General features: G+C 35.3%; 1 long non-coding RNA gene across 1 annotated transcript, besides 2 other annotated features; it reads left to right on the top strand.

The window, feature by feature from the left end:
• Nucleotides 4,541-4,741: a silencer, noted in NCBI's record as "peak5880 fragment used in MPRA reporter construct". NCBI's record gives its function as "represses an SCP1 promoter by STARR-seq MPRAs in K562 erythroleukemia cells {active_cell/tissue: K562}" and the evidence as "EXISTENCE:reporter gene assay evidence [ECO:0000049][PMID:32103011]".
• Nucleotides 10,323-10,422: an enhancer, noted in NCBI's record as "active region_24724". NCBI's record gives its function as "activates an Ori minimal core promoter by ATAC-STARR-seq in GM12878 lymphoblastoid cells {active_cell/tissue: GM12878}" and the evidence as "EXISTENCE:reporter gene assay evidence [ECO:0000049][PMID:35858748]".
• On the top strand, nucleotides 14,074-35,843 carry LOC105377846 (uncharacterized). Its single transcript, XR_942663.3, has 3 exons — nucleotides 14,074-14,491; nucleotides 32,305-32,357; nucleotides 35,555-35,843. It is a non-coding gene; the product is annotated as an uncharacterized LOC105377846 (long non-coding RNA).
• Nucleotides 35,844-72,089: the final 36,246 nt, after the last annotated feature.

The raw sequence follows: 72,089 nt of genomic DNA on the forward strand, positions 1-72,089 counted from the left end.
TAATCGCAGCACTTGGGGAGGCTGAGGCGGGCAGATCATTTGTTGTCAGGAGTTCGACACGAGCCTGACCAACATGGTGAAACCCCATCTCTACTAAAAATAAAAAATTAAATTAAATTAACCAGGTGTGGTGGTGTGCGCCTGTAATATTAGCTGTTCAGGAGGCTGAGGCTAATATTATTAATAATTAACTATTATTAACTAGTACTATTAATAACCATTATTAACTATTAATTAATATAATATTAATTAATTATTAACTATTAATTTCCGTGTGTTTTCTTCTTACAAATTTTTCCTTTGTGTTTTTATTTTCAAATAATTGTGATCTCACTGGAATTACATGTTTTTATCATTTGTTAATAAAAATTCATTGACCCTGGAATGAAGGTGATATGAAAAGAATCTTGAAGACAAATGTTTCCCACAGTTGGTCTTCTTCAGGTTAAAAAAAAAGAAAAAGATTTAGCTTTTTTGATAAAATCTAAAAGATGCAGAAAGCAATTCTTATTTTCCCTGGTGATAAAAATGCTCAATTTGTTGCCTTATGTAGCTCTGCTTTCATGATGAATACAGGAAAAAAGCTAGGAAAGAAAGAGGAAATAGGAGAAGAAATGTCTGATAATTCTCTCAACATAGTAATTTAGATGTATCAGTTGTTTAGCTATTACTATTTAGTAAGTGCTGGGTTAGACAAGTACTGGTTACTTTTGTGAAAGCTTATATGTACATCAATTGCAGCTTGAAAAAGATCTAAAGGATGTGACTTGAAAAAATATATTTCCAGGATCTCAAAAGAGTAACATTTCAAAGAAGCAGTTAATTTGATCTCCCAAATTTACCTGAAAACACATAAATAACTCGATTTCTCATTTGAGTAAAGGAATACTAGTCCTTTTAAACCAAAGCTTTCCCTTTTGATTTATTTTTTCTTTAATGAGAGTTTATCATTAAATAATTTTGTAGTGTCTGATAATATATTTGTTTCATTAATATTTATTTTAAAAATATTTTGCTTAATTTCCCCTTGACTCTATACCCCTGTTAATCTATCATTTATGTATTTATTCTCATTTACATCAAAACTTCTTAGAATAATTGTCTATACTTATCTCTCTTCTGCCCTGTCCATTCTCTGCTTAAATTAACTCTGCTTAAACAAGAAGGATTCTCTGCTTAAACAAGTAGGATTTAGTCTCCACCACTTGAAAGAAATTCTTCCTCCCCAGGCAAGGTCACCATTGGTCCTAATAACATTGCCAAAGCCAGTAGTCAATCCGCTACACTTACCTGTCCCATATTGGATAATTAACTCCTTTTAGAGAACTTCCTCCTCTATGGTTTCAGTATTATAAGTTTGATTTTTTCTCCCACCTTTAGGCTACTTCTCAGGCTTCTTGGCTGTGTACACCCCCTCAGGGGACTTCAAGTATGTGAGTGTCCTTCCTCCCTCTCAGTGATTGCTTTTCTAGTTATATTCCCTTAGGTGATTCCATTCAAACCAATATCCCTATCACTATGATGATGACATGAAGTCATTATCTCCAAATCTTGCCTCTTTCAGGCCTTCCATGTCTACGCTGGGTATCCAATACGTTTCTTAAACTTAAGGTGGTAAAACATAATTTATTTATCTATCCCTATATCCCAATCTGTTCCTTACCAAAGTTTCTCCCTTTCAATTAGTGGTGGCACTCTTCAACAGATATGCTCAGGCCAAATTCATGGAATTATTTTTTATTTCTTCCTTTTCATCAAATGCCATAAACTCTCTCTCAAATATATATTTCTCCTATGACTAACTTTCATCAGGATTTGTGCAACAATTTTTATAGATGCTGTGCTTTATACCAGGAGTTTCTTAGCTGGCCTCACTCTTCTGTTTCCTTTGCTTCACAATCTGGTTTTTTTTTTTTTTTTTTTTTGAGATGGAGTCTCGCTCTGTCACCCAGGCTAGATTGCAGTGGTGCGATCTCGGCTCACTGCAAGCTACGCCTCCTGGGTGCACGCCATTCTCCCTCCTCAGCCTTCCTAGCAGCTGGGACTACAGGTGCCCGCTGCCACGCCCTGCTAATTTTTTTTTTTTTTTTTTTTTTTAAGACAGTGTCCTCACTCTGTTGCCCCAGCTAGAGTGCAGTGGCGTGATCTAGGCTCACTGCAACATCCGCCTCCCGGGTTCAAGCAATTCTCCTGCCTCAACCTCCTGAGTAGCTGGGATTACAGGCACGCGCCACCACGCCGGGCTAATTTTTTTTTTGTATTTATAGTAGAGATGGGGTTTCTCCATATTGGCCAGGCTGGTCTCGAGCTCCTGACCTCGTGATCTGCCCACCTCGGCCTCCCAAAGTGCTGGGATTACAGGCGTGAGCCACCGCGCCTGGCCCACAATCTGTTCTTTGTTCTTTCTTTAACTTCTGATTGGAGAACTCTTTCCAGTTCTTCACCTGACAGTTGTTTTATCATAATGCAATGCTCTACTATAATGTTTAATTTACTGTGAGACAGTGAGACACATTGACGGACTCCTCTCATTCTACCTTCAAGCTATTATCCTTTTCTCATTCCCAAAGCCATATTAGCATATATACATATATTAGCATATATACATATATTAGCATATATACATATATTAGCACATATACATATATTTGCATATATTAGCATATATACACATATATTAGCGTATATATAATTTATTGACTGAGTAAACTTAGTGAACCTAAAATTTTTAGGTCACACAATCATTATTGACTCCTGCAAAGCCCTTTCTTAATTTATGTTTACATCCATTACTTTCTCCCTGCAATATGTAACCGTCTATATCTATATATCTATCTATAAAGATAGATATCGTTTCTTAAACTTAAGGTGGCAAAACAGAATTATAAGCTTGATTTTTTTTCTACCTTATGGCTACTTCTCAGGCTTTAGATATAGATGGAGATCTTTTCAGTGTGTTCTTACAAAATCTATATTGTCCTTTCATATAAATGAAACATTTCATATAAATGTTCTTCAAATTTACAAAAATGGAATTGTGTTATGTATGTACTAATTTTTCTGCTTTAATCACTAAAGACCATATGTTAAAGATCCATTCCTGTTGTATGTTTATCCTGTCTGTTGCATATACTTCTTATATAATACTCTAGAAAGTATATATTTCAAATGTTACCTAATCAATAATCCTCCAGTGACCCACCACTACAATCAATGCCACCATGAATATCTTACATGTCCTCATATAAAACAATGGAAGAATCTCCCTGTAATACTCACCCAAAAATATAATTGCTGTGTAGTAGAATATGTGTATGTATAACTTAAGGAAGAAGTATTACATTGCTTTCTAGGAGACCTGTACCACACTACATTATCAACAGCAGTGCTTGAGGAACACCATATCTCCACATCGTCTTCACAGTTGGCTTTAAAGAACATCCTAATTTTTGTCATTCTAACAAGTATCAAGTAATACGCATTGTTCAAAAAGGTGTAGTCTAATTAAAATCATTTTGACTACATTCTCTCATGTTTGCCAGCTTTGAGGAATTTTCCTTCTCTATGTTGTCTGTTCTAACACTTTTGCTGTTTTCCTATTGTTTTAAAAATTATTTTTATACTCGATATTAATTTTATGTCTAGACATTAATTTCAGGCATTGTATATATATTTTAATATTTTTATCTTTAAATTAATGGTGTCCATGGTATTTTTTATTGATAGAAATTCTTACTTTTTAAGTTAAGCACATGCATACTTTTTTTCTTAGGGGTTGAGCTTTGGAATTTCTTTAAGAATCCATATTGCCTTATAGATAAAATAAAAATATCATTTTTTGTCTTGTTTTTGTTTAGTTAACATTATAGTTTTACAATTTATATTTCATTTTATTTTATCTTTTTATATGGTGTTAGATAGGAAAACTTTTTTACATTTCTCCATTTAATGTGCCAGGTTTCTAACACTTTTGCTAAATAATCTACCTCTTCCCTTTTGATTTGTGGTGTTACCATTACTTATATTAAATTTGTATATATACATAGAGAAATCTCTCTTCCAACATATCATTTGGCTTTGCTTGCCCCAATACCACACTGTGCTTTCTTTTTTTTTTCTACAAATCTTTTAAATATTTTGTTCTTTCAATTTCCTGCTACTCTCTTACAAAGTTAACCTTTCTATTCACATTTCTCTTCTGCCATTTACATTTTAGATTCCATTGTCAAGTTTCTAAAAACGTACATTAAGAATATTGGAACTTCATTGAATAGGTATATAAATTTGAGAATAATTAACATCATTAGAATGCTAATGTCACATTCAAGGGCATCAACTGTCTTCTCATAATTCAGCTTATCTTCTATTACCTTTATCATGTTTTATATTTTCTTCCATAGATGTTTTATGTATTTTTAATTAGCTCATAAATAGTTTTTTAGTTTTTGTTGTAAATTGCTTATGTTAAATTATAGATTTAATGCTATTTGTTGTTTCTAAGCTGTAGGCAGCTGCCAGGTCAGCTCCATACTCTATCACAGATTTAGCAAGAAGAAAGAAGCCTAAATGGATTTAGACAATTTATTACTCATGACACAGCAGACCACATGTGCTCCATATTCCCATTGGTTTCACTTTCTCTCCTATCTACTGGGCCAAGGTAGAGAGGACTCATGTGGATGATAAACACATGATGGATCAGTGACACAGCTGAGGAATACTAAGCTTAGGACTCCTTCAAATCTTATAGGGATGCTCTGGTAGGCACACACATTCTCCCCTCCAAGGAGATGTATTATCTTATTACCTTGGAAAGTAAGCAAATCTCATCCTGGGAGGAAAAGGAAGACTTTAGCTTTAAATTTCTGGAATGTCTTGTACAAAAAATCTTAAATTCTGTCATTTCAGCACTTTGGGAGGCCAAAGCAAGAGGATTGCTCGAGCCCAGGAGTTTGAGACCAGACTGGACAACATAGTAAACCTCATCCCTACAAAAAAAAAAAAAAAGTAAAAAACGAAGCTGAAGGATCTTTTGAGCCCGGGAGGTCGAGATTGCAATGAGCCGTGATCATGCCATTACACTTACACCTGGGTGGCAGAGTGAGACCCTGCCTCAAAAAAATAAATAAATAAAAAATAAATCTTAAATTGACTATAAATGCTTTTGCTTAGAAGACCTAGATTGTCTAGAAACATAAGAGATCTACAAAGAACTATATCCAAATATTTAGTTATTTCTGATAGGGTTCCATTTCTCATTTTCAGAGAAAGCTGCCAGGATATGATCAGTGTTCCTAACAGTTCTTGCTGATTAGAAGAACTTCATCAGGAGTTAGTATTCAACACTCTACTGTACTGTAATATAATCTTTTTCTGCCTCTACTGCCCCATGCATGCATTATAGATGGGATTCACAAAAACACACAGAGAACAAATATTTGATTCCCCGAAGACAGTAATTTCAAATTCAACTTAGAACAAATATATTTTTCTCCAAAAGTCTAATCTATGATTTTATGTGGTTCACTTTATCAATTGATCATTCTAATTTTCTTGCCAACCTCTGGCATTCTGAGAAGTTCACCTTCCATTCACATATAAGAAGATGTCCTCATGTGTTTATAGTGTGGCTGTGAGTCATTGGGTGGCACCAACTCTTTGTGCCATTTCATTTATCTATTTTAAAGCAAACTTTCATCTGATTAGATCTACTTAATTTTGTTATAAATAGTCCTTTCATCCTATTGCTGTTTATAGAGTATCCTTCAGTGTATAAAAATAAAGGCAAATATAGCTATAATGTATTTTAGAAATACTCTACTATTACCTTTTCGCTTAACATATTTTTATACAATTATTATCTGGAACAAAGTTTCTCAAGCTTTGGTCGACATTAGTATCATCTATGAATTTTTTTTCTTGTATTTGCAATAAATAGAGATGTTCATATTTACAGAATCAAAATAAAAAACAGTGGAATATATACATGTATACATATATTTTAAATCCTTAAAAGTATTGCTGATAGGCATGATAGTTTGAGAGCAAATAGCTTGCATGTAGAAAATTTTTAAATAATAAATGAAAACTTGTAATTCTATAATGACTATTTTTAATCATGATTTTTTTTAGTGTTCAACCTGTCACCCTGCTCTTGTCTCAATACAATACACTCATTATTACTACTTCTAAAACTCTTCTTCACTTTCTATTTAGCACATAGAAAATTGATTTTTCTCTCTATCAATTTATAAAAAATAGAAGTCATAAAGAACATTTTAATGATATCTTCAGTGTCACAATTTAATTTCTATGCTTGATCTCCAAATTTTACAATTAATTTTTTCTGTGAATTTTTTTTAAAAGATTAAAAATATAAAAAATTAAAATCTATTGTAATTACAACCAATCATACATGATTATAAATATTTATATTCAACTCCTTTGTATATGCATCTATTTACAATTCATTTTACAAAAGTAACAATAATAGCTAACATGTTAAATGCTACTTTGTAAGGATATTTAATACCAACAGCACCACTGTGAGGTAGGTTTATATTAATTTAACCTAAAAGGCGAGGAATCTGAATCAAAGAGTTGAAGAAACTTACCTAAAGACCCATGATTACTAAGAGTAAGACTAGGCAATGAGTTTGGCATCTGATTCTGAATATTATGCAGTCAATTACTATATTGCCTCCATATGCAAAACATTTATAACTTGCTTTTTTGTTGTTGGCTTTTAAAAATATGTTATCAACATATTTGCATGTTATTAAATAAGCTACCACCACAATATTTTTAGTATTTGTATAGAAGTACCATTTATCTTATTAATCACTTACTATAGCACTAAATCTACAAGTATATGCTTATGTATTTATTATAAATTCTCATAATTGGGTGATTTTGTCAAAAATAAATATATTTTAAAGCTTTTGATGTGTTGTGCCCCAAAGAAAAATTGTACAATGTAGCACATCACCACATCCTCTCATTGTTGCATTTCCTCATTCTTCGTATACCCCTACTTTAATTTTAAACAATATCATTTTTCTGGATTTCTTTCTTAGTGTTCTTTCATCTTTTTTTGCCTCCTTTTACTTTAATTTTTTAAGTAGACAAATAAAAATTGTATATATGTCTGTGGTATACAACATAATGTTTTGAAATATGAATACATTATGGAATGGCTAAATAAAGCTAACTAATATATGCAGTATCTCATAAACTATTGTTTACTTGTGGTGAGAACACTTAAAATCTATTCTCTCAGCAATGTTCAAGAATACAGTACATTCTTCCTAACTGTAGTCACCATGTAGTACAACAGATCTCTTAAACGTCTACTCTTCAATTAGTAATTCTTAGCTTTGAAAATCTATATCTATATCATTGGGGAGTATATAAAGAACACTGAGCAAAATTCTCTTTCTGTTTAACACACAGACATCCTATTCCATAGAAATGAGACTATTTAAAAGTCCATAAAATGAAGCCATATAAAAGTCTCCAGATTTTGTCTTTCTTTTTCCTCTATACAGTTGTCCTGAATGAGATTATGTATTCCCGAAGCTTCAGATACTAAGAGACACTAAAAATAAATATTTCACTTAATTCTCTGCATACATCCTGAACTCCAGAGTCATGTTTTCAACTACTTTACATATATTTCTACTTGTATGAGCTGAAGATATCCACATGTATCAGGGGAACCAGCCCCAAATATTTCAACGTAGGTTCTTTTCTATTTTCCCTAAGTGTCAGCCAGTCTGAGAAATAAAGAGAAAGAGTAATAAGAGAGAAATTTTACAGCTGGGCCTCCGGGGGTGACATCACATATCGGTAGGTCCTTGATGCCCACCTGAGCCTCAAAACCACCAAGTTTTTATTAGGGATTTCAAAAGGGTAGGGGTGTACGAATAGGGAGTAGGTCACAGGGATCACATGCTTCAGAGGGCAATAAAAGATCACAGGGCAGAGGGTGAACTTAGAATTACTGATGAGGTTTCATGTCCCCCTGGGCACACATTGTCTTGATAAACATCTTAACAGGAAACAGGGTTCAAGAGCAGACAACCAGTCTGACTAGAATTCAACAGGCTGGAATTTCTCAATCCTGGTAAGCCTGAGGGCACTGCGGGAGACCAGGGTGTATTTCATCCCTTATCTCCAACCGCATAAGACAGATACTCCCAGAGCGGCCATTCATAGACCCACCCCTGGGAATGCATTCCTTCCCCAGGGTTATTCCTTGCTGGGAAAAGAATTCAGTGATATTTCTCCTACTCACTTTCTGCAAGAAGAAAAATATGGCTCTATTCTGCCTGACCGGCAGGCAGTCAGACCTTATGGTTATCTCCCTTGTTCCCTGAAAATTGCTGTTATCCTGTTCTTTTTCAGGGTGCTCAGATTTCATATTGTTCAAACACACATTTTACAATTTGTACAGTTAATGCAATCATCACAGGGTCCTGAGGCGACATACATCCTCAGCTTACAAAGATGATGGGACTAAGAGATTAAAGTAAAGACAGGCATAGGAAATTATAAGAGTATTGATTGGGAAAGTGATAAATGTCCATGAAATCGTCACAATTTATGTTCTTCCATGGCTTCAGCTGGTCCCTCCATTCGGGGTCCCTGACTTCCCGCAACACACATGCCCCCCTATTTCCTTGCTTTTATTTAGAAACAAAATGTCTGACATAAAGGAGCAAAAGTCAATATTTGCATAAGAGATGTTCATATTTACAGAAGTGAAACTGTTAAAATATACCTTGCCAAACATATCTTGATTTCAAAGTAGTGCAGCTTGTAACTGAAGTCTAGTTACTTTATATAAAATTTTACCTAGGATTTCGTAGTGTGTATAACTGTTAATGATAATATTACTCAGGCAGAAACACAGTAGTGCTGGCCACTCTAGTCCCTTAGCACTTTTCTGCTCTCCTTCCTTGGAGTATTCTTGCTTTTTGAACATTAGAGCTCTCTGAGGTCAATGCCTTACTCCCCTGACTTTGTTCACTATCTACACAGTATTATCAAGCTTTTTGGACTAATGCAGAAGTAGAATGGTATGCTTGAAAAACCTTATGTGAATGTCTTTAAAAAACAACTCAGGGGAGTATTTAGCTTCTCAGGTAGTTGTATTTTGATAGTACCACAAATGGCACAGGATCAACCACTTGTACTTGCTGCCAGGGACAATGCTCTTCCAGAGAAATAAAGTAAATAAATATGTTAGAAATTCTAATAGAATTAAATATGTACATAAATTGTATCTTTATCATGCATTAGAGAAAAGTACACACCTTCATTAACTGATAACATTTTAAAGATATTTCATTATTTAGAAGAAAATTGTTTTTGAGAAGCCTGAATTTCACAAAATAAAATAATTATAGATACAAAGAGAAAAATTACTTTTAATTTAAAAATATTTCCACAAAATGCCTTTTTAGTTACAGTGAAGAAACCCCAATATTATGAAGACATAGAAACTTTCTGTTAATGCAAAATTGAGGGCACTGAACAAACCACAGTACTTACTTTTATTTGCTGACTTTGTGGAACAAAATAAGAAGGGAACATATAAATTTTTAAAGGAAGCTCTGCATGGTGGCTCACATCTGTAGTCCCAGTGTTTTGGGAGGCCCAGACAGGAGAATCACTTGAGGCCAGGAGTTAGAGATGAGCCTGGGCAACAGAGCGAGAGTGTCTGTTGGCCCAGCTACTTGGGAGGCTGAGGCAGGAGGATCCCTTGAGCCAGGAATTTAAGGCCATATGAGCTTTGATCATGCCACCACACTCCAGTCTCGGCAACAGAGCTAAGTCCTATATCTAAAATAAAAAGTATATCTTTTTATTTAATTTAATTTTATAAATTTATAAATAATTTTACAAATTTATAAATAAAATTTATATAAATAAATTTTATAAATTTTAACAAAATAAAATTTATAAATAAGTTTATTTAAAAAATTTATAAATAAATAAATAATTTTATTTATTTAATTTAAAAATAAAAAAGTAAATTTCTGAAGCAAAAGAGGCATCAGAATAAAAAAAGAACTAGAAAGTTCAGTGTTGATTTTGGTGTACTAAAATAAGTTTCAGATTCATGGTTGTAACTCTTTGGATAAATAGCCAATTGTTCAACAATTATTAAAATTATGCTCAAGAACTTGTTCTCTTCAGTTGCAGAGTACAAGTTCAAAGCAAATCAAAACCACTTCCTATTGCAATAGAATTTTGCTCAAGAGAAAAAAAAGAGAGAGAGAGAGACTATTCAAATCTCAAAGTCAAAGCCAAGAGGCTCTGGTGATGAAACAGAAAGTAAAAAAAAGTCCCCTCTGTTTGTTCTTTCTACCTTCTCCAAGCTCATTGTAATAATCCTATAACTTTACACAGCTGTTTTGTTAGCCAACTCAGACTCAGGCTGAAAAGAAAAGATTATAAAGTTAAAGAAATTAGGAAAATATTTTTTGCTCCTTCTTACCACTCTTGGAAATGTTGTTTCGCACTAAATGGTCAAAAGAGGGGAAAAGAGAACAAAGCATTATGTAACTTATGTTAGCTACAAGAATATTAAACATGAATTGTGGAAATAAATCACTTTGTGCTTAGTTGGGGGAAGATAATGGCCATTTTTGGCAAAAATGATTGAAACTGGCAGTTAACACTCACTGTTGTATTTTCTTGTTAAAAATACAGCAACGAGAAAGAAAATTGCTGCATTCATATATTCCACTTGTTTCTTTCATGCCTCAAGTAAACTTAGATTCCTTTCTCAATTTTCAGCCACTGAAGTAAGTAGGATTTACTTCAAGTAGTTGTTTCTGAAATTGTTTTCAATTATCTCAATAAGCTTGTTTCTTCAGGCAGCTGAGAATTTTACTTTCCAGAGGCCTCTATTTGAGATAAATTGGCTCACCAATGCCTAAGCCTCAAGAATAATACATCAACTCAGACATTTTTTCAGGGTTAAGGAGGAAAACGTGACTGCTTCAGTAATGGTAGACAATCCACTTGACAACAGACAAGCTCCTTTATTCAGTGGTGCTAATTCAATAAATATTTACTGAGTAAAAAGGGCCAAGCTCAATGTTGGGTAGATAATAGCAATAAAATTATTTATGTTACAGTATCTGAACTCAAATGAAAACACTGGAACTATCTTCAACAAGTAGAGAATTCTTCATTCCAAAACTCATGGAAAAGGTTTATTGATTTATATGGTTGAATTGAGATACAACAGAACATGAAGAGGATTAAAATTTGTACTGTAGCTGAGAGATACTGTAATTATAATAAGGGAAATAACATTTATTACAGGCTATCCTAACTATGTCACTGAAATTGCTTTTGCAATTCATGTTATTAAAGGCAATGCATAGTATTATTTCCTTATTTTGTCAAATCCACCTGCAGCGTTTACTGTGTTTACTACCTTACCTACTTCAAAATACCGTTTGGCTTTCATATGTCAGTGTGTCCCTTTACAATTCTCATTGTTCCCTCATAGCTTAACTGAGAAACTTTCTTCTACTTGTTCCCTCATAGCTTAACTGAGAAACTTTCTTCTACTTTATAACAAGCAAGAAGTTATGTGCTTTGGACTCCACAATTTGAGAGCTTCTTGCCCTTCTCCAGGTGCACTGCTCCTCACAATGAAAGAAATGGGTGAAAGAGGAAAGAGCATGACCACCTGGAGCCCATCATCCCCCTTCTACAACAAATTCTAGTGATCCAGAACCCCAGGAATCCCTGCCCCATAAATACTCTTGCTTAAATCAAAGGATATCATGAGCCATTTTTTTTCCATTTTCATTCTTCCATGAATGTTCTATGCACATTCATGCACACGTGCAGGTTTGAGAAGTGCCAAAAAACAGCTGTTTGGAGTAAAGGAGATGAACGAACAACATGTTTGCAGGCAAAGGTGAGCACCATCATCTGCATGCATGTAAGCACCATACGGTATGATAAGAAAGCATGAGTAAGAATGGGCTGTAAACTTGGTTCTGCAGACACTATATTGCACAAGAAACTGGTAAGAGTGGATGCCTCTGAGGTGTTAAATCTTTCATTCACATCCCACTAAAATAATAAAAATTAAATATATTGTTAGTAAGTCTGGAATATTATAAATTTAAAAAAAATATTTTTGAATAAAAGTAATGAAGGCACCAATAAAAACAGAGAAAAATATTAATTTACAGAATTATGCCATGATCAAAAACTCAGTGAAATTTCTACCACAATTTCATGTCAGTCTTCAAATAACTTGGCAAGGTAATCCTAACTTCCTAATAATGTATGAGAGTGAGGAAGAGTCAAGATAATTCTGAAGAAAAATAAGAGGGGGAAGTTAACCTACCAAATACTACGTATGTACTGTAGGTAGGCTATAGTAAATTAAACATTATTAACTAAAATCAAGTCATGGAAATGAAAAGAAACATAAATCCAACTCATTAGTATTTTTGGATCTTGGGGTTTAACAGTTGAAGTCTGGATATGTCTGATTGCATCCTTTAAGGGGAAGTTACATGTGTTTCTCAGTTCTATGTATTTGACAGCTAGATACAAAGACTTGATGGAACTCAAGTGTTTGTATGTTTCTTCATTAGAAGACATTTATATATCTATTTTTGTTGCTTTTGGAGAAAAGTAGCAAAAATGCTGATGTTGTTCGATGCCTGTTTATTCATTGCAGAGGTGGGTACAAAATGGCAATATTCTAACTGCATCATTTTGTTTTCATTTATTGGTTAGGATAATTTTATCATATGCTGCTTGTATCTATTATTTCTACAAGGTTTCATTTATGTAGGAAAGGTAGAATAAATGCTCAATTCTATCCTGTAATTTTCTTATTTTTCAATTTCTCTCTCACCTCTGAAAATCGCCAATTAAAATGTATAAGCTCAGAGATTTAAACATATTTTTTCGCCTTTACTCTACATGATTGCAATTCTTATGCATATTGAAGTACAAAATGCCAATTCGCAGGCCAGTGAGAACCCCTTCAAGTTGACTGTGGTGTCCTTTTCATAAAACCCTCATTGACTTTAAGAGCTTGATATCTCTATCTAGCATGTCAAGACGTTTCAGGCTTACCTTGAACATTTTCCCCAAAATACCTTATATTTTGGTACTAAATTATATTGCCTAACCACAATTTTGGCACTATGAACGTTCATTGCCATTGTTGCTAATTGGTTCTAGGATTTTTAGTGGACAAATCTGGGGATAAGTGTGTATATATATATATATATATATATATATATATATATACATATACATCACACACATATACACACACACACATATATATACTGTCATGTTATCACAGATATATAAAATAATATATATAATCATATCTGTTTATACATAAATGTGTGTGTGTGTGTGTGTGTACACATGCATTTGTCATGATGTTTAGGGTGATTTCAAATTCAGGACTATGCGGTTTACTTAATCCCCTCTACAATATATCTCTATTGCCTTCTTTCATACAAATTTCCAAAGAAAATTTCCCAGCATTTTCAATGATAAAGGGAATAATAAAGAATACAACATTCTTGATTATTCATTTGCTTAATCACACTTTATGATACAATTTATAATATAACATTCTTGAAATAATAATACAATGTTAATACTATCACCACCTATTACTGCTCTTATATTGATGTCTCTCTAGTTATTTTGGTTGTCTAAAGTTTTGTCTCTAGTATATTTTTAGAATGAGCTTATGGGGCAATATTGCCTGAGAATAGTCAGGGAAAATGTTTGATAATAGTTTGTGTCATTAATAACTGAAACTTTAGTTTAATTGCTGAATATAGATGGTAAATATATAAAAAAGATAAAATGAATTGTAATTAAACAATATTATCTTTATGATATGTAATAGGCATTTACATTGTCTATTCTATTTTGTATTTGTTTAAAACTTGTGAAGTGAACTAAACTGATCTCACTATCCGTGAGTAGGTTAGATTCTAAAGAACACCATATCTAGAAGTTACATGTAATGGGATGACTTTCTGGAACCATAAAATTAAACATACCAGAGCAACAAATACTGGTATCTTTTATATAATCAATCTACTCTTCTCCTATCGTCCTCTTCCACTTCCTCTTCCCTATTTCCATTGCCTTTCTTACATTTCTCCTGCCACTCCCTCCCAGGTACTCACCGCTACCCTGCGTTCCTGCATAGACTTCCATCAGAGAGAACATGTTAGGAAAGTTAAATTGCAGTAAGCACATCACAGCAATGACGAGGACAGGTACTTTTCTGGGAAACACTGGAAGACAGCTGGAGAGGATTCTGCTGCTGTGAAAGCACCTAAAGCCTCCTTGACTCAGCCTCACATCCTATCTTCAAGAAAACATCATATGGTTATTATATAAACCTCTTACGGGATTTCTAAGGTTAATTTCAATATATAAATGGCTACTCAACAGAATCAAGGTAATTAGAGTTTGCTTATATTCAAAAAGAGTTGCAAAATGTCTCCTAGAAAACAGAATTAACTATAAGAACCTGAAATTTGCATTTCATAACTTTAAGGAGTTTAAATTATCAAGATTAATATTGCACTAAAAAGTTTGTGCATTCATGCGTGATCGAATATGAAAACACATGACCTGTGAACTGAGCAAAAGGTATGCTTTCTGAAGCATATACTCTGTGTGATTAGGTCACTGATGCCATTGAAATATGTAGATTTAATGTTAAAGCTACTGGTTCTCTGAGTGTTTTCATGATCTCACCAGATTTTTTTTTTTGTACCATTCACTCTTTTCTATTTAAAAGACTTTCAGTCGTAGTCTAAAAAAAATTCCAAACACTTTAGTTCTGGAATTTCACTTATTCTCTACAAGTTATTATTACTACAATTTAGTACAAACTCTCATTTTCATAGCTTACTATTCCAACTTCTCCTAGTATGTAACCCTTATGCTCTATAACTGAAAACATTCTGGTAAAAGGAATCAGCATGCTAATACTATTTTAAACACACATCCTCATTCTCTTTCCTATTATTCATAAAACTAGAAAAATAAAAAAACACTTTTCTTCCAGCAGTGGATAGAAGAAAAAGAAATTCAAATTTACAATTTAATTGTCATGGGTCACTCACTTGCAGTGACTTGCTCTAGTTGCTTCTGTTGTTTTAATGCTAAGGTAAGATGATGAAGATCTGTTTTGAGTAAAGTAAGCTCCAAATATGAGCTTTGCACTACTACCATTCTTAATTTGTGGATCATATCAATGTTAGGAGTTGAAGGTTTAATTTGCATTTATTTAAATAAATTATCCCTAGACTATAACTTATTTTCCAAATGTCTCATTCTTTCTCTCATGTTTATCTTTTTTCTTGACATTCATTTCTTATACATGCATTCATCAATATTAGCCATTCTATGTGGATATACTAATTCATATTTACTTCAATCCATTAATATTTGCATTCTAATAAAATTCATTGCTTCTCTACAATAGATAGTTCAAGCAGAACTTATAGTTTTGGTCATTAATTTCTAGCTACAGATTGCAGAAGAGAAGCAGCACATAATAAAGTATATCCTAGTCATGTTTGCATATAAATACATACTACATTGCACAGAATAATTGTTACCCTCCTACAAAAGCCCAAAATAAATTAAAGATATAAAATCACTGATATAATTCAGTTTTGTATCTCAATCACAATCCAGTTTCTTTCTTTTTCTGATCTTATAGCCTGGGGGTTCTCAAAAGAAAACGTTTTAGAATAAAATTTTATTTTCTATAAACCTAAGGATATAGTGCACATTCATTGATAGAACAGGCATCAACTTCTGTTTCTCTGATCTCATTTCACTAGGGCTTACATTTTCAGCCATATCACTAGGCAGAACTGTGAAAGCAATTCTGTATTAATGTTCAAAGATGCATTTTTTTTATTAGAAAAGAAACACATGTTTTATACTTAGCCCTATATCCTGTATCTTCCCCTCCCTTCCTCTTTTGGTTTTTCTTGTCCTACAATAAAAAGCACTAGAATATCCACTGGATGTATTGTTTATAAATTAAGTAACATATTGTTCATATAATAAAACGATTCTCTTCCCCACATGATTTCATCACCACTGTCTCTTCCTAAGTGTGACAATGTCTTCTGCTTACTTCAACATTAAATATTTTATATTTACTTCTAGATTAATAAACTGTAGACCCTACCAATTGTCTCTATAGAAGATTACTAGTTTGCTCATTTATGTAATACTCATATTCCCCTTTCATGTACCTTCCTTAAATTTTAATAGTTGCATTTATCCTTCCAAGTAGCATTCAAACTTTAAATATAAATACATCTTCATCACTTGTTCCCTCATTTACACAATACTTCCTAATTATTTACTACATAAGAGAGTGGTCTTATAACTATATTTTTCTCTATATCTCTTGTATCAACTTTCAAACTGGAATTTTTGACAGATACCACTTCTATATATAGGTGTACAGGTCCTGCTAATGCTGAGAGACAAAAAAGAGAACAGAAAGGACCACTCTTGCTGAGACAAAAAAGAGAACTGGGAGGACAACTCCTGCAGGCATGTGGACATTCATAGAAAATACAGCCTTCACCATCTAAGACTTGGGACAGGAAAGCAGAACAGAAAAAGATAAACATAAAATGAAAGGGCCAGATGGGAGAATAAACTGTGTAGAAAAGCTGACAGGTTCTAAAGCACTGTGATATCTCCTACTGTTTATAAAACAGGCATATGGACTTTAAACCAGGAGCAAATCTCTGGAACATCTTTGGTTATCAGATTTCAAATTTTGATAAAAAGAAGACTCTGATTCCATTCTCAAATAATTTCAAGACAGTAGTGAACTAAATTTTAGACAACAAAAATGCATATTCACCTTCTACAGAGATAACTGTCTCAGAAATACTTGCTCAATACTAGAAGCCTGACAAAAAGAAAAGCACATATTTTGAGGGTATACATATCATTTAATATAGTTTCTACTATTTTCTGCACAAAATCTGGGATAACCTTTAAAAAATGCAGTAAAAACAAGCAAGAAAATATAACCAACTGTCAAGAGAGAAAACATTTAATAGAAAACAAGCAAGGATGGCCAAGATGTTGGTTTTTATCAGGCTTATAAATAAAAATATATATGAAAAAGTCAAAAGATATATATATGTGTGTGTGTGTGTGTATTTGAAGAATCTCAACAAAGATGGAAAATATGAAAAAAATTCAAATAGAAATTTTATACCTGGAAAATGTAGTATTAGAAATAAATAGCCACAGCAGAGAAACTTGAAGAAAAGACAAGAGAAATTATTCAAACTGAATTAAAAATTAGAAACATACAGTGATCTGTAGGACTATGCCAAATGTTCTGACAGATGCATAATTGAAATTCACAAAAGAGGAGAAATCAAAAGTATGTAAAAAATCAAAGCCTGTTGTTGTGGCATGTGCTTCTCAGGAGGCTGAGCCAGGAGCATTACTGGAGCCCAGGAGTTTGAGACCAGCCTAGGAAACATAATGAGACTCTGTCTCAAAAAAAAAAAAAAAAAAAAAAAAAAAAAAGAGAGAGTGAGAGAGAGATAATATTTAAATTTTTCTAAGTGAAAGACATACTGTAACTACCAGAAACATAAAACCCAGTGAACTTCAGAAAGTATAAGTAGAAAGAAAAACACACTTAAATGTATAGCAGACAAACTGGTAAAAACCAAGGATAAAGAATGGATCTTAAAAAGTCACCACAGAGTAAAGGACATTGCTTCAGATCAATGGAGGTCAGAAGACAATAGAACACATTTTTAAGGGGCTGCAAAAATATTGCCATGTGGAATCATCCCATGTTCAGTAAAATATGTGTTCTCCAAATGAAGGCAAATTAAAGTCTTTTTGATGAACAAAAGACATGAGAATTTTTATCCAATCGATTTGAATATCAAGAAATATTTTTTAAAATGTTTTTTGATGATAAAAAATTGAAGCATATCATAAGAAAGACAAGTCTTCAGGAGTGAATGAAGAAACCAGAAAGGATAAATATAAAAATAAAACTTCAAAGTTCAACTACTAAAATTTTCATAACATAGCATTGACTGTGTGAAGTAAAATTATCAGTGTTGCACAATTGATACTATATGCAGATGTGAATTATGTGTTATTAGACCAAAAAAGCAGACGGACGATAAGAAAACCATATTACATCAGGTTCTTACATTACTAAAATATGCTTTTCAACAAAGATAGTAATAGGATGAAAATGGACATTATAATCTCTAAAGTAACTCACAAAAATTAATAATACAAGGAAGCATAATAAAACATAAAAAATAAATAGAAGATAAAAGTACATGATTTACTAAAAAAGAAGGCACAAAAGTGGGAACAAAGAAAAGAACAAATTAATCAAAGAGAAAATAAACGCCAATGTGTTAGACTTAACAATAGTTGCATAAAAAATTAAAATGCAGAGATTGTCAGACTGAATAAGAATGTGAAGCTCAACAGCACACTGTTTGCAAGAAAAAATTTTAAATATAAATAAGAGATTTTTAAAAAGGGATAAAAAATGCATACCAAATTAAATATACACATAAGAAAGCTTGTATCTATATTGGTGTCAGACAAATTGAATTGTAAGACAACAGTAATACCAAAAACAAAAGGGACATTTCATAGTTATGTAATAGTTTATCAAGATGCTGCAGCAAAAGAAGTCATAACATGAAAATTTGTGATGTATATTAGAAAACAGAAAGGTAGAACATCAATGATATTTCCACATGAAAATGTTAGAAAGCAAATAACAAATTATAATCAACATAAGTAGAAGACAGAAAATGTAGAAATAAAAACAAAAAAATTAAAACAGTAGATGAACAAAGAACAGAGAATATCAACATTTTAAAAATTAAGTTTTGAAAATATTAATGAAATTGATAAATAAATAAGAATAATCAAGGAAAAATAGAAAACATAAATTATCAATATCAAGAATAACAAAGGAGACTTCACTACAGAATCTGTAGATATTAAATAGACGCTAGCAGTATAAAGTTGACGACTTTACGCTAGCAAATTTTACAATGTACATAAAATAAAATAATTATTTAAAATCACAACCTGCAAATAATGACAACAAAAGGAGTTGAAAACCTAAAAATTTCTAAACCTATTAAGCACAGTCATGCACCACATTAACACCCTTTTGACCAATAATGGACCATGTACATGACAGTGGTCCCACAAGACTATGATGGATCTGAAAAATTTCTATTGTTTAGGGATATTGTAGCCATCATAATATCATAGGGCAATGTATTGCTCACGTTTGTGGTGGTGTTGGTGTAAACAAGCATACTGTGCCACCAGTCATATGAAAGTATAGCACATACAATTATGTACACTATATTTTATAAAGATAAGAAATGATGTTACTGGTTTACACACTTACTATACTATACTTTTTATTGTTTTTTTAGTGTACTACTCTACTTACATTTTAAAAAATTTTAACTGTAAAATAGCCTGAGGTAGGTCCTTCAGGAGGTATTCCGGAAGAAGGCATTATTATTATAGGAGATGACAGCTCCATACATGTTTTGCCCTTGAAGACCGTTTAGTGGGACAAGATGTGGAGGTAAATCAGTGATATGGATGATCGTAGCCCTGTTTGAGCCTACCCTGATGTGTATGCTTGTGTCTTGGTTTTTATTGTTTTATTTTTATTTTTATGTTTTTTCAGACAGGGTCTCGCTCTGTCACCCAGGGCCTAAAGTGCAGTGGCATGATCAGCTTGGACCTCCTGGGCTCAAGCGATCATCCTATCTCAGGTGGGAACACAGGTGCATGCCACCACAACTGGCTTTTTTTTTTTTTTTTTTTTTTTTTTAACGTTTGTAGAGAGGAGGTTTAACTATGCTGCCCAGGCTGGTCTTGAAGTCTTGGGCTAAAGTGATCCTCCTACCTCGGCCTCCCAAAGTGCAAGGATTAAGCCACTGCACTCAGCTGTATATTGATTAACGAGAAAAGTTTAAAAGGTAAAAATAAAATAAAAAATAAAAGTTTTAAAAATATAAAAAAATGTATAAAATAAGGAGATAGAGAAAGAAAATATTTTTCTACAAGTGTACAATGTATTTGTGCTTTAAACTAAGTGTTATTGCAAGACTCAAAAAGTTAAAAAATTATTAAGTTTACAAAATAAAAAAGTTTCAACAAGCTAAGGTTAATATTGCTAGAAAGAAATTTAATAAATTTATGATAGCCTAAGTATACAGCATTTATAAAGTCTACAGTAGTGTACACTAATGTCCTACCCCTTCACATTCACTTACCACTCACTCACTGACTCATCAAGAGTAACTTCCAGTGTTGCGAACTCCATTTATCATAAGTGCCCCCAGCAGGTGTATAACATTTTTAATCTTTTATGCCATATGTTTACTGTACTCTTTGTATGTTTAGATGTGTTTAGATATACAAATACCATTGTGTTACAATTGCCTACATTATTCAGGACATTGGCATACTGTACAGGTTTGTAGCCTAGGAGCACTAGGCTATACCAGATAGCCTAGGTACACAGTAGAGTATACCATGGAGATTTGTGTAAGTACACTCCTTGATGTTGGAATGATAAAATTTTACCTAACAATATACCTCTCAGAATGTATTTCCATTGTTAAGCAACGCATGACTGTAATAAAACTAATTATGGAGTCTTTACACACACTGTGCACAAAATCACACACACTTCTACATACTCAAGGCCCAGATACCCTCAATGGTGAATTATTTCAAGCCATTTACTGAATAAATAATGTCAATATTACACAAACACTTAACAAAAACAGGGTGAACACTCCATTCTCCCATACTCAATTCAGGAGACCAGCATGAACCTGATATGAAACTTGAAAAACATATAACCCCCTTCTCCAAAGTACTAACATACCTATAAACGTAAATGCAAGTGTATTTAAGAAGTACTTGTAAATTGAATCCAGTAGTATGTTGAGGAATAGTGTCTCATGACAAAGTATATTTAACTTCATCAAAGCTTAAAAAACACTAAAAAGGCATTAAGAAAATAAATAAAAAAGCCACAGTAGGATAATATATTTGCAATACGTAGAACTAACATCTTTTAGTGCTAAAACTTAGATATTTAAATCTATTTGCTTCTCTCTCCATCTATCTATCATCTTCTGCAGCTCAATAATAAAAAGACAAGCAATAATACAGAGCTATGAGCAAAACCCTTGTATAGACATTTCACAAAGAAAGACATAAAAATGGCCAATAAGCATGTGAAAAGATGATCAAAATTATCAGTTATCAGGTAAATGAAAATAACAACGACAATATATTACTAATTGTCTTACAAACCAAAATGGCTTAAGAGCATCTGACAACAGCAAATGTCAAGGTTGTGAGGCAACAAAAACTATCATATATAGTTGGTGGGAGAGCAAAATCATATCAACATTTGGAAAATTTTTTGGTGTTTTTTTTTTAATTAAGCACATATATACCATTAAGACACAAAAGATTTCAGCCCTAGGTATTTACCTAAAATAAATAAAAATCTATATTCATAAGGAAAAATGTGGATAATAAATGTTCACAGAAACTTTATTCATTATAACTTAAAAGTGAAAAGTACCCAAATACCCATTAACAGGTGAATGCATAATAAATTGTATATTCATACATTGGAATACTATTAGAAATAAAAAGGAATCAGCTAATAATACCACACATGTCTAAATCTCAAAAACATTTTACTAAAAATCACAAAAAGGTATATATAGTGTGACATTTTAAAAATAAAGCTCTATGGTGAATAAAAAAATTGATAGATTTTTATCAAAGATGGTAGAAATCAGAGCAGCAGTCGCCTAGGGTTGGGGCACAGCTCAAGAGTTGCTGGGAAGGTACACCAGAGAACTATCTAGGGCAATTAAAATGTCCTACATCATGATAGGGATGTGGGTTACATGCATACATATGTACATTTTCAAAACTCATATAACTTACACTTAAGATCTGTACATACACCGTATATAAATTATGCCTCAATAAAAGGGAAATAAATGATTTGTTTGTGATTGTATAAATATTGGTAAACAACATTTTGCATATTGTTTGCATATACTACAGAATAATTTGCATACTTCATTCTACTGGGTTGATATGGGTTGGTATGACCTTTCTAGAATAATAATTTTAGCAAAAAGGAGATACATTTATTCTTTTCTATTAAGTTAGTTGATCAAAATAAGAACAGATTTTGGTTTGCTTCATATTTGAATCAGAAATGCATAATTTATTCATGAAACCACAACATTTTTCTATATTTTAGTCTTTCATGTTTTGCTAAGTAATGAAACTCTCCTGTTCTTTGTAACCTTCTTTTCAGCTAGGCACAGTGGCTCACGCTGTAATCCCAGCACTCTAGGAGGCTGAGGCAGGCAGATTGCTTGAGCTTAGATGTTTAAGACCAGCCTGGGCAACATGGCGAAACCCGGTTTCTATAAAAAAATACAAAAAATAGCCAGACGTGATGCTGTGTGCTTGTAGTTCCAGCTACTGGGGAGGCTGAAGCAGGAGGTTTGCTTGAGCCTGGGAGGCAGAGGTTGCAGTGAGCTGTGATCCTGCCATTGCACTCCAGCTTGGGCAGCAGAGCAAGATCCTCAAAGAAGAAAAGAAGAAGAATAAAAGAAAAATAAGAATAAAAAAACCCTGAACACATTATTTTCAAAACTTAACTGTCCTAAGTTGGGCTGACCACTTCCAAAGCCAGCTGCACAGTGATCATTCTAAAACACTTTCACACTTAACTGCGTTGCATGCTCTCACTTTACTAATATGTTCTCTTGGAAGCTGCTTTAGTTACGTACATGTGCATTGGACATAAATTTATTGAGTTTTTTTTAGAGTCCAGTGTTAATAATAATCTGAAGCTATTTCTTTCTAAGTCACCCATGTTTTGTCTACCACCACCCTCCTCCTGATTTGAATAATTTTAGTTTTTCCTTATTTTCTTGTGCATTCAAAAAATTTACATCAGATCTGGGTGTGAATTTTAAAATATATATTCTATATGTCATTTGGCAGGCCCTTTGATCTAGACTTGTGTCTTTCTTACGCATGAATGATTCATTTCTTCTCCTCCATCTCCCTTCCTCTCTCCCTCTCCCTCTGGCTCTCATTTTCTTTCTTTCTTTTTTTTTTTTCTGATGAATTTGTTCTTCAGTTATCCTTGCCTAGAACATCATAGTAAGGTGTCACTTCTAGATCAATCATCTTTCTTGTTTATATTTTTTCACACTGTCTAGCCTATGCTCTATATTATAAGAGATTTTCACCCTGAATACTCATAAAACTGTATCTTCTGGCTTCCTCCTGGTCCATTACTTTATTTTTTATTTGCTTTGTTCTTTCATACTAAATTTCCTTATATATCTGTTGTTTCTTAAGGCTTTTTTCATACTTAAGGAGGCTCCCTCGCTTTTTCTCAGTTCAGGTTAAGAGTCCTCTGCTATTGCTCTGCTTTGCTAAGGGGTTTCTACCTTAAAGGAAATAGTGACTGGAATTCTGAATAAAATTGACATGTTTTCCAGGCTTGCTGCATTATACACTTTGTTTAAACATCAGAGTGTGGGCCGAGCACAATGGCTCATGCCTGTAATCCCAGCACTTTGGGAGGCCGAGGTGGACAGATCAGGAGGTTGGCGGTTCGAGACCAGCCTGGCCAAAATGGTGAAACCTCGTCTTTACTAAAAATACAAAAATCAGCCGGGTGTGGTGGCAGGTGCCTGTAATCCCAGCTACTCGGGAGACTGAGGTGGGAGAATCTCTTGAACCCAGGAGGCGGAGGTTGCAGTGATCTGAGATGGAGCCCCTGCACGGCAGGCTGGGCGACAGAGTGAGACTCGGTCTCAAAAAAAAAAAAAAAAAAAAAAAAAAATCAGAGTGCTCGTCTGCATAGAGGCCAAAATATATCAAAATAAGGTGAGCCACATTCTGATTAACTGACTTGTTTTTAAAAAGGACCCCAAGTAATTTTGGTTTTCTTTCCTTTTTGGTTATAAGTACCGGACTGCTTGGCTCTCTTGGTGAAGGGTTGAGAAGAAACTGAAGAAACCTCTCTGGAGATAAACTTTCAATTACTTCATTTCATTTCTCATACTCAGTACCTAGCTCTTAACCTGTTCTCTATACTGATTTTCATAGGGAAGATCACCACCGAATAATAATGCAGCCCTCTCCTGTTCACAATGCAGGCTATAGTAATCTCTGTTTTATCTTTCTGTAGATCTGTTTTCCACTATTTTTCACTTCAAAAAATTGTTAACATATAGGTCTATTGATTCACTACACCATCACTCCAATAAGGTATGTTGAGAGTAACATGTGTGCTCAGTCCACAGTTTTAAGAAAAAAATAAAAAGCCTAGCCTACAGGAGTTAATAAACTGTATGATTTCATTTACTCTCATCAAAGTTCATGTGACTGCAGCAGTCTTACAACTATAAACAAAACAATTTTTCTATCTAATGAAACTGAATCAAAATTGATTGAAATTATGTTGTTGGACAAATTATTTTACTTCTCTAAGCCAATTTTCACATTTTCTAAACTAGATAGAAATCATGGTACTTCACAGAGAGGTTGATAGGATTAGATTAAATGAGGCTTATAAAGGAACGTAGCATTCTGCCTGGTATTTACTAGCTTTTCAATAAATTTTTAGCATAAATATTATTAGCCATTTCCTCCCCCATCCCTTTGCAAGATTCTGTGGGATGCAACACACTTTGAAATGAACACTGCCTTTTCCTTGATGTCTTCCTACCCTAATTTTTGCATGTGAGCCATAGTTCATCCATTAATCATATTGTTGTCTATCCCTCATTCCTCTGTTCTAAAGTCAATTATTACTTTAAAAATAGTCTCATCTCGATTTAGTTGGAATTCATTGTTTTGTACAGATACTTAGTAAGGATTTACCTAATATTCTATTTCTGGCTTGTTGCTATTCAAAAAGTGAAGTGCAACGTATTAGTATAAAACATTGAACTCTCCAAATGTATCACATTTGTCTCATCCTAAATGTATCTAAAACTCCCTGCTACATAATAAGAATGCCTTTCCATGCCATATGCAACACAAAACAGAATAATATTTTCAATGTTGATTGATTCTCAATGGACAGTAATACTTAAGCTATAACTGAAATCATTCTCCACACCACATTTGGCTGATTTGTTTGTTCCTGAGCATAATTTATAAGTTAATTCCTTGCTCTACTCTGTTCCTGTAGTATAATCAAGATGCTAATCTGTTGCCAGTAACTGTATCAAATGGTATCTATGCTAGCTTTTGTGGCTAAAATGGCTTTGATATTTAAAATACAAAGGTTTCCTTTAATCTTTCATAATATGAATTCTGAATTGCTCAAGCTGCTGCCATCTGATAACTTATACAATGCTTGAACTAGAAAAGACCCTAGAGATTTTCTAATGAGACTTTACCTTTTAATATAATATATATTTGTTAAACAAAATGTTGAAAATCAAAGAAAAATCACTTATAGCCCATCATTGGAGGACTTATAACTTTAAATGAATCAACCGAGAAGAAAATAGACATAATGAAATCTCAGAACAGCTTCTTAGTAATAATTGATTTAAAGAGTAACAGAAAAAGTGATTCAACTCACAGTAGATAGAAGTCCATGAATTATCTATTATAAGAATGTAAATGTAGAATACTTTCATGACAAGAGAAAACAATGATTAAATGCACTAAAAGGCATAAATAACTTACTGAATAGAAAGTGTTGCCACTTAGTTTGTCTTTCCATTCTGGTATAAAGTCACAGTTTTATGAAATCATGATACTAGCCACTCATGCTTCGTTTTGATTTCAACAAGATTTCGCCAAATATTTCCCATTTGAAGTGTGCTATAATTTTTTGTTATAGACAAACCTCTTTAATAATGCTAAGCAACATAGACTAATATTTGGAACAATATTTGGTGGTATACTTGTTGTTTTGGTTTTATACCAGGGATAGCGTAGCAGATTGTATTATAGTTCTCAGGTATAATTTCCATGCCCTGTAGGAGGATTCACCCCAGCTCAGCATCACATCTTATTCATTGCCTTGTGAGGGGAGTGTATTCTGTCCCATTAATGATAGTCATGGATTTGTGATGTACTTGATAAGTGGTATTTGAGAAAACATGGCATATGTTATAATATGAGCAGAAGCTTAGAAGGCACTAAAAATTTCTACCAGTTCTCCTTCTTTTTTCCCTCTGATAAGAAAATAATATGTTCAAAATAGGGCTGCTCCTTTAGCCTGGGTTCTGGGGAAAGGAGACATATAGAGCAGATCGAAGTAACTTGTATCTGATTACATACAACATGAACAGGACATAGATGTTTGTTGTTACAAACTAATAAGATTATAAACTAATGGGTTGTTAGCCATTAGCAATGTAGTCTTGAATTTTATTGTAAACTTTCACAATAAATGAAGACAAGCATAATTTTGTTTCTTATTTAAGCAATGACCAGAATAATAACATTTCCAAAATCAAACCATATTCATATTTATATTGATAAAATATTCTTGTAAGTCAAAACTGTTAACTGAAATTTTGAATATTTTTTAGTTGTTTTTCCCCATAATGTTCTATGTCCCAAAGAAGTTTCCACCTCCTGGCAAATATATATTAATGAAAATTTGAAAATGGTCCTCTTAAACGATCTTTGCTTCCACAAAATTTCTTAATTTTACTTAAACATTTAAAAATTCAGAAGTTTAAGTGTAGCATAATGAAAACATGTTATAAAAAGATATTTTCTAATTTTTATTGTAATAATCTCATAAAATTATATCCTCTAAAACTCTCTACCTCTCATTGGCACCCCACTATCCATGTAGACCATTGACATCTTTCTTTATTACTTCCTTCAGCTGTTTCTTCTGGTGCAAAAATGTGTTGACAACCCCTATATGCAATTGCCCCTGCTCTAATACTCTGATTTTTTTTTTTTTTTGAGGGGGAGGTGGAAATATATATATATATGTATATTTTTTCATTATTTTCTTATAATTTTTTCAAGTTTCATGTAGGATTGTAAAAGGGAAACACATGTATTTGATTTGCCATGTTTACTATAATGCTTTTCATATACTCATATTCTTTCCTTTCAAGGCTTAGATTTAATGGTGAATTCTCTGTGCTAGATCCCTTGAAATTCCAAAGTGGAATAATTACTCCTTGCTCCATGCTCTCCTAGCACTTTGATTATCATGCTAACATAGCAATCATTAGATTATATTTTAGCTACATTTGGATATAGTTATCTAGCTTTGTAAATTGTGTTTTACTTTGTAAAAATATAAAAGTAATAAAACTTGGTTAAATGTAACTCGGGTTTGAGAACTCAGAGATAGTCCTAAGTACATAATAAGATCACAGAAAAATAGCGGGAGTCACAGCCATCTGGAGAAGATGGTAATGTCCTTCATTCAGTCAATACATATTTATCAAGTACCAAGCATGAGCCAGGTTCTGTGCTAGGGCATTAGAGATAGAGCAGTGAACAAGACAGACATGGTTCCAATTTACAGTATACTCACGGAGGCTTAATATTTAATTTTTTTCCCAATTTCCAAAGCATTTTATATTAGTTGAACCCGTGAGCCAGTATGCTGCTGTTATTGTGATTGCTATGGCTTTAGCAAAGAAAGGCAAAGGCAACAGAAATTGTGCCTTACAAGTCATAAAATATGTGATTGAATTTTAAAATAAGGAATCTTGCCAACCCCTGTAACCACAGATTTATGTGTCACTTACAATAAATACCTATCAATAAAACTAATCATTTTACTTCCTTTTGGGACCAACATTTATATTGGAGTTGTTCTCATGATAGTTATGGCAAACACCTGCTGACCTCACTCTGTGAACCGCCATCACCTATCCAAGCCCTACAGCTGCCTCAGTGCCAGCTCTCCAGAGCTTAAAAGGTGCTAGCCACGACCAACACTCACTATTGAGGCACAACATACATTAAACCTAGCACTTGAATTATGTGAGGGAAGAAAATTTAGAAGAAAACTTTAAAGAAAATATGAGGGAACATTTAAAAATTCATGGAAAATGCATATTACGAAAAAGTAGGCATGGATTTCAAAATTATGTTTGCATCAAAATAAACTCATACTACCTTCTAATAACATGTCTCAACAGGATCTAGTTTGAAACATTAGGAAGGATAAGACATCAGTTTGAAAATAGTCCCTATCAGAGCAACATACATTCTGCTAAAATTGAAGTGAAAACAAACATCAAATTTATGGTGAAGCTTGGATGAAAGAATGGTGAAATCACATATGCTTTATGAAAACTTTATTGGGACAGTCTTCAAATAACTAGGCAGTTTACAAATGGATTTAAAAGAAGGAATAGGATGGTGTTGAGGATGAGGCTTGTAGTGGCAGACCATCCACATCAACTTGCAAGGAAAAATTCAGTCTCGTTTTTGCCCTAATTGAAGAACACTGATGATTGACAGCAAAAACAATAGCCAATGCAATATACATTTCAGTTAGTTCAACTTACACAATTCTGACTAAAAAATTAAAGGAGAGCAAGTTTTCTACTTGATGGGTGCCAAAATGGTTACCCCCAGATCAGCTGCCGAGAAGAGCAGAGCTTTTGATGGAACTTTCAAACAAGTCAATCAAGGTCCTGAAGCATTGTTTTGAATAATTGGATAGTAAAGATGAAACATAGCTTTCCCAATATGATCCTGAAGACACAGCACAATCAAAGCAATGCTTACCAAGACCTGGAAGTGGTCCAGTGACAGCAAACACAGGATGGCCAAGAGCAAAGCTAATGGAGACAGTTTTCTTTAGATGCTCAAGGCATTTTGCTCCTTGACTTTCTGGAGGGCCAAAAAACAATAACATCTGCTTATTATCACAGTGTTTTGAGCAAGTAAGAAAAAGCTTTAGCAGAAAAATGCTCAAGACACCTCGATTTGAGAGTCCCTTTCCACCGTGACAATGCTCATTCCTTTCGTCAAATAAGGGTAATTTTGTGGGAATTCTATGGGAAATCATTAAGCATCCCCTTAACCCTTCTGATTTGGCTCTAAGTCATTTTTGTTTTCTAATCATAACAAATCTGTAAAGGGCATCCATTTTTCAGTTAACAATGTATTAGGTTGGTGCAAAATTAACTGCGGTTTTTCCATTACTTTTTTGGGTTTTTTTTGAGACGGAGTCTCACTCTGCCACCCAGGCTGGAGTGCAGTGGCACGATCTCGGCTCACTACAACCTCCGCCTCCCATGCTCAAGTGATTCTCCTGCCTCAGCCTTCCGAGTAGCTAGGATTACAGGCGCAAGCCACCACGCCGTGCTAATTTTTTTTATTTTTAGTGGAGTCAGTGTTTCAACTAGTTGGCCAGGCTGGTCACAAACTCCTGACCTCAAGTGATCCGCCCTCCTCGGCCTCCCAAAGTGCTGGGATTACAGGCGTGAGCCATCCCACTCGACCTTGCCATTTCTTTTTGAAAGGCAAAACCACAATTACTTTTGCACCAACCTAATAAGAAAAGACTGCATTGACATTAAATTCCTAAGACTATCAGTTCTTTAGGGATGGATTAAACGGCTGATATAATCTCACAATATGTATTGAGCTTGATGGCCCTTATGTTGAGAAATAAAGTTTAAAGTTTATATTATTTTTAAAAAAATTTTGTCTTTCAATTCAATTTTTACACAAACTTTTTAGTTTCCTTGTATTTAGGGTGAGGAATTTCCCATGAGATTTATCATACAGAAAGGAAGAGAGACACAGAAAAAGACACAGAGAGAGAGGGAAAGAGTAGGAAGGAAAGAGGAAGAATAAGCAATATTAATACAACTACAAAGTATGACATATAAACTAAGGAAACCACTGTAAGTCAGAATGAAAGAAAAATAATTTTTTGTTTTCTTTTTTCTTTTTTTTTTTTAACCTAGTCTCGCTCTGTCGCTCAGGCTGGAGTGCAGTGGTGCAATCTCAGCTAACTACAACATCCGCCTCCCAGGTTCAAGCAATTCTCCTGCCTCAGCCTCCCAAGTAGCTGAGATTACAAGTGCCCACCACCAAGCTCAGCTAATATTTGTATTTTTAATAGAGATGGGGTTTAACCATGTTGGCCAGGCTGGTCTCAACCCCCTGGCCTCAAGATATCCACCTGCCTTGGCCTCCCAAAGTGCTGGGTTACAGACGTGGGAGCCACTATGCCAGGCCTAATTTTTGTTTGTTTGTTTGTTTATTTTACATTTCCTTTGTGTAAAAATCCAAGGGAGAAACTCTAACAGTATTAGTTTACTATAAATGTGCTAAGATACTTATGACCCTTCCTCTATCTTCTGGATAGGCACACATACAGTTGCATTGAGTTACCCATTGTTATACTTTTAATTGTAAGCCCTGAAAATATATTTCTCTCTTCAGCTAAAGGTTTACCATGACATCTGACTCATCACCATCTTCAAACTTCCAAGTTCTTTTCAATTCAATTAAAATGAAAACAGTGAGGAAATTTCTGTAATTCCATAAGATTACTGATTCAACACCTTGGTATTTTACCATATGTAACAGAGACTAAAAATGGAGTTAATCTAGAGGGAGAAGGACACAATGACTCAGCATAGTACCTTTCACTTTCATGTCAGTAGTTAAAATTCAGTACAAGGCTATAGTTACTAAGTCTGCTCCCAAGTGTTCCACGGAGGCATATAGGAAAATGAGGAAAGGGAATTTCTCATGGTTTGACAATTCTGGTTGACTGGTAAATTCCCATGAAATAAATAGAAAAAAAAAAGGTTGATGGTGGTAAAGATACCAAGGAGTGACTAATGAGGCACGGGTATGGCCTTCTTTTAGATTCTCTTTCTGCCAGAAGCAAAGGGCTGTATTTCTATTTCTTGACACCTGATATGTGAATAGTCTCTTATATTATTTGACATGATTAAAAATCATTTTGCTCTTAAAAATAACTTAGAACATTCTTGAAATATAAATAATGAGTTTGAAAAAAAGGTTCAATGGATAGTAATTCTGTTTACATTGTCCATAGGCTATAAAACTTAGGTAATTAACATGCTTAGCTTCTTCTGAAAGTCAGTACACATGTGCATTCTGAACATTTGAAATATCTTTAAAATAAGACAGCTCTCATTAACTGAGATTCAAGTTATGATTCAGAGCTCTTCTCTTATATTTACAGGTATAAGGCAAATTCACAAACCATTCGTTTTCTTTATTAAAGCATATGTGATATAGTGGAGAGAAAAGATTTCATTTAAATTTTCTAGCTTTATGTATGAAATTGTTTCTGTTTTTTTTCTTTCTACAAAATTTCATTAGAGTTTCTTTAAAAGGGAGAATATAACCTACTCCTTGTGGGTTTTGCTGCTTCAACCAATGACATATTTATAAATACATACAGTACCATCCCATTATTCACAATTTACTTTCCATAGTTTTAATTACTCATTGTCAACTGCAGGCCCAAAATAGGTGAGTACAGTACAATAAGATATTTTAAGAGAAACCACAATCTCATAATTTTTACTACACGAATTGTTCTATTTTATTATTAGTTATTATTGTTAATCTTTCACTGCACCAAGCTTAAATTAAACTTTATAATAACTGTGTGTATACAGGAAAAAAACATGGTATGCATAGGGTTCAGCACCATCCATGGTTTTAGGCATCCACTGGAAGTCTTGGAACATATCCCCTGAGAATAAGGAAGAGCTACTGTTATACATATCACTTCTATATGTGTATACATACACACATGCAAACATAGAAAATAGTGAACATAAATGAATAAATGCAGTTTTATAGTCCATATTTCCTACTCAGCCCCTTAGTGAGTCAGCACCTCTTGTTGTGTCAGAGTAACCTGTCTTTTAAATAAGCACTCTTAGAGAATGTAAGAGAAATAAGAGATAACCAAGCTCACTTGAAATGTTAGAATATTAAGGATCAGATGGCTTCAGTGAGTGAGACACCCTGGACACACACACACACACACACACACACACACACACACACACAGAGAGAGAGAAAAAATGATAGACTACAATTTGTATATATATAGAGAGATTTTTCTTGTGATTCCTGCTTATGTGTATTTTTACCTCATAGGGCTGCGTGGTTGTGTTTGCCAAGGTTCTTCTCGTCAAAATCTGCACTGGAAGGTAAAGCAAAATAAACTTATTAGAATAAGTTTATTCCAAAATAAACGTATTTCTTTGGGCAACTCAGGCATCAAAAGGAAACTGAAATATGCAGATTTTTTTCCTGGTCTGGATGCAGAGCAGCCCCAAAACCTCAGCCACAATAATTCACAAAAATGATCTCTATGTTGCCAACATGTCCCTAAGGTCTTAGGTTTCATGATTCCTAATATCTGTGTCTTCGTTCAAGTTTTAAATTCTGGAAAAGAAAATCTGATTTTCCTAAGTTGGATCATGTTATGTTCCCTAGATTAGAAACCCTAGCAAAAAAACAGTTCCTGTAGCATAGATATGACTTCAAGAGTAACCCATGTGTAGTAAAACCTTTTCCAGTAAAGGGGGGATCATTTTGAGATGTAGCACCCAATGCCAATGCTGTGGACAGAATTTTGGATCTAGAAGGACAATTTAGCTAGATAGACTATCCCACTTTTCATAGCCAATGAGAAAGATCCAGTAAGGAGGCTAGGTCAGCTATTGTTAAAGGACAGATTAATACAGTTAAATGGAGAAAATCAAATTCAAATTTCTCTGGACAAGAGCAGAAAATAGGAGTGAGGACAAATGTCTTACAAGTTCAAGGTTCAGGATCTGATTAGGACAAGAATGGAAGGGCAATTAGATACAATGTAGGAATAATGCACAAGGATTACTGCTAAAGTCGGAGGGGAAGTATCTTTGGTTTGCATTTATTAGATATAATTGTCTTACTGTCTGAATGGATCCTGTTTGTTTATATGTTGATGGAACCACATTTCTTAACAAATTGAATTGTGCATGTAATTTAGTAGCCTTAATAATGACTCGAATTTTGAGTTCAGTGAATATGCACGACGCTTGTAAAAAAATTTTCACTATGACTTCCTTCTGAAGCTTCAGATTTTCATTCCCTTTAGCTTTCTTATGGTCTTATGATTCCAAAAAGTCAAAAATTAAAATATGGTATTTCTCCCAAATTTTTTCTTTTCTTTCTCACATTCGTAGTTCATTAATAGCACCATGCTTTTTGTCACTTAAGTTCAAATGTAATGGCTGATGATATTATAGATCTGTTACACATTAATTAGATTAAAAATACTTCTATATACAGTTCATCTCACTAGCATCCTACAGATAATCTAGGGCTTTCTTTTATAGCTTATCACCACAATTTAGGCAGATAAAAATCTAAATGCACATCCTTTCTCTTAGACTGTATCTTATTACTAAACCTTATATAAATAGTCAAGTTCTCAGCACGGTTAATATTTCTTCAGGTCTGTTGCCCGGCTCATTTCTCTTTTGACTGCTGTGTGTGCCTTGGAGCTCTCGTTTTACATGCTTCACTCCAAAGAGTCTCCTTGTATGTTACTGCAAGATGAGTCCAAGTACTCTTTCCCTTGCTTTGATGATGCTCAACAGTGTGCTCTCAAAGAGTATTTGACAAATTATCCTCCTTGAAAGCATCTTTGCCTCAGGATAAATATTAATTCTTCCCCAAAGATACACGTTGTATTGAATACAAGTGTGGTAAACAACAAGACTATTTTTTACAACTTGTTTCTGGGTTTTTCAGTGAAAAAGCAGCAAGAGACATAGAATTATATAACTGAAATGTCTTTTATAGATTATTCATCTTTCATTTTGCATATGAGAACGTCTAAGACCCAGAGCAGTCATTTGGTGTTCCCAAAGACACACAACTAACTGATAAGAGACATGAAATGTCTTTCTTAGGGTTTCCAGTGTATTGTTGTTTTTTGTTGTTCTTGTTTCTCACTACAGCAAACTCATATAAACCCGTGGCATCTTAATATGTACTTAATTTAATGATTGTTCAAAGTGTCACATAATTTGCACCTACAATGGATTAGTAAAAGCTTATAGCAATTGACCAATCTTTTTCTCAAAATAAAGTCAGTTAAGCAAAAATTGTAATGTCAAAATTAGATTATTTTCTTGGGTAATATTTCAAAATAAGGTTTTACAGTTAAAAATATTAACATTTTAAGACTTAGATATACAAATTTTGTTTCCAATATAGTATCAGTACACTCTTGCATAATAATTTTATTAGAAAGACATTCTCAACACACCCTGGCCAACATTTTGACCTTTGCTAATTTTATGAGAAAATGAAAAGAGAAATTATTTTAATAAATAATGTAATTAATTTCATGGTAATATCACTAAATCCTTTAAGGGTGTATTGAACAATACTGTAGTCACCAGCCACATATAACTATTTTCATTTAAATTAACTAAAATTGGCCAGGCATGGTGGCTCACGCCTGTAATCCTAGTACTTTGGGAGGCTGAGGAAGGTGGGTCACTTGAAGTCAGGAGTTCAAGACCAGCCTGGTCTATATGGTGAAACCCCATCTCTACTAAATACACAAAAATTAGCCAGACATGGTGGCACACGCCTGTAATCCTAGCTACTTAGGAGGCTGAGGCAGGAGAAACCCTTGAACCCAGGAGGGGAGGTTGCAGTGAGCTGAGATTGCACCACTGCACTCCAGCCTGTGCAACAGAGCAACAGGCTGTCTCAAAATAAATAAATAAAATTTAAAAATTAATTAACTAAAATTAAGAATTCAGATTTTCAATAGCACCAATCTTATCCAAAGTGTTCAATAACCACATGTGCTTAGTGGCTATTGTATCAGACAGAGCTGATATAGGACACTTTCTTCATCACAGAAAGTTCTATTGATAATGCAGCTCCAAGTTATTAATACCAATTTATAGAGGAAGAAACTTAGCCTTAGTTATATGCTCATACTCATACATGTAGTAAGTGAAAAAGTCAGAAATGAATAAAATTTCCTAATAATCTACGTTATTTAAAACTATTTACCATTGAATTTTTCTACTAATAGGATAAACATAGAATTTTATTTTGTTCATTAATACTTTCTGTGTTTCAAATTGCTTATTCACATAGAATAAACATCTACTGAATAAAAAAACCTTTTTATATTTCTCTTATTAATGTTATAATCTTGGTATTTTGCTTTTAAATTAAATCCCCATTAATCCAAACCAAATATATTATCAATATTAAATGTAGTATTGTATAATTGAAATAAAATTACATTAACATATTGCTTCTACTGGTTTCCTTACATTTCCAATGAGGAGGATTCTCTGTTGACCCATTCATTTCTTTTCTTCAGTAAGATTCTTCCTTGACAAACCATCTTTTGAACATCTGGTGAAAAAAAAAATGGAGAAATAATATGAGAGAAGAAAACGTGAATAAGACATTAAATGAAACTGCATGAGAGGTTTTATTCAAGGTTCACAATAAAATATATACCAGAGCAGTAGAAGAGCTGTTGTATTTAAAGACATTCGAAGGGGAATAAAATGTGAAGCATTTGGAAGATCTGTCCTAGCTTACATGTGTATTTTCAAAGTTGCCTTTAGGAAATGTGTGGTAATAAACTGAGTTTATTGAAATTAGCATTCAGGTGCTGAATTGTGCTGCATAAAAGACTAACACAGGTTCTTCCATAGAAAATGGTATTTTAATTGCTATATGTGGTAATAATATACTTTGATGATGAAAAGTTTAACAAATATGTTATACTGCCACATATATGTCATACTTAACTGAAGGAGTAAAGAAGTACTTTGTTAAACACTTTGCTAGTTTTAATACCTTAACTAACAAGAGCATTTATTCTTTTTTTATTTCTAAGAAATACATACATGTTAGGAATTTAGAACCTCACAGAGTTTTTTGTTTGTTTGTTTGTTTCTTCCCTCTTGGAAAATTCCAAGTATTGTTGATTATTAGTATTTGTGAAATAACTGTATATACTTTATGTTAATACAAAAGTAACAATTAAGAGTTGGTCAAAAGAAAGGCAAAATTTGATTTTTTTTCTTGTCTCCCTAGCATGTCATTCTAAATTAAATGGGGCATTCCACATTATAATAGTAATAACAAATACAAACAAGCTTCTTAAAGACTCTCTTTTAATTTAATAAACGGTCCCATTTTAAAAAACGAATTCCCGGTAACTATTCGTACAAGATAGATTATATTTTTGGTCCTTTTCCCATATTTTAATTGGTTGTGCTTGGAGCTATGTTATAGCCTTGGCCAGAAAATTATTCAGAGAGTAACTTCTAAATGTCATCATATGTATTAAAGTGACATTCTTCACCTTGTTTTTAAACATCAAAAAGTTCGTGGAGTTTTGCTTCTCACTTCTTAACAAATGGAAATGGAATTTGTCTTCTTGATTATCACACAACGTTCCCTCCTCTTCCTGGCATGCCTCTTTTCCAGCCCAGACTTTTTATTTAAATGCATTAGAACAGAATTTATAAACAGAATTTATTAGAACAGAATATCTAAAGTTAGATGCAGCTCAGGACAAAGTTGTAGTATATGTTGATAATTTAGTCCTCAAGCAAAACCACATTGTACACTTGTGTTTCCAAAACCAGCAAAAATTCATATTTTTGTTTGAACAGAAGAGTGGAGACACAACAAATTCCTATCTTCCTTTTCAGGAACTATATTGAAAATCTCTTTTTAACTTGCAAGGCTGATGCAGACTTTAGTCAGGTATGCTTCCATATTGAAATCCTCCGGAGATTAACAGCAACAGCAACTGCCTCAAGGCGTTCTTGGTTCCATTTCACCACTTCACCATCTGGTAGACATATGAGGATCAGTTCAACAGATTTAGGAAATGGTTATTATGAGGTTATTCTTTTTAGCAGATGATTTTTTTGTTTTGCCACTCCCACATAAATGCAAAACAGAAAATATGTTCGAAGCAGAGACTACTATAGAGCTTACCTATTTGAAATTTCCCCTCCAGCAAACAAAACCACTGCAAACTGAGCTTAACAATGTCCAGTCATAGCGTGAAGGGCAAATTTTAAACTGAATGTGCATTAGTATGATATATAGTTCTCTTTGGCCCCCAAAATAAATTACTCTCCTTAAAGATAAATGTAAATATAAGAACAAGCTGCAATGTTACTTTATAATTTAATTCTCCTTCAATGTGTCCTTGAAACTTCTACAAAGCAGACGGTGTTTTAGGAGAATTTAATGCAGAAAATATCAAAGTACTGCAAGACTCTAACAGGTGTTCAAAATTAGATAAGCATTGATTTTAAAACATTTTTAAGTTCATATCATTATTAATATTTTCTTTGTGTATAGAAGTAATTTTATGTAAGGTACAGATGCCTCTAGCCTTTAAAATTTTAATACAGTGTGTAGAGTTTATTGTTATGTAATTTACACACTTCTTTACAGACAATTAATAACCCTATAATTATTACAGCCTTTGTGAATTTAAGCAGAATTTTTAAGTAGAAGTGTATGATAATAGCTTTGACCTTATCCTTTTACATATATTTTAATAAATAAATGATCATACTTCTCAAATGTGACTTGGCCAAAGAATGAAGTATGATATTTAAAGAACATAATAATATAAAAAAATTGAAATTACATATTTACAAAGGATCTGTGTATGCTGAGAAAGAGTTTCTGTGTCTTTTATTGTTTATTTTTCTCTAGGCAGTAGTTGTTAACTGGGATGATTTCACTTCCTCTCCCATGAAACATCTGGAAATATCTAGAGAAATATTTGGTTGTCAAAACTAGGGCATGGCTACTACTAGCATCTACTTGATAGAGACTGGGGATGCTGCTAACTTTCTACAATGTTCAAGACAGCCTCATTCCAACAACAAAGATCGATGCATTCCAAAATATCAACAGACCCAAAGTTGAAAATCTCTGCTCCAAAGCTTATATTAATATATACAAAATAAAATTTGGCAAATAAATTATTCACAAGGAAATTGGAAACTCCAAATCTTAGAATGAGACAATCTTCTGTGACTTGTTAACACATGCGCACACACACAAACATATACATTTTCATGCACAGATTAAACACACATATATATGTATTTATATGTTATATAAACAAATACATATATTCCCATATGCCAACTCATACTCAATTTTTAGTATTTGATTCTGAATACTCTTTTGAAGCAATTGATTTTTTTCCTCAGTTATTAAAATATTGGTTGTCCTGGATTATTTAAATCTGTAGTGATCAAAGCCACAATTTCAAGTAAACGTAGGCTTTCTCCTCTTGGTAATCACAGCAACCACACAGGGTCCAAGTCATTATAGTGTGGGACTAATATTTAGAAAAGCATTTCTTTGTGTGCCTATCATATTTCTGGATTATTGGTCTTCAGGTTCTAGGACAGATTCATTTTCTAAATTAGACATTTTTCATCTTCAGTATAAAATGTTATCTTGAAACATTTACAAAAATATCATTGTTGTTTTTCATAACTCAATGTATGTGCAATCTGATTTTCTAAATTGTGACTAAAAGACTTAGCTGTCATAATTTTGGAAAGTGAAGAGAATTATCATCTGTATGTTTCTCTACAGTCTAAGTTTCATCTTTACATGGAAAAAAAATCAAAACTCTAGCTCATCTGCATCTGGAAGGAAACATATAAGACACTCTGAACACTATTCTGCTAGTCAAACAAAACTTCCTAATCTTTTTTCCATTTAAGATCTTCGAAAATTCTCACTGGTCAGTAACACCTATGAACACTAAGTGGAAGTATAAGAAGGTTCTGCTGCAGGGTGCAGTGGCTCACACCTGTAATCCCAGTACTTTGGGAGGCTGAGGCTGGCAGATCACCTGAGGTCAGTAGTTTGAGACCAGCCTGGCCAACACGGTGAAACCCTGTCTCTACTAAAAATACAAAAATTAGCCAGGCGTGGTGGTGGGTCCCTGCAGTCCCAGCTACTCAGGAGGCTGAGGCAGGAGAATTGCTTAAACCCGGGAGGCGGAGGTTGCAGTGAGCCGAGACATCACCACTGCACTCCAGCCTGGGTGACAGAGCAAGGCTCTGCCTCAAAAAAAAAAAAAAAAAAAAAAAGTTCTGCTCCCGTTTAAATAAAGCAAAGTGAGTTACTGCTTTCCAACATACTTACTGTTAAAGAGCTACTGCAAGAAGGAAAGTACAATAAAGGGAATATACAGAGTCCATCAGTTAGAGATATTGATAGTTAGTTATGCTGCAGTATACCTGTATGTGTTGTTACACATGTCTACATGGTGGACCATATAATGAGTCAGTTCTACTATCATATAATTGACTTGAACAGCTGTGAAGCTATTCTTCATTCAGCCTCATTATATCATTTGATTATCATTTACAATAAATTTACCTTCTCATGTCTGTTTTGTTTTTAGCTCCTCGTCATTACTTTCCGACCACCTTTCTACTTATTTTTTATGATGTTCAGGCAATCTCTCACTATATGAACCTAAGAAACTAGGTTTTATTCAACATAAGCATTTTTAAATTATAAATTATTTTTGAAATAAAGAAAACATTTGCCCTGTGAAGTGATCAAACTTGAATATAATATTAAGGGTAGAAAACTGTACTTTTATTCCCTATAGTATCATAGATACTAAAATTATTGGAGAACAATTGATGTGAAATGGACTAAAACGGACACCAAAATTCTGTGGCAGTACTGAGTTATAACATGGCTGTCTCTGTTTGTATTCTCATATTATTTTTGTTAGGTTGTCATACGATGAAAAGATAAAATTTAAAAAATAAATTAAAAAGTAAAGAATGCTTAGAATTCATGCTTCACACAGGCAATGCTGAGAAAAACATAAAATTGACAGGTCATTTGGGGGAGGATATTTGGCAAAAAGATTGGGCTAAGCAGATAGTGAGATAAAATCTGGATGTTTCAGGCAAAAGTACATGTGTGACTAATGGCACAGAGGTGAAAAAACTTGCTTTATCTGTGAGGAGAGTTCCTACCAGGTTAAGTTCAGACAAAGGTTGACAAGACTTGGGAGTACTTTAAATGCAAGTATATTATTATAGATAAAATAAACAATGTCTAGGTATAAAGGATTTTTTAAATTAGGAAGTTAAATAAATAAAGCTGCTTTTACAAAGTAAGTCAGACCATGGTATAAAATGCATTTGAGGCCGGGCGTGGTGTCTCACTGCTGTAATCCCAGCACTTTGGGAGGCCGAGGCGGGCGGATCACGAGGTCAGGAGATCAAGACCATCCTGGATAACACGGTGAAACCCCGTCTCTACTAAAAATACAAAAAATTAGCCGGACGTAGTGGCGGGCGTCTGTAGTCCCAGCTACTTGGGAGGCTGAGGCAGGAGAATGGCGTGAACCTGGGAGGCCGAGCTTGCAGTGAGCCGAGATGGCGCCACTGTACTCCAGCCTGGGCGACAGAGCCAGACTCCATCTCAAAAAAAAAAAAAAAAAAAAAAAAAAAAGCTTTTGAAAGAAGGTGTGTTGAATTCTAGGAGACAAGCACAATAATGATTTCCATAGTCAACAAGGGAGGCTATATGAACTTATACATAGGTCCACTGGAAGATTTTAGTATACTTCTATTAAAATGAAGCAAATAGAAGAAATTTAAAACAAAACTTTTGTGTGAATGTATGCACATATATGTTCACATGCCTCTAAATGATAAAAGTAAATATATTTAATAAAATTCCAATAAATAATAAAAATGAATAAATTTGGTAGCTACTAGGCATTTTGAAATAAATTATTAAATCTTCCATTATTCAAAGAAAATTCAACATAAAATTATTATTCACTTAGAAAATAATAAAATAAGAACATTTTATATAAAAACTAATAGAACATAGTTAAATTTATTTTCAAAATGGCTTAAATGCTTTCAATATTGAAAAAAGAAAGATGGGGTCAGGCACGGTGGCTCACGCCTGTAATCCCAGCACTTTGGGAGGCCGAGGTAGGCAGATCATGAGATCAGGAGATCAAGACCATCCTGACCAGCATGGTGAAACCCTGTCTCTACTAAAAATAGAAAAATTAGCTAGCTGGGCATGGTGGTGCACGCCTGTAGTCCCAGCTACTCGGGAGGCTGAGGCAGGAGAATCGCTTGAACCCGGGAGGCAGAGGTTGCATTGAGCCAAGATCGTGCCACTGCACTCCGTGGTGACAGAGAGAGACCCTGTCTCAAAAAAAAAAAAAAAAAAACCAGAAAGATGTAAGTGAAGGATATATATTATTCATTATAAAAAATTAAATAATGAATAAAAATCAATCTGAAGACATATGTAGAGAAAAACAGTAATTAGTATGGAAAATGTTATATAATTTTAATGCAAAAAATAATAACTATAAAATCTGAGTCTTGTAAAAATATCACTAAAACTGGTAAATTCCTTAAAATAAGGTTTTCAAAAATGGAGGGCGGCAAACAGTATTAGATTAGGACTAAAAAAGGAATCTTAACATGAGATATAAAAATGTAAACTAATCAGCCAGGCACGATAGCTCACGCCTATACCCCCAGCACTTTGAGAGGCTGAGGCAGTCGGATCACCTGAGGTCAAGAGTTTGAGACCAGCCTGACCTACATGGAGAAACCCCGTCTTTACTAAAAATACAAACAAATTAGCCAGGCGTTGTGGCACATGCCTGTAATCCCAGCTACTCAAGAGGCTGAGGCAGGAGAATTGCTTGAACCCGGGAGGCAGAGGTTGCAGTGAGCCGAGATCGTGCCATTGCAATCCAGGCTGGGCAAAAAAAGCAAAACTCTGTCTCAAAAAGAAAAAAAGTAAACTAATCATGGGAATATATTATATACAAATTTATATCAGCAAATCTTAAGATAACAATAAGGAGAAAATTGAATATAAAAATTACATAATGATTGTAAACTGATAAACATTCTAACATTTGAACATATATTTTGTCAGGATACTTTTCAATACAACTTAAATTAATCTAGATGAAATAAATAATAACCCCTCCCAATTTAGTTTTTCAATTTAGCATAACCTGTTTCTGGTAAAAGTAATATAAAAAAAAACCTATAGACAAATTTCATTGATCAATATGAAAAGCACATTCTAAGCAAATATTAGGAAATCAAATCCAGATGTTTATCAAAAATGATTAAAGAATATTCCAGAAAAGTAATAGCAGTCCTTTATTATAATTCATTTACTCAGTAAATTAAAGCAAAACAATATGATTACATTAACAGCAGCTTTAAAAGACAATCAGACTGGACATGGTGGTTCATGCCTGTAATTCCAGCACTTTGGGAGGCCAAGGCAGGTGGATCACTTGAGGTCAGGGGTTTGAGACCAGCCTGGCCAACAAGGTGAAACCCCATCTCTACTAAAAAATACATGAACAAAAAAAATTAGTCAGGCATGGTGGCGGGCACCTGTAATCCCAGCTACTCAGGAGGCTGAGGCAGGAGAATTACTTGAACTCAGGAGGGGGAGTTTGCAGTGAGCCATGATTGCGCCACTGCACTCCAGCCTGGGTGACAGAGTGAGACTCCATTCTCAAAATAATAATAATAATAATTAATAATAATAATAATGCAAGGAAGCTTAGAGTCTCTGCTGCATTAGAAAGCCTCCGCTTTTTAAACAAACATTCTATTCTCACCATCTTTCCATCAATCCAAACATCTGGGCTCCTTGTTTTGATAGATTATTTGCCTTAGTATTATAGATTCTACCCTACATATACTATCTTTACCTACAACTTATATTACTAATTTTATATATAATCAACTTCTTTGCCATAATCTTAGGATCTCTAAGCTTTTGAATCTGTACTACATATGCTCTTTCTAATAGTATATTTTTAAAAACATGCTTTTATAAACAGTATTGCTGGATCACTATTACACTGGAGGTGACATCATTAGGATTTGTAAACAGAAAATACAAGAGGTATGGATGAGTGTACAAGTTCTCCAAAACTTGGAAAATTTCTTTCATCTTATTTCTGTTACATTAGAAAATTTTAATTTAACATATTAAATTGTTTTTGAGGATTTAACTAGTGTAGGAAGAGAGAAACAAAGTGCTCCTGTATTTGTCTGTTCTCATGCTGCTAATAAAGACATACTGAAAACTGGGTAATTTAAATAATAAAAAAGAGGTTTAATGGACTCACAGTTCCACATGACTGGGGAGGCCTCACAATTGCAGCAGAAGGCAAAAGAGGAGCAAAGGCATGTCTTACATGGTGGCAGGGAAGAGAGCATGTGCAGGGGAACTGCCCTTTATAAAACCATCAGGTATCATGAGACTTATTCACTATCACAAGAACAGCATAGGAAAAACCTGGCCCCATGATTATATTACCTCCAACCAGATCACTCCCGGGACACGTGGGGATTATGGGAGCTACAATTCAAGATGAGATTTGTGTGGGGACACAACCAAACCATATAATTCCATCCCTGACCCCTCCCAGATCTCATGATATCAAATTTCAAAACATGATCATGGTTTCAACAGTCCCCCAAAGTCTTAACTCATTCCAGCATTAACCAAAAAGTCCAAGTCCAAAGACTCATCTGAGACAAAGCAAACCCCTTCTGCCTATGCCTGTAAAATCAAAAGCAAGTTAGTTACTTCCTAGATACAATGGGGGTACAGGCATTGGGCAAATACATCCATTCCAAATAGGAGAAATTGGCCAAAACAAAGGGCTAGAGGTCTCATGCGAATCTGAAATCCAATAGTGCAGTCATTAAACCTTAAAGTTCCAAAACAATCTCCTTTGACGGCATGTATTACATCCAGGTCATGCTGATGCAAGTGGTGGATTCCCATGATCTCAGGCAGCTCTGCCCTTGTGGCTTTGCAAAGTACAGCCCCCTCCAAGCTTCTTTGACAGGCTGGCATTCAGTATCTACTCTGCTGCTTTTCCAGGCGCACGGTGGAAGCTGTCAGTGGATCTACCATTCTGGGGTCTGGAGAATGGCAGCCCTCTTCTCACAGCTCCACTAGGCAGTTCTCCAGTGGGTACTCTGTGTGGAGGCTCCAATCCCACATTTCCCTTCCACACCTCCCTAGCAGAGGTTCTCCATGATGGCTCCATCCCTGCAACAGACTTTTGCTTGGACATCCAGACATTTCCACACATTCTCTAAAATCTAGGCAGAGGTTTCCAAACCTCAATACTTTACTTCTGCACACCCACAGGGCCAACACCACGTGTAAGCTGCCAAGGCTTGGGGCTTTCAGTCTGTGAAGCCACAGCCCAAGCTATAATTTGGCCCCTTTTAGCCATGGCTGGGATGAGGGGAACCAAATCCTGAGACTGCACAAAGCACCAAGGCCCCGGGGCCAGCCTATGAAACCATTTTGTCCTCCTAGGCCTCTGGGCCTATAATGGGAGGGGCTGCCATGAAGACCACTGGCATGCCCTAGAGACATTTTTCCCATTGTCTTGGTTATAATCATTTGGCTCCTTATTATTGATGCAAATGTCTACAGCCAGCTTGAATTTCTCCTGAGAAAATGGGTTTTCCTTTTCTATTGTATTGTCAGGCTGCAAATTTTCTGAACTTTTATGCTCTGCTTCCCTTTTCAACATAAGTTCCAATTCCAAACCATACTTTGTGATGAACAAAACTGAGTGCTTCAAAGAGCACACTAGTTACCTCTTGAATGCATTGCTGCATAGAAATTTCCTCTGCCAGATATCCTACATCATCTATCTGAAGTTCAAAGTTCCACAGATCTCTAGGGAAGGAGCAAAATATTGTCAGTCTTTTTGCTGAAACATAGTATGAGTCACCTTTATTCCAGTTCCTGACAAGTTCCTCATTTCCATCTAAGATCACGGCAGCCTGGACTTCGTTTTCTATATCTCTATCAGCATTTTGGTCAAAGCCATTCAACAAGTCTCTAAAAAGTTGCAAACTTTCCCACATCTTCTTGTTTTCTGAGGCCTCTAGGAAATTTCAAACAAGTCTCTAGGAAATTTCAAACTTTCCCACATTTTCCTGTCTTCCTCTGAGCCCTCCAAGCTATTCCAACCTCTTCCTGTTACTCAGTTCCAAAGTTGCTTCCATGTTTTCAGGTATCTTTACAGCAGTGCCCCACTACCTGGTACCAATTAAATGTATTTGCATGTTCTCATGCTGCTAACAAAGACATATCTGAGACTTGGTAATTTATAAAGAAAAAGAGGTTTAATGGACTCACAGTTCCACATGGCTGGAGAGGCCTCACAATCACGGTGGAAGGCAAAGAGGGAGCAAAGGCATGTCTTACATGGCAGCAGGCAAGAAAGCATGTGCAGGGGAACTGCCCTTTATAAAGCCATCAGATTTTGTGAGGCTTATTCGCTATTACAAGAACAGCAGAGGAAATCCCTCCAACCCCATGATTCAATTACCTCCCACCAGGTCCCTTCCAGGACACATGGGGATTATGGGAGCTACAATTCAAGATGAGATTTGGGTGGGGTCAAAGCCAAACCATATCAGCTACCTATTCAACAGAAACTATTCTAGATCAAAAGTTGTCAAACTATGGCTTATGAGTCAAATCTAGCTCATTGCTTTGTCTATAAGTAAAGATTTATTGTAACACAGCCTTCCTCACTCATTTACATATTATTTATTAATTTACATATTGTCATCACTGAACTTTACATGTGAGCAGGAAATAAATATCATTCAGGTTCATTCTATTTATTTTATAGATGAGGAATATGAGGTTTAAGTAATTACATGGCTAGTCCAGGATCACACATGTAGTGAATTAAAGAATAAGAAACCACACCAATTCACAGCTTCTTTTAAACCTTCTGTTTACATCTGCTCCTCTCATTTTCTAATGCTAGCAGAGATAGGCAGAAATATTATTTTCTTGAGCTAATGGTCTGGGTTGATGATGACATGTGTCACCTGTTGGTGAAGTAGAGCAAAACTCCACCTGTCTCTTCTTCAGTTATTGTGACCAGGGAGACCAAAGAATAAACAAACAATTACAAATTAGTTTTTATAAAGATACTGAGAAATAAACTAACACAAAATACTTTGTATAAAACCACTGAGATTTGAGGAAGTTTCCTACATCAAACTTTGTCTATTGTAACCAATACTCTGTCTCTCAAAAAACAATAAATTCTGGATTCATAAATGTTTTCAAATATAAAGCTAATTCAAATATTGTAAATAAACTGGTTGGCTTATCACAGAATATACTTTAATACATTATTCTGTATAAGGCATGACCTCTAATGTTATTATATACATTTTAATATAGATCATATTATTGTGCATTTACACTAGGTATCTTCTGATGGTATGTGTTTCAGGTTGGAGGGAATTTACATAAAATATGTTAAAAGTGCCTTAAAAATAAAACTCTACAAATGAAATAAAAGTCAAGTTTATAATGTGAATCATATTCTATATTGGCAACATCTTGTTTAAAGTTTCATTTCCTTTGAAGAAAAATTATGAAACACAATGCTTGTGAACATTCTACAACAAAATTATATATTATGAAGCCTTGCAGTTTAATCCATTTTTGAACTACCCATGCATTTTTTGTCTTGTATTTTTTTTTACTTTTATACTATTTTGTTTTAATTATTTGGATTTTATCAATTTACAATGTATAAAATGACTTTTATTTATGTACTGCCTAATCTATATATTTTATAACATTTTTACTACTTTTAAATTAAATTAATTAATGACTTTAGGCTACAGAAAGATTATTTTAGGTAAGAGCTCATAAGCCTCCTTGTAATTATTTTTATTAAAAACTTTACTGTTAGTTTTATCTTTCTTTATAAATAGGCACAAAGACTGGCATACAAACAAATAAATAGTTGATTGTATAGATACTGAAGTAATCCTTAGTTTTAGCAAATACTACTTCATTTTCACTTTGTATTATTTTAATTTACTGTTAAAATTGAATGTCTAGGCTATTTACCAATATATATTTCATTTTGGTTGTCATTTGTTTATTTTTATTTTTCTCAAGTTAGGCTCATTTTCTAATGGTCATTGCATGTATCCATTGCAATAAATGTATGCCTAATTTACTTATCTCTATTTACTATATAAATAATTTTGCTTAAATATCTATAACATTTGTAAATATTTAAGTAATTTTATTGAATTCTCATGGATTATTATTTTTATTTTTCAGTCATTGGGAAATAGAAATTTTAATTTGATAAATCGAAATTTTTATTAACAGATCTATATTAGATTATAAAGTATAATTAAGAGCCTTTATCTTTTCTCAATCTGATCATCCTTTGCCCATAACCAAAAGTGATCATACGTCAAAATTTTGTTTGGGATAGGCTTAGTTTACAACTTTTTTTCTGTCATTTTGATTACTAACACTCCCTTTTTACTGTCAAATATTGGAACTTAGTCAATAAATTCTGTGGTCACTCTACCTATAATTACTCTGCTAATCTTTTTCTTCTGCACACAACGTACAATAGAACAAATGATAAGACAATATTCTGCCCCTGATATCCTATCTTTAAAAAAGAACATGAGAAGAAATAGGCATCAGAATGGGCATATTAGGAATCACTATCCCCAGAATATCTACAGCTAAGGAAATGTCCTAGAATAAAAGTGATTTTAAATGTTATCTCCAGTTTTTCACTGATAGACTTTTTCGCATATTCTCATAATCTTATCCCTTTCCACCCAGTGCGAACATAGAAGTCCATGATGAAAGAGAAGCCTCTGAAAGGTGTTGCAACTGTCATCATTAACAGTAAAGACTGCTATTTTCTGTTGTTTACTTTAAAATATTTCAACATAAACAGATTCATCAGTGTGTGTAAATGAATCGGAATCTGTAGCCTAGAAGCAGATAAATAACATCTAATTTATCACAATTAACAGTCCATAATCTAGACATGTCAGCTTGTATTTTAATGACTGTAATTAAAAATCCACCATCCAAAGGAGAATTCTACAGTCTTCAATTGTCACTGTCTAAAGATACACCATAAACTTTGTTAATAATAATAAAAGATGAAAAAAATTATGAAATGTATGGCGATATATGTGAGTTATTTAGATATATTGAATAGACATCTCCAACTTTGCCTGAGTGTTACATCAAAATCAGATGAACCAATGAGTTATTTTCTTTCACATAATTATTTAGGCTGACTCAGTCAATTCCTGTGTCCTATTTTTTTTCTTAGGGATTTCATTTCATGGCATCTGATTCTGAAATTAAACTAATACTCCACCTGCCTAGAATATACTTTGCATGCATTGAGCTTACAGTAAGAGTTTTTATAACTATTATTCTGTTTGTGAATAAATATTATATAAGTAATAATTATATATTGATATATAATAAACATTATATATAAAATAAATAAATATTTATTTAGTTATTTTAATTAAAATGTCTAATATATACTAGATAAAAATAAATAAATATTTATTTAGTTACTTTAATTAAAACATAAGTCCCGGTAACAAAGTTGTTGGTGAAAACATCCCTATTCTGAATTCTATTTCTGTCATTTCAGCCAGCTCAGCCTGGCTCAGAACTCTTGATGGAGAACTGATGCAGTCATTTGGAGGATGTACAACACTCTGGCCATTTAAGTTACTGGAGTTCTTGAATTGAGTCACATCTCTGCATGTGGGTGTTTCTTTAGCTGCAGTGCAGGCGGAGTACAGTCAATAGACTACTGAATGTTTTCACAGGGCTGATGCATTGTGCAGGGTCTTTATTTGAAGCTAACTTCTTGTTTTTGGTTTCAGAGGGGGGTATGTTAGTGAGGTTTTTTTGGTGTTGAAGCTTTGGGGTGTGATCCAGTAATTTGCCCTTGGGCATATTCGTCAGTTGGTAGACTCTTGCTCAGTTGTGTGGCTCCCCTATGCTTTTCCACAGTTGCAGCAATGTTTCCTCTCAATGTCCTTAAAGTGTGGGTGTTTCTCCCCTTTGGGTGTTGGCTATAGATTGTGACTCCTAGGCTGCCCACTGGAGCTCTGGGGTGATCTCCCAGTTTATGTCTCTTTCTGAACACGGGGACGGCAGAAGAAGGAAATCCAGTAATAATTGTAGCCAAGGGTTTTTGCTTGTCTCCTGGGAGCTCCACCCCAGAGACATGCACATCATCAATTTCTCAGTGCAATCATCTTAGGATGGAGGGTCTGCACTGTGGGCCCAAGACAAGGGTTCCCTATCTGGTGACGAATGGGTGGGTGGTGGGACATATGGGAGATGGACTGGTCTCCTCTCCTTGGGTCGACTGCCGTTTTTTTGGAGGTGTGGATAAGGCTCTTAGCGTCTTTGCTCCTTTGTTAGTCCAGGGGTAGCAAGGGCAGATCTGCTGCAGAGACAGTGGCAGAGAGGGTTTCAGTTGTCCCTCAGAGCTCTGTCCAGCAAGTTGCAAAGCTGCTACTGGCTCAAATGACCAAATGACTTCCTTAAACATTTCTTGTAGAGCACATCCATTAATAAAACAGTCTCTGTCACATTTTGTCTATGTGCAAGTATCTTAAACTCATCTTTATTTTGACCAGATATAGAAGTCTTTGTTGTTAGTATTTTTACCTTATTACTTTAAACATGTCATCCTACTTCCTTCTGTCCTCCATGGTTTTTTATGAGAAGTCAGCTATAAATTATTTCAAGAATTTCTTTTAACTGATGAGCACTTTTCTTTTGTTGCTTTCACGATTTTCTGTTTTTGTCTTTTGTTTGATCTATAATGTATTTCGAGGTGGATCTCTTTGAGTTCACGAAGCTTGGAGGCTGTTGAGCTTCTTTGATGTGTAAATTTTTGTCTATTATCAAGTTTCTGAAGTTTTTTTGGGTCATTATTTAGTCAATTTTTTTTTCACCCTTTTCTCAGTCTCTTTTTCTTCTGGACCTCCCATATGAGTAAATCGTTCAATTTGAAGGCACCTCACTGGTCCCTTAGTCTCTGTTCACTTTTCTTCATTCTGTTTTACTTTCTGTTCTTCAGGCTGAATTATTTCGGTTATGTTATCCTGAAGTACATTTATTCTTCCTTCTGCTTGTTGTAACATGCTGTAGAATCTCTAGAGTAAAATTTTCACTTTAATGTTAGTATGTTCAACTACAGAACTTTTATTTGTTTCCTTTTTAAATTTATTTCTCCTTATTGGTATTCTTAGTTTGTGAATATGTTGTTTTATTCTTTCTTTTACTTCCTGTGCATTGGTTTTATTTAGGTCTTTGAACATATTAAAGACAAATGATTCTTCCTGTCCCCTAGAATTTGCTATGCTTTATTGCTGTAGTGTGCAGTTGTCTATTTAGTGACTTCTCCAAACTATTTTTGTAAAGATTATAATCCACGTTGTATGTGGTTTTTGAAGTTTCTACTGAAGTCTTGATTTCTTTAGCTCGTGTTCAACTACTTTCTTGATAAAGATTTTTTTAAATACCAGGAGGTAAAACAACAAAACAAAATAATACATACCTCTCCCAGTTTTTGACAATTGTCTCTGTGCTGAGATACTCTTAGCACCTGTCCAAATGATTTATACTTATGCTTTATGTTTCATTTCCTGCTTGCATTGAACATAGAGATTAGCTAATTGTAAAAACTTAGTTTTTTAAAAAATTTTTTATTTTCTGGCAATACATCCTGTCCCAATAGAGGTACAGAATTTTAAAATCACTAGTATACACAGGTGCTTTTGAATGCCCTGATATTCCAAAGAAACTCCACAGCTTTGCCTTCCAAGCTTTACGTTGTCTGTTATATAACTCAACTATAATCTTCTGCTCCTGATCATTGTTAAGTTTTTTATTAACCTTACAATATTTTTATGAAATAACTACTGCTTTTCTACCCTAAGGGTGTTCATACTAGGTGAAACAGAGAAAAGTATCTTTAGATACTTTAGATATTTTAGATACATTAGAATTTCAGGTAGTTTCTTAACAGGTTAGAAAAGACAAACATAAAAATTGTGAACAGTTTGCTATGCTCTCTCCAGAACCTCAGACCAGGGTCCCACACCCAGAACATGGGCAGCTAAACTGATGATCTGTGAAGCCATTAATACAAGGGGATGTAAAAATGCCACAAAGCTTTCCTATCTTTTTATTATTATTTTATTTTTATTTTTATTCCATTTTTTTTTTTGAGACAGAGTCTCAATCTGTCGCCCAGGCAGGAGTACAGTGGCATCATCTCGGCTCACTGCAAGCTCCGCCTCCTGGGTTCATGCCATTCTCCTGCCTCAGCTTCCCAAGTAGCAGGCACTACAGGTGCCCGCCACCACCCCCAGCTAATTTTTTGTGTATTTAGTAGAGACGGGGTTTCACCGTCTTAGCCAGGATGGTCTCAATCTCCTGACCTCGTGATTCACCTCTCTCGGCCTCCCAAAGAGCTGGGATTGCAGGCGTGAGCCACCGTGCCCAGACTTTCCAATCATTTTTAAGCCAGCTTTTCCTTGATGTAGCATTTGCTTGGGTGTAAATATTTGACTGTTTTCAGAGTTTTGATAATGTTGGTTCTGACTGTTTCTACCTTTTTTTTAAATGTTGATGTGGAGGGGTGGGTGTTTGAAGTCACCTCCTCTGCACATTTTTCTCTTGCTATAATTTTATTATGTCTCATTTTACTAATCTAAAGTGGATCTCTAGCTATCTTTATTATTTGAATTACCATACATTTTTGAACCTTTGCATTGCCCTTACACAATGTAGTTTGTTGTATAGCTAGATATGCATCCAGAGAATAGATTGAAAGCTCTATAGTAATACTGATAGTTTCTAATTAATTACATTCTTACATATAACCTTGGTATAGTAAAGCTACAAGTAGTATTGAAGGTGGATTTAGAATTTATACCCTTATGTATGTTAGCAATTAATATAAATTTATAACATAAGATAAATATAAGCTTTAGAGAATCTGACAAAAATGATATTTATAAAATGTATATCATTGGGATACCCAAATTTCCCTACTGTCTAATCTGATCTATTTCCTCATCAAGACAAAATCAAAATAACTGGTGAATTATAGTACTAAAATTTTAAAAAATATTTTCACGTATTAAATTTTTATTTTTAATTTATGTGAAAACATAGTAGGTGTATATATTTATGGTGTACATGAGATGGTTTCACACAAGTGTGCAATACATAATCATCACATCATGGAAAGTGGGATATTTATCCCCTCAGGCATTTATCTTTTGTATTACAAACAATCCAATTACACTCTCTAAATTATTTCAAAATGTACAATTAAGTTATTATTGACTATAGTCACCCTGTTGTGCTATCAAACACTAGGTCTTATTCACCCTTTCTACCTATCTATATAGTACCTATTAAACATCCCCACATCCCCACACCCACACTACCCTTGCCAGCTTGTGGTCGCCATCCTTCTACTCACTATCACCATAAGTTCAGTTATTTTGATTTGTAAATCCTACAAATAAGTGAGAGCATGTGAGGCTTGCCTTTCTGTGCCAGGCTTATTTCTCTTAACATAATAATCTTCAATTACATCAACATTGTTGAAAATGACAGCATCTCGTTATTTTGTGGCTGATAGTACTTCAGTATCTATATGTATCATATTTTCTTTACCCATTCATCTGTTGAGGGACACGTAGCTTGCTTCTAAATCTTGCGTATTATGAATGATGCTGACACAAACGTGGGAGTGCAGATATCTCTTTGATATACTGATTTATTTTGTTTTGGATATATATTCAGGGATGAGATTGCTGGACCATGTTATAGCTATATTTTTAGTTGTTTGAGGTATCTCCAAACTGTTCTCCACAGTGGTCGTATTAATTTACATTCCCACCAATATCGTACAAGGATTCTCTTTTCACCACATCCTCACCAACATCTGTTTTTGCCTGTCTTTTGGATATAAGCCATTTTAAACGAGGTAAGATGATATCTCATTATAGTTTTTATTTAAATTTCTCTGATGATCAATGATGTTGAGCACCTTTTCATATGCCTGTTTTCCCTTTGTATGTCTTCTTATGAGAAATGTGTATTCAAATCTTTTGCCCATTTTTGATCAGAATATTAGATTTTTTTCAATAGAATTGTTTGCACTCCTTATGTGTTATAGTTATTAATCTCTCATCAGATGGGTAGTTTGCAAATATTTTCTCCGATTCTTTGGGTTGCCTCTTCTCTTTGTTGAATGTTTGCTTTGTTGTGCAGAATCTTTCTTGCTTAATGTGATCCCATTTGTCCATGTTTGCTTTGGTTGCCTGTGCTCGTGGGGTATTACTCAGGAAATCTTTGCCCAGGCCAATGTCCTGGAGAGTTTCCCCGGTGTTTTCTTGTAGTAGTTTCGTAGCTCAAGGTCTAGTATTTAAGTGTTTAATCCGTTTTGGTCTGTCTTTTGTAAATGGCAGGAGACAGTGGTCTAGTTTCATTTTTCTACACATGGATGTTCAGTTTTCCCAGCATCATTTATTAAAAGTACTTATTCCCCAGTGAGTGATCTTGGCATCTTTGTCAAAAATGACTACCCTGTCAGTGTGTGGATGTGTTTCTGTGTTCTCTATTCTATTTCATTGGTCTATGTGTTTGTTTTTATGTCAGGACCACGCTGTTTTGATTACATTATCCTTATAGTATAATTTGAAGTCGGGTAATGTGATTCCTCTGGTTTTGTTCTTTTTGCTTAGAATAGCTGTGGCCATTCTGGATCTTTTGTAGTTTCATATAAATTTTAGAGTTGCTTTTTCTATTTCTGCAAAGACGTCATCGGTACTTTGATATGGATTGCATTGACTCTGTAGATTGCTTTAGGTAGTATGGACATTTTAACAGTACTGATGCTTTTAATTCATTAACATGAGATTTGTCTTTATTTTTATTTTTGTTCCTCTTCCATTTGTTTTATCAGTGTTTTATAGTTTTCATTATAGAGGTTTTTCACTTATTTGGTCAATTTAATTCCTAGGTATTTAATTTCATGTTTAGGCATTATAAGAGGGACATTTTAAAATTTCTTTTTCACATTGTTCACTGTTGGCATGTAGAAATGCTACTAATTTCGTATGTTGATGCTGTATTCTGCAACTTTACTGAATTTGTTTTCAGTTATTATAGTTTATTGGTACAGTTTTTAGGTTTTTCAAAATATAAGAATATATCATCTGCAAACAAAGGTAATTTGACTTCTTCTTTTCCAATTTGAATGGCTTCCATTTCTTTCTCTTGTCTGATTGTCCTAGTTAAAATTTCCAACATAGTGTTGTATAACAGTGGTGACGGTGTGTATCCTTATCATATAGTAGATCTTACAGGAAAGGCTTTCAGTTTTTCCTCATTCTGTGTGGTACTAGCTGTGGTTCTGAAAAATAGGACTTTTGTTATGTTGATATGTGTTCTTTCTATACCCAGGCTTCTGAGGGTTTTTATCATATAGTGATGTTGAATTTTTATCAAATTCTTTTTCAGAATCAATTGAAATTATCAGAGGGTTTTTGTCCATCATTCTGTTTGTATGGGGTTTATCACATTGACTGGTTGTGTATGTTTATCATCCTTGTATCCCAGGGATAAATCTCACCTGGTCATGAGGAATGATTTTTTCAATATATTGTTGAATTTAGTTTGCTAGTGTTTTGTTGAGAATTTTTGCATGAATAACTATCAGTGATTTTGCCCTGCAGTTTTCTGTTTGTTTGTTTGCTTGTTTGTTGATGTATCTTTGTCTGGTTTTTTTATCAGAGCAGTACTGGCCACATAGAATGAATTTGGAAAGATTTTCTTCACCTCTGTTTTTCAGAATGGTTTGAATATGATTGATACTAGCTCTTCTTTATATGCTTAGTATAAATTAGCAGGGAAGCCATCAGATACTGGGCTTTTCTTTACTAGGATACTTTTTATTATGGCTCTGATTTTGTTACTCATTATTGGTCTGTGCAGGTTTTGTATTTTATCATGGTTCAATCTGGGTAGGTTGTATGTACCCAGGAATTTGTCCGTTTCTTCTAGATTATCTAATTTATTGGCATATGGTTGTTCATAGTAGCCATGAATAATCCTTTGAATTTCTGTAGTATCAGTTGCAATGTCTCCTTTTTTATTTCTGATTTCATTTATTCAGATCTTTGTTTTTTTCTTAATCTGGCTAAAGTTTTGCCAGTTTTGTTTTATTTCAAAAAACCATTTTTTGTCTCATTGATCTTTGTATTCTTTATTTCAGTTTCATTTATTTCTGCTTTGATATTTATTATTACTTTCCTTGTACCAATTTTGGGTTTGTTTTGCTCTTGCTTTTTTAGTTCTTTAAAGTACATTGTTAGATTGTTTATTTGAGGTTTTTTTTTATGTAGGCACTTTATTTATTTCCATCTGAGTACAGCTTTTTCTGTATCCCATAGGTTTTGATATGTTGTGTTTCCATTTTCATTTGTTTTAATAAACTTTTTATTTATTTTTTCTTCATTGACCCATTGGTCATTCAAGAGTATGTCGTTTAATTTTCTTTTTCTTTTTTTTTTTTTTTTTTGAGACGGAGTCTCACTCTGTTTCCCAGGATGGAGTGCAATAGTGCGATCTCGGCTCAATGAAAGTTCCGCCTCCTGGGTTCACGCCATTCTTATGCTTCAGCCTCCCCAGTAGCTGGGACTACAAGCACCTGCCACCACGCCCGGCTAATTTTTTTTTTTTGTATTTTTAGTAGTGACGGGGTTTCACCGTGTTAGCCAGGATGGTCTCCATCTCCTGACCTCGTGATCCGCCCACCTTGGCCTCCCAAAGTGCTGGGATTACAGGCATGAGCCACTGCGCCCGGCCTTAATTTTCATGTATTTGTATGACTTCCAAAATTCCTCTTGTTATTAATTTGTAGTTTTATTTCATTGTGGTCAAAGAAGATGCTTGGTATTATTTCAATTTTTGTAAATGTTTTAAGACTTATTTTGTGACCTAACGTATGGCCTATCCTTGAGGATAATCCTTGTGAAGAGAAGATTGTGTATTCTGTAGCTGTTGGATAAAAAGGTTCTGTAAATATCTATTAGATCTGTATTAGGGTTTTACAGAGAGACAGAACAAATAGGATACATGTATATACATAAGGGAGTTTATTAGGGAGAATTAGCTTACTAAATTACAAGGCAAAGTCTCACTACAGGCCATCTGCAAGCTGGGAAACAAGAGAGGACAGTAATGGCTCAGTTCAAGTCCAAAAGCCTTAAAACTAAGAAAGCTAACAGTGCAGCCTTCAGGCTGTGGCCGAAGGCTCAAAAGCCCTGGGGAAGCCACAGGTGCAAGTCCTGGAGTCCAAAGTCCAGAGAACCTGAAGTCTGATGTCCAAGGGAAGAAGGAGCAGAAGCAACCATTCACCACGAAAAGAAGAAAAAAATTCAGAAGATCCAGCAAGCAAAGTTATTCTACCTTTTTCAGCCTGCCTTGTTTTATCTGCACCAAATTGTGCAAATTGTGCCCAACTACATTGAAGATGTATCTTCCTCTCCCAGGACACCAACTCAAATATCAATCTCCTCTGGCAACACACTCACAGGCACACCCAGAAACAATGCTTTACCAGCCATCTAAACAACCCTCAATCCAATCAAGTTGACAGCTAATATTAACCATCACAAATCCACCCCTTGTCAACTTGGCATCCATACAGATCTCCTTAAATCATACTTACTCTTCAAATGAAAATAATAATAAGGTCATATTTGTGCCTAACATAATACAACTATCCTTTATGTAATTAAAAATGCACCAATTCTTAACTTGAATGCTGTTACATAAAATTACCAACATTTAAATGCCGATATGAAGTCAGTAAGTCTTATGTTACATGATAAAGAAATACAAAAAGAAATAAAATAAAAATATTTTCTTAGTTGAGGTATATATATGCACAAACATATTCTTAACAAAATAAGGAGGAAATACTGATGACAATTATAGTCCCCATTTCTGTAACTGGTCACATGGTCACAGCGGATACTGATAACTACCTTCTTCTGTTTCTCATTTTTTATTTCCTTTGCCTTAAGCAAGCACTTTGGCTGGTCGTGGCTTTTTATCTGGTGGAGTAACCCAGACTTTCATTCCTGGGGGCTCTGAGTCATTTGTAGTCCTGACTGGATTGGGTTGTCGTAGTTTCCCGTTGACCTGAATCACAGGGTATGGTAATACTAACAGATACCCTAAGGGTTCTCTTGTATTCCAGACATTCTCTTCCTTACCTCCATTGCAGAGTGGTAGTCTGATTTCTTCTTGATAGTTTGGGTCAATCACCCCAGCTAACACTGTAACTCCCTTAATAACCTGTTGACTTAAAGACAAGAGGAGCCCAAAGTGGTCACAGGGCAGTCTTAACTTACAGTTCAATGAAATCATTGTTGTGTCTCTCCTGGAACTAAGACCTCTAGGCCAGCAGAACACAATGTTGCAGGAAGAGGAAGCAAACATTTTGCTAGCAGATCAACGTGGAGTAATGGTGAGTGATGCCACTTCCACTTCCAGCCCTTGATTCTTGGACTCCTGAATTCTGGCTATGGGAGAAACAGTACCATATAACAGCTGCTGATTCAGAACATACATAGCCTTCTGGAGAACTCTGCCCCAACCCTGCAAAGTATTGTCACTTGGTTGGCATTGTAATTGTGACTTCAAAAGACCATTACACCATTCTTTCAAGCCAGCTGCTTCAGAATAATGGGGAGATGATAAGACTAGTGAATGCCGTAAGCATGAGCCAACTGCCACACTTCTTTGTCTGTGAAATGAGTTCCTTGGTCAGAGGTAATGCCATGTGGAATGTCATGGCAGTGGCTGAGGGATTCTGTGAGTCCACTGATGATAGTATTGGTGGAAGTATTGTATGCTGGAAAGGCAAAATTATATTCTAAGTAAATGTCTATTTCAGTAAGGACAAACAACTGCCTCTTCTATAATGAAAGAGTTCCAGTGTAACAAAGCTGCCACCACGTAGGTGGTTGACCACCCTGAGAAATGGTCCCATATCAAGTGTTCAGTATTGGTTTCTGATGTAGGTGGATTGGACACCCAGTGGTGTCCAGTAGTGTCCAGTGGTGGCATTAGAAAGGTCAGCCTTTGTAAGTAAAAGTCCATAGTACTGAGTCCACACATAACCTCCATCCCTGCCACCATGGCCACTTTATTTAGGAGCCCATTGAGTGATGGCAGAGGTGGCTGGAGAAAGAAGCTGAGTGGTGGCCACAGAATGGGCCATTTTATCCATTTGATTATTAAAATCCTCCTCTTCTGAAGTTGCCCTTTGGTGAGCATTCACATGAGACTCCTTCACGGTTTTTGACTACTCAGACAGGTCCATACACATACCTTTGACCCAAATGTCTTTGTCCCTAATTTTCCAATTACATTCTTTCTAAGTCCCTGATCATCCAGCCAAACCATTGGCTACCACCCATGAATCAGTATACTGTCACACATTAGGCCATTTCTACTTCAACTAAAGTGCACAACCAGGTGCAGTGCTCGAAGTTTTGTTAACTGGGAAAATTTCCCTTCACCACTGTCCTTCAGGGACATCCCTGAAAGGGGTTGTAGTGCTACAGCTGTTTACTTTCAGGTGGTGTCTGCATATCATGCAGAACCATCTGTAAGTCAGGTTCTAGTCTTCTCTTCTTCTATCAACTAATCATAGGAAACTCCCCATGAGGCCAAAGGTGCAAGCTGGGAGAGAGAAGGCAGAGTGGCAGGAGTGAAGACCATGGGCATTTTAGCCACTTCCTCATGTAGCTTGCTTGTGCCTTCAGGACCTGCTCAAGCCCAATTAAATATATTCTACTTCCATTTGATTGTTGAATGCTGCTTTGTACACCCAACTTTATGGCTAGATGGATCAGAAAGCACCCAGGTCATTATAGGCAATTTAGGTCAAATGACAATTTAATAATCCATAGTCAAACATCAATTTCTACCAAGGCCCAGTAGCAGGCCAAGAGCTATCTCTCTAAAGGAGACTAGTTATCTGCAGAAGATGGTAGAGCCTTACTACAAAATTCTAGAGGCCGCTTCTGTGATTCACCTATGGGGGCCTGTCAAAGGCTCCCAACAGCATTGTTATCTGTCACTGACACCTCAAACCCTATTGGATCTGCTGGGTCATATGGCTCAAGTGGCAGAGCAGCTTGCACAGCAGCCTGGACCTGTTGCTGAGCCTTCTCCTATTTTAGGCCCCACTCAAAACTATCAGCCTTCTCAAAAAATGGGCCAGAGTAACACACCTAAATGAAGAATGTGGTGCCTCCAAAATACAAATAGGCCCACTAGGCATTGTGTTTTATCATGATTTTAGGAGGGGCCAAATCCAACAACTTATTTTTTGCCATAGAAGGAATATCTCAACAGGCCCCACACCATTGAACCCTTAGAAGTTTTACTGAGCTTGAAGTCCCCTAAATTTTAGCCAAATTTGTTTTCCATCCCTTGACATGGAAATTTCACACCAATAAGTTCAGAGTGGTTTCTGCTTCTCACTCAATGGGTCCATTGGGTCCATGATGTCATCAATGTAACGGACTAGTGTAATATCTTGTAGAAGGGAAAAGCAATCAAGATCTCAGTGAACAAACTTATGACATATGGGTGGAGAGTTGATATACCCCTGAGGGAGGACTGTGAAGGTATATTGCCGGCCTTGTCAACTAAAGGCAAATTGCTTCTTGTGGGACTTAGGGACAGGGATGGAGAGAAAGTCGTTTGCCAAATCAATAACTGCATATCAGGTACCTGGAAATATGTTAATTGGCTCAAGCAATGAAGCCACATCTGGTAGAGCAACTGCAATTTGAGTCACCACTTTGTTAAACTTACCATAATTCCCTGCTATTCTCAAAGATCCATCTGTCTTCTGCATAGGCCAAATAGGAGATTTGAACAGGGATGTAGTGGGGATTACACCCCTGCATCTTTGAAGTCCTTGGTAGTGGCACTAATATATGCAATCCCTTCAGGAATGCAATATTGTTTTTGATTTACTATTTTTCCAGGTAGAGGCAGCTCTAATGGCTTCCTTTTGGTCTTTCCCACCACAGTAACCCTAACCCTTTATGTCAGAGAACCAATGTGGGGATTCTGCCAGCTGCTAAGTATGTCTATTCCAATTATGTATTTTGGCATTGGGGAAATGCCCACAGGATGTGTCCATGGATCTACTGGAGCCACTATAAGTCAGACCTGAGCTAAAATTCCATTAGTTACCTGACTTCCATAAGTCCCTAATTGTGGGTTACTTCCATAACCCACAATAATATTTTCAGTCCCCTGAAATCAATGTCAGTTCAGAGCCAGTGGCCACTAGTACTTGAAAGGTCTTCTTATTCCCCTTTCCTCCAGTGTATAGTGACCCTGGTAAAAGGATGGAAGTCTTCTTGGGGAAGGATGGGAGAATGATTAACAGTATAAATTTGTGGTAGTGTAGTGGGGTCCTTCTCAAGAAGACCTGTCCTTACCTTCACTGAAAGTGTTCTGGGTCTGTAAACTGCTCAAGCCTGGAAATTGATAGAATGGCTGTGATTCTGTTTTTATCATTCAAATTAGACTTCAGTCCACTTGACCTGAAAGTTTTCTGCTTACACAACTCAGATAAAAACACAGTAGGCTTCTCATCAATTTTCCTTCTAGGAAGGCCATGATTAATTAGCCAATGCCAGAGCTCTATATGAGTCAGACTATTCTGACTGTTGCTTTGCCTCTGCTGTTCATTATCATAAATATGCCCCCCTTGCCTTTGATAGTAGAGTGACACCACTTGGCCCCTGCTACCTAGGGATCCAATTATTTCCATTGCATTTAAGTTTTCCAGTTAAGTCACTGTGGTTCCCACTGTAAGATCTGACATACAGAGAAAATGTCACAAATGTCAAAAATTCTGGTTCTCCCCTCACAAATTTATTTTGCAAGGTATTGGTGAAGTGTATGTCTTCAGGATCCTCCCAGTTGGGGCAGTAGGTCTAAAGTTACAAATCCACTCTAACATTCTAATCTTTCTAAGTCTTTGGACCCTTTCCTCTACATTAAACCAAGGGAGATTAGGCATGTCCAGTTCACTCAAAGTGGGCAATGTTTTGATCAATTTTCAGCTAACCAAGCAAATAAACTATTAGAACCTTGTTTAACTCCCCAAACTGCAACTTTAAATGCAGAATCTCTGGTTAGTGGGCCCATATCAATAAATTCAGCCTGATCCAATTTTATGTTTCTACCACCATTCTCTCAGCCCCTTAATATCCATTTCCATAACTATTCTGTAGGTTTCTGCTTATATAAATTAGAAAACTCAGATCATTCATTTGGAGTGTAGCACACCTTCTCATGGGTCACACTGTACCTCACCACCACAGGGCTGCTGGAACTTGAATCTAGTTACAGGGGTGGTGGGAGTGGGTCCTGAAGAGAATCAGCATTGTGTTGCCTAGCAGCTGCCTCAGGGGAGGCTATTGTTCTTCGCTCATGCAATGCAGAGTTAATCTTGTCAGACAAAGGTAAAAAGGCTGATAACAGCCTGTATGAGGCAGAGGAAAATTGCCACCACAGGGGGAATGGGGGGAGGCCATTTCCTCTAGAAAAAAAAAAAAAAAAGGCTCATCAGAATTTAGAAGCTTAGTGTCCCCAGCTTCATCAGGGTCCTCCCACACATAACTATTCCAAGTTACAGGGACCCATTTTTTTCCCAATCAAAGCCGCCACTTTAAACAGTGGACATATGGCAAGGCTGAGTATGCACCTATTGTTTTAGGTCAGCCACTCAAGCTTGTGTCTGAATTTCAGCAATTTCAGCCCTTTGTCTCCAAAAAAATAAGAGTCTCACCAGGGTACCCTTAGAAGCTTTGAGGCTAAACATATGCTTTTACAGCTGGGAGATATATCCCTGAGCTCATCCTTTTATTTCATCACTTTGTCCAGCAAACTTAGGAGCAACCAATGAACTTCATTATAGTTATTGGTTCTCCACAAATGTTCAAAGATATTATGTATAGAGTGACTAAACCTGCGGCTCGGGAATGGTGAATTAGAAGTATCAAATGCATTTATTTTGCACAACTCTCTAAACAATGCACACCAAGGACTATCAGTGCTCTTGGTACTATTAAAAATAGAGTCCTTAGCATTGGTAAGTCTAATCAGATTAGAAAGCCCTCTCAAGAAACCCCAAAATGAACTAAGGAAATCCATCCTTAAAATTCTGCTTCTCTAGAACAACTTCTGGTACCAAATTCTGTATTACTCAGGGTTATCCAGAAGAACAGAACCAATAGCATATGTGTATATATGAAATTATATAGTTGTTAAGAAGAAATTATTAAGGCAGATAGTGAGGGTAAGGAAGTCCTTGGTAAGGTTTTCCTTTTAATAAAAATAGCCCCCAAATCATTTATTTTCTAACAAAGAGCAGCCTACAAAATCAAGCTGCAGACATAGGCAAGCTAGAAACTTGCACAGATGAATGCTGGCAGCTGGGCCAATAACTGGGGATAGGCATGTCCAACATGGTGGCTCCATCATCCCTACTCTTTGCCAGCCACATGTACAGTAAGGAGCCGGCAACATGGCAACAGCCAAACAAAGACTCCATTTGCATAATAAGATTAGGATGGGGGCAGCCAGTTTCCTCACGCACTTTGTAAATGTCACACCTGGTCCAACCAATCTTTGGGCCCTATGTAAATCAGCCACCACCTTGTCAAGCCTGTCTATAAAATCCGGTTCACTCTGCTGTGGGCTGGAATTCCTGTGAGGGTACCACTCTCTCTCACAGGAGAGAGAGCTGTTCTCCTTTCTCTTTCTTTTGCCTAATAAACCTCCACTCCTAAACTTACTACTCATGTGTGTCTGCATCCTTGATTCCCTTGGTGTGAGACAACGAACCTCAGGTATTTACCGCAGACAATGATTCTGCTTCACAAGGGTGTGTATTGAGAAAACTGACTCATTAAATTATAAGGCAGAGCCCCACAATAGGCCATCTCTTTTTTAAAAGAGAGAAACTGGTAATGGCTCAATCTAAATCTGAATGACTTAAAAGCAGGAAAGGTGGCAGAGCAACCTTCAGTCTGCAGCCAAAGGCTTGAGATATCTTGGGGAAGCCACTGACACAAGTCCAAGAGTTCAAAGTCCAGAGAACCTGGAGTCTCATGTTCAAGGGCAGGAGGAGCAGAAACAAGCATCTGGCATGAGAAGAAAAAAAAAGCAAGAAAACCCAGCAAGCAAGGTTATCCTAACTTTTTCTGACTACCCTGTCCTAGCACTACAGGCAACTGATTGGATGGTTCCCACCTACATTAAAGGTGGGTCTTTCTCTCCTTGTAGATCAACTCAAATCTCAACATTCTCTGGCAACACCCTCACAGATATACCCAGAAACAATACTTTATCAGCCTTCTAGAAATCCTTCAATCCTATCAAGTTGATACCTAATATTAACCATCACAAGATTCATTTTGTCTATAGTGCAGATTAAGTCTGATGTTTCTTTGTTGATTTTCTGTCTGGAAGATCTGTCCAGTGCTGAAAGTGGGAGGTGAAGTCTCCAGTTTTTATTGTATTGTCTTTAGCTCTAATAATATTTTATATATTTGGGTGCTCCAGTGTTGGGTGCATATATATTTACAATTGTTATGTGTTGGGAGCCGAAAAAGCCAAAGGGACTGTGGCCAACTCAGCATTCCACTGGAGGCTATATGATCAAACAGCAAACTGTTTATCATGAATGGCTATATGATCAAACAGCAAACTGTTTATCATGAATGCAGGATGTGAGCAAACTCACGTCTGCGCCTGCTGCCAGGAGGTTTGCTGAGGGCCATCACTCCCTGGCACCAGGCTCCTTGAAATTATCTACTGAGAAATCTAGTGCCTATTGTTCGAAGGATGCAGTCTCACAAGGCTGCTGTGAACAAAACAGCTGACTGACAATTACCCAACAATCACCCCACCTTTCTCATTATCTCTTCTACCTAATAAATTCGGAGGGCTGAAAAAGCTCAGGGCCCTTGTCCACTAGAGGCAAGGTGGCCCCTGACCCCTTCTTCCAAGTATACTCTCTTGTCTTTGTCTTTTATTCCCACATTCGCTCCCTTTGTTCAGTCCACCAGGCTACGAGTGGCACCCCAAACAGCGACAAAATCAGATGCTCTACAGTTATATCCTCTTACTTAATTCACCCCTGTATCATTATATAGTGACTTTTTTGGGTCTTTTTTTGTGGATTTTGTCTTGAAATCTATTTTTTCTGATATAAGTATAACTACTCCTGCTTTCTCAATTTTCATTAACATGGAATATATTTTTCCATTTCTTTATTTAATCTGTGTGTGTCTTTATAGGTAAAATATTTTTCTTGCAGGTCACAGGTCAATGGGTCTTCTTTATTTATCCTTTCAGCCACTCTGGCTTTTGATTGGAGAGTTTGGTTCATTTAAATCTAATCTTATTATTGATAATTAAGGACTTACCCCTGCCATTTTGTTATTTGTTTTCTGGTTGTTTTGCAGTCTTCTTTTCTTCGTTCTTTCCCTCCTGTCTTCCTTTAGTGAAAGTAATTTTTTCTGGTGATAGATTATACTTCTGGCTTTTTATTTTTATTTTTTTGTATCTGTTGTATGTTTTTTGGTTTGAGGTTACCAGGAAGCTTGCAAATAATATCTTGCAACCTATTATTTTAAGCTGATGACAACTTAGCACTCTCTAAACAAGCGAACAAACTAGCAAAAAGAAAACTAATAAAACTATGACTTAACTTTGTCCTCCTGATTTTTAACTTTTTTGTTGTTTCTATTTGTATCTTACTCTACTATGTCTTCAAAAGTTGTTGTTATTATTTTTGATTGGGTCATTGTTTAGTCTTTCCACTTAGGTTAAGAGTAACTTACATCCCACATATATAGTGTTATACTATTCTGTGTTTTTCTGTGTACTTCCTATTACCAGTGAGTTTTTTTACCTTTAGGTAATTACTTATTGCTCATTAACACCATTTTGTTTCTGATTGAAGTACTTTCTTTAGCATTTCTCATAGGACAGGTCTTCTGTTGAAATCCCTCAGCATTTGTTTGTCTGGAGAAGCCTTTATTTATCCTTCATATTTGGAAGGTATTTTTGACCAGCCCAACACAGTGGCTCATGCCTGTAATCCCAGCACTTTGGGAGGCCGAGGCGGGCAGATCGCAAGGTCAGGAGATGGAGACCATCCTGGCTGACACGGTGAAACCCAGTCTCTACTAAAAATACAAAAAATTAGCTGGGCGTGGTGACAGGTGCCTGTAGTCCCAGCTACTCAGGAGGCTGAGGCAGGAGAATGGCGTGAACCTGGGAGGCGGAGGTTGTATTGAGCGGAGATCCCGCCACTGCACTCCAGCCTGGGTGAAAGAGCAAGACTCCGTCTCAAAAAAAAAAAAAAAAAAAAAGAAAGGTATTTTTTGCCAGATATACTCTTCTAGGCTAATTCTTTTTTTTTTTTTTTTTCAGCTCTTTAAATTTATCTTGCCACACTGTCTCCTGGGTTGTAAGATTTCCACTGAAAAGTCTGCTGCCAGATGTATTGAAACTCCATTGTATAATATGTTATTTGTTTCTTTTCTCTTGCTGTTTTCAGGATGCTTTCGTTATCCTTGATCTTTGGGAGTTTGATTACTAAATGCCTTGAGATAGTCCTTTTTGGGTTAAATCTGCTTGGTGTCTATAACCTTTTTGTACTAGGGTATTGATATCTTTTTTGTAGGTTTAAGATCTTCTCTGTTATTATCCCTGTGAATACACTTTCTACCCCAATTTCTTTTTCTTCTTCTTCTTTAAGGCCAATGAGTATTAGATTTGCCCTTTTGAGGATATTTTCTAAATCCTGTCAGAATATTTTATTATTTTTTCTTCTTTTTTTGTTTCTTTTCTTCCTCTATGTATTTTAAAATAGCCTGTCTTCAAGCTCACTAATTCTTTCTTCTGCCTGATCAATTCTGTTACTAAATACCTTGATGGATTTGTCTGTATGCCAATTACATTTTTAAGCTCCAGAATTTCTGCTTGATTCTTTTTTATTATTTCAGTCTCTTTGTTAACATTGTCTGATAGACTCTGAATTCCTTTTCTGTGTTATCTTGAATTTCTTTGTGTTTTTTCAAAATAGCTATTTTGAATCCTCTGTCTGAAAGGTCACATTCTCTGTTTCTCTAGTATTGGTCTCTGTTAGCTTATTTAGTTTAATTTGTAAGGTCTTGTTTTTCTGGATTGTCTTGACACTTGTAGGTGTTCATCTGTGTCTCGGCATTGAAGAGTTAGGTACTTATGGTAGTCTTCAGAGTCTGGGCTTGCTTGCATTCATCCTTCTTGAGAAGGCTTTCTAGATACTCTAAAGCACTTGGGTGTTGTGATCTAATCTCTATTGGCTTTAGGGTCCACCTCACACCCAATAATGTTGTGGTTCTTGCAAACTCGTAGAGGTACTGCCTTGATGGTGTTGGACAAGATCTGGGACAATTCTCTGGATTACCAGGTAGAGACTATTATTCTCTCCCCTTACTTTCTCCCAAACAAACAGAGCCCCTCTCTCTGTTCTGAGCCACCTGAAGCTGGGGGCGGAGTGACGCAACCACCATTTTGGCCACTTCCATTATGACTGCACTGGATCAGACCTGAAGCCAGCACAGCACTGGCTTGCCCAAGGCCTACTGTAACCACTCCCTGGCTACCACCTATGTTAATTCAAGGTCATGTGGTTCCACAAACAACAGGTGGAAAAGCCAGTCTGGCTTGTGCCCTTTCTTTCATGGAGGTGAGTTCCCTCAGGAGCCAGGTGGGTCCAGACTAGTCAGGGACTGGAGTCAAAAATCTTAATCTTTCTGGTGTTCTGTTTACTGCAGCTAAGCTGGCACTCAAACCACAAGATGCAGCTCTTTTTACTGATCCCTCCCCATTCCAAAGGCAGAGGAGCCTTATCTTGTAGCCACTGCCACTCCAGGCAGTGAGGAGTACTGCCAGATTACCAGCCAATGTTCCCTGAAGGCCCAAGGGCTTTTCAGTCTGCTTGTGGTGAAGGCTGCCTGTCTTGGGACTCACTCTTCAGGACATTGGGCTCCTCTCCAGCACAGGGAAGGTCTAGAAATGCTGTCTAGGAACCAAGTCCCAGAATTACAGACCCCAAGAGTTTGCTTAATGCTCTACAATTCTCTGGCTGAGCTGGCACCTAAGGTGCAAGACAACATCCCTTTTACATTTCCATCTGCTTTTCTCAAGCAGAGAGGGTCTTGTCCCGTAGCCATCACAACTGGGAATATGCTGAGCCTCATCTGAAGCTAGCAAGTCTCAGAGTCTCATCCAAGGCCCTCGATGTAGTACCTGGGTGTTGTTGCTGGCTATTCATGGCCCAAACACTCTTCAGTTAGCAGGTGATGAATGCTGACAGGAGTTCTTTCCTTCAAGGCAGCAGGTTCCCTTCTGGCCCAGGGTGTGTCCAAAAGTGTGATTTGAGAGTTAGAATCTGGAAACGGTGTCTCATGACTCTGACCATTGCCCTATCTTGCTGTGGCTAAGCTGGTATGCAAGATGCAAGACAAAATCCTCTCCTCTCTTCCTTATCCTCTCCTTAAGCATAAAGAAGTTTCTTTTGGAGTTGCAAGCTGTGCAATCTGGGATTAGGAGAGGGTTGATGCCAACAATCCCTTAGCCACCCCAGCTGGTGTCTCGGTAAGTCATGTGCCACCCCCTGCCCCAGTCTACTGGCTTTGGGTCCATTTAAGCACTAGGACTCACCTAGGACTTGCAGTCCTTTTGGCCTACACTGCCTTTCAAGTTTATTTAGAGCCCCAGAGCACTGTAGCTCCAATGACAAGGCTTATAGGAACTCACATTCTGACGCTGTGATCAATGATTCCTGTCTGGCCAGAGCTGGTTTAAATGTTCCCTCTATGGGTGGGTGTCAGCTGAGTTTGATCTGGTTTTTCTTTCTGCTATAACAGGACAGCAGCAAGTTCAATGTCTCACAATTGCTCTCTGTGCTCTCCAACCCCCAGTGCATGGAAATGCTCTGTGAACCATACCTCTGCTTCTGGGGCATGAAAGGGGTTGAGGTCAGCTATTCAAGATGGTGTGTTCTACCTCCTCATTTCTTCATTAAGTGATATAAAGTTAAAACTAGGTACTGTGAGTGCCTACCTTATTTTTGGTTCTTATGAAGATGTTCTGGTGTTGTGTGTGTGTGTGTGTGTGTGTATGTGTGTGTAGATAATTTTTTTTTAATGTTAAGCTCAGTGGTACAAGTGCAGTTTTGTTACATAGGTAAACTTGTTTCATGGGGGTTTGCTGTACAGATTATTTCATCACCCAGGTATTAAGCCTAGTACCCATTATTTATTTTTCCTGATGCTCTCCCTCCTTCCCGCCTCCATGCTCTGGTAGGCCCTAGTGCCTGCTGTTTCCCTCTACATGTCCCTCTTTTCATCATTTAGCTTCCACTTATGAATGAAAACATGCAGTATTTGGTTTTCTGTTTCTGTGTTAGCTTGTTAAGGATAGTGGCCTTCAGTTTCATCCATGTCCCTGCAACATAATCTCATTCTTTTTTATGGATGCATAGTGTTCCATAGCATATATGTACCACATTTTCTTCATCCAGTCTATCATCGGTTTATAAATTGGATAATTTCGTGTCTTTGCTTTTGTGCATTTGTGTTTATATTAGAATAATTCATATTCCTTTTGGCATATACCCAGTAATTGGATTGCTAGATCAAATGGTATTTCTGCCTTTAGGTCTTTGAGGAATTGCCACATTGTCTCCCACAATGGCTGAACTAATTTACACTCTCACCAACAATGTATTAGCATTCCTTTTCTTTCACAACCTCATCAGCATCTGTTATTTTTTCACTTTTTGATAATAGCCATTCTGACTGGGATTAGATGATATCCCATTGTGGCTTTGATTTGCATTTCTCTAACGATCAGTGATATTGAGCTTTTTTCATATGATTGTTGGCCACCTGTATGTTTTCTTTTGAAAAGTGTGTTAAATTAGTGTCCTTGCAGGGAGGACGATCAGTAGAGCCTTCTATTTCACCATCTCATTTCACCTCAGACTCCAAAAGTATTTTTAATACTTTCTATTAAAATTGTGGTTAGTTGCTATTTTCTATAAAAACAAGATGATTTTAATTTTTAAAAATAGAATTGTATCTACACGTTAAAATTACTCAGAACACCCTTCATTGGATCCTCCATTTTGTTTATAATGAAATTTGTAGATTTCTTGCCTGCCTGGCTAATCTCAAATGTTTCATTTCTTGCAACTAACCATGTGCATCACAAGCTCTGTAATTTTTCACTGTTACTTTTTGCAAGTTGTATGGTTTTGTGTTTTGTACTGAAGACCTCTTGACTCAAACTGTTAACTCCATCTTTATTCTTATGACTACATATTCTTTGATTGTCAGAAGCAATGTCAAATTTCCCCTTTAGCAGGGAACAATGTCAGACTTCCCCTTCATCAGGGAATGTCTGCAGACTGAATTAACTGTCCTCTTATTTGAGCCACCATAGAATCCATTCAACTTTACGTAGCCACAGCTTATATCCTATTTATCTTATTTGTTTTTACTTATTAAATTATTAAGAGGATGGAACCTGGTACCAGACTTTCAATGTTGAATTCTGACTTTGCCACTCACTGGTTGTATAATATTTGGCAAATGATTTCTCTGTGCTTCAGTTCTCTCTGCTGTAACAGAGGGTAGTATTAGTACTTACTTTATAGACATTTTAAGGAGATTAAGTGAGCTAATCTATATTAATAGCTATTTAAATGTTATCTATAAAATAATAATACTATATATGTAAAAAATAATAACAATAGTATCATCATCATCATCAATTATCATCATTATCATTATTCTGAGAGGCCCTTGAGGACAATTACTATGTTTTCATCTCTGTAGATTTGAAAATGAATCAAAAGTCATGCACAAAATGGTTTCTCAATAAATATTCTCAAAGTGCTAAATAATTGATATTTGTCACCAAAACTCTGACCCTTTACTTACAGTCTGAATCAGTTAATGACACAACTACCAAACCTTTCCATACAATATGAATAAAAACTTGGAAGATGGTAGTAAGTGTCGTTTCTCATGAAGACAAATATTTATCTCATTGTAAATCCTGAGATTAAATCTTACTGTCCTCTCAAACTGTTTTATTTCTCTTGTCTTGAGTATCAGCCTAACCAAAGATCTCCTCATTATGTGGACTCTTGCAGTCTTTTCCATTTTGCTCTCTCTCCAATCTCATTCTAATTTGCATGCCTTCCACCCATCCATAATCTACTGGCTTCAAAATCTTTCCAACCTGCTGAAGTTTTGTGTCCCTCCTTTGCATTTCTTTTACTCCTGTTCTCTTACATTCTTTGCACTGTTAGCTTATCTGTGTATTTCTTACTAGTCTGTGGATGTTTTGAGAACAAGAGGTAGATAGATAGATGATAGATAAATAGATAGGTACATAGATAGACCTTGAAATATGTATAATTCATCTCTATTTTACCAGAATTTAGAATATGTTTGACCTAATATATGCAAAATACATGTTCATTGAAATAAATTGTCGAGAAGCAAACTAACGTCCCTCTTGATGATAAAACTGTAATTCCTGCCTCCTTATTTAAATACATATTATTGTAGAACTTAAAATCTCATGCTCGATAAGAAAACGTTTGTATATTCATTTTTATTTTCCAGTTTGCAAGGAAAATAGAAAACAGCTATTTATCTAAGTGCATTACATTATTTTCAACTGTTATTGTCTTGGTTTGGTTTTCAGCTTCAGTGTACAATTTTCGTAAAGTCAGCAACGAAATTTAATAATACAATGTACTTAATTTGGGGGGAAAAACAGTGCTTTCCTAAATACTATTTTATTATTATACCATTGGAACAGTGCCTGCCAGATAGTTTTTTGTGACCTCTATACATACAGAATATATCACTCATGAGAATAACTGCACATTTTACAAGCATTATAAGATATTTTTATAAAATGCATGGCTGCATTTTTAAATATGATCTTACAACTTTAAGACATTTATATCATATTGAACTTGACATCTCTGAGCCATCATATCATGTTTTACAGCCTTTTATTATAAAAAAAATTAATTTAACCTCTAGAATTCTGAGATGTTCTTCCTAAGTGACGAAGTAGATATATTGATAATACAAAAATATAAGCTTAACATCATGAACTTACAAGCACATATCTTAGCTAATGATAAGAAATGCATTTCATCATAAAAATGACTTTTTGTTTCTTATCTTCTTTATTTAGAAATAATACATTTAATCTAAACAAACTTTGATTTAGTTTTTTCAAACTTCTTGCCTTATATATTTTTAATATAACACTGAATCCTGAATTCTACTTAAAAATTATTTATTTTTAAAGTTTCAGCTAATGTAAGACCACTATTTCTATATTAGAAATATAAATTATAAATATAAAAAATAAGGATTCACATTTTAAAAAAGATTGTTTTTTTATTGAGGAAGATCTAAATGTCCACTATATTTTAATAGTTTAAAGGCATTAGAAAAACATTTTAAAGGCACTTCAGTTTATTTATTTGTTTCTCAGAACTCATTAGACTGTTTTTTTTTAATAAAAGCCAGTACCTGTGGCCTTTTGTCTATTTATTTTAAAGAAGCGAGTACTTGTGATCTTAGACAAACATAAATTTAAAGATGAAAAGCTTAGTTATACCATTTGTTAATCTAGTTGTTTGGTTGAAGGAAAAAAAAGATGGTAAAAGAGAACGACTTAACATGCTTCCATCATCA

The sequence above is a fragment of the Homo sapiens genome, chromosome 6 (assembly GCF_000001405.40).
Source record: "Homo sapiens chromosome 6, GRCh38.p14 Primary Assembly".
Classification (NCBI taxonomy): Eukaryota; Metazoa; Chordata; class Mammalia; order Primates; family Hominidae; genus Homo; species Homo sapiens.